The sequence below is a fragment of the Saccopteryx bilineata genome, chromosome X (genome assembly GCF_036850765.1).
Source record: "Saccopteryx bilineata isolate mSacBil1 chromosome X, mSacBil1_pri_phased_curated, whole genome shotgun sequence".
Taxonomy (NCBI): Eukaryota; Metazoa; Chordata; class Mammalia; order Chiroptera; family Emballonuridae; genus Saccopteryx; species Saccopteryx bilineata.
This window is the reverse complement of record NC_089502.1, coordinates 128302296-128370179: the sequence shown is the minus strand read 5'-3', so window position 1 is coordinate 128370179 and position 67884 is coordinate 128302296. Positions and strand designations below refer to the sequence as shown.

Below are 67884 nucleotides of genomic sequence, written 5' to 3'. Positions count from 1 at the left end.
GTAATTATATGAAGCCTATAAATGTATTCCTCCAAAGAAAAGCTTTGTTTTCTTCTGGCAGTTTTCTGTGGGCAATACCAAGGACCACTTTGAACTCTATCTTTGGCATAGGTTTGATTTGGGGCTGCAGAGATTCCAGTTCAGATCTGGCCCACACCCATGTGAACTTGCGTGTGCCTGGTTGTACCCATGGAGTTGACTTCTCCCCACACCATCTGCAGGGTGGGCTTTTCCAGTTGAACATCCTTAATTTTTTTAATTGAATTTTAGAAAAAGAGAAAGGGAGAGACCCAGAGACGAGAAACATCACTTTGTTGCTCCACTTATTCATGCCATCACTGGTTAGTTCTTGTTCCCTGGTCAGGGATCAAACCAGCAACCTTGGCGTGTCGGGATGATGCTCTAATTAGCTGCGCTACCTGACCAGGGCCCAGTTGAACTTCTTAAGGCTGTGGCTCTTCGGCTCTCCATCCAGGTTCTCCATCCGGACCTCACACTGCTCACGCTGTCAGCTTTGGCTCCCGCCCCCACAGCAGTAGCTCCTGAAAACCTGGCTGCCGGTCATCAGGCCTCAGCAGCCACCTCCAGAGTAAATGTAATCTCTCGCGCCTGTGGATTCGTGCTTTCCTGTCATTTCTGTGCGCCCCCTCCCCCCGGCATTCCCTTACTTTCTCACCACTGCGCAATGCATTGAAATATTCAAACATTACATTTTAACATAGAATATGTAATTATAATAAAATATATACAAATATTATATTTTTGGCATTTAATGTGTCCGGAACTAGAAAGAATTTCTCTGAACACCTAGTGCAGCACATTGTTGTCAACACAAGTCCCAATGTTAAAATATTAGTATTTTCTTTTGTCTTTTTACTATGCAAATATACAGGGGTGGGCAAAAGTAGGTTTATCATTGTGAGTGCGCAAGACACAGTTTATTCTCATTTATTTAAGATTTATTGTATTATTTATCATTATTAACCTACTTTTGCTCCCCCGTGTATAATCAGTATAATAAGAGAACACCATGCATACTGCTTTACAGCCTGTCCTTGTATCGTGTAGCAATACATTTTGAACATCTTTTTACATGAATAAATGTGTCGGTGATGCTGTGGTTACCTAGGAAACAGAGTCTGAGACAAGAGACTTAAAGCAGGGTATTTATTAAGACGTGCTCTTAAGATCAACATCACTGGGGAAGGGAATAGAGTAGGATTCGGCATAAGGGGAAGTTGGGCAACGGTGGGGGTGCTGCTCCAGGGGCTTGATAGAGCTCTGGAGGGCCCTCCCCACGAACTGAAGGAAGGCAGAGCCTCTGAGCTAGCCTGGGCCGCCTCCCAGGAAGGGGGCGTGGCACTGGGCAAGGCAGCCTGCTTCAGTGAGTGCCAGCCTGGAGCCCTCCCAGTGCCAGAGTCCTAAGGAGAACCTGGGGGGCATGTCACAGTACCCACCACGGTTAGGGACTCTTTGGGCTCTGAGTAATAGAAAACCCAAACTCTTGCTTAACAAATAGTTAATTTTTCTCACTTGATATAAGGCCTGTAGTAGAAGATTGCTGGCACCGACAGCGTCTTTCCCTTTTTTTTTTTTAATTTTATTTATTCATTTTTAGAGAGGAGAGAGAGAGGGAGAGAGAGAAACAGAGAGAGAGAAGGGGGGAGGAGCTGGAAGCATCAACTCCCATATGTGCCTTGACCAGGCAAGCCCAGGGTTTCGAACCGGCGACCTCTGCATTTCCAGGTCACGCTTTATCCACTGCGCCACCACAGGACAGGCGCATCTTTCCCTTTTACGGTCGTCCCTCACCAGATCGCGTTCACTTTTCGCGGTCTCGTTGTATCACAGATTTTTAAATTGTAGAAATCTAATTTGGTATCACAGTTTTTTCACTATATCGCGGGATTTTGCAGTATATAGATTTTTTATACATTTATTATTTTAATTATTTTTGTGGTAAAATAAGCAAAATAAGTGTGGAGAAGGTTAATAACTGTATGGGAAAGGTTTATAAGAGTGTGGGGAGGGTTTATAAAGCCTTAAAATATATATAAATAATAAAAGTATATAAGGTCACTACTTTGCGGATTTTCACCTATGGCGTGGGGGGGGCGGTTCTGGAACCTAACCCCGCAATAGACGACCGACCACTGTATCAAACAAGCAGAAACACTCTCAAAGCCCCCGGTAGACTTTCCCTTACAGTCCACTGACCGGAACAGGGTCACATGGCCATTCCTAGGTTCAGGGGAAGCTCGGCCAGTGGGAACAGGACCGTCAGGATGTGTGCCCGCAGCGGTGAGCAGTGCTGCCCTGCCCTGCCCAGTGTCTGGCTTCTGTCACTGTAGAGAGAGATGGGAGAAATGATTAGACACGCAACTAACAGAGCCTGCCATGAGCAGACCTCTAGCAAATTATTTCAAATAATTGGCTATGGTATAACTTACTGAAACAGCCCCCGTCCTGCTGGACGTTCTGATTGTTCCCAACGTTTTGCTATTATCCGCTGTGCTGCAATAAGCACTCCCGCTACCCACGTCCTCAATTCCTTTCTCAGCAGGAGATGCCAAATATGTAATTTCTGGGCTGAGAGAATGTACCTTTGAAAGGATTTTGATCCAGATTGCCAACATGTGCCTGAGGAAGATGCTACAAATTTATGTTTCCAGGAGCAGTAAATGAAGAGGCCCGGCTTCCCTAGGTCCTCAGTGACACTGGATGTGATCGTTCTTACTTATTTGCATCAGACATAGTCTTTTAAAAAAAAAAAGCACCTTGTTTTAATTTGCATTTTGATTACTTTGTATTTATTCTATTCATTTTTTGAATTGTGGCTTGTATGGCCTCAGCATTTTGGAAATTATTGAGGTAGACTTTGTGCTTTGCTCTTGTGCTCTGAAGCTTAACCACGGCAGGTCTACAATTACCCTGAGCTCTTTGGTTAAATCGAAGCTCCTGACGTGATTCCTGATCAAAGCATGAAACAGTGGTATATAGGCTCTCTACAGAACCGTGAGTCCAGAGAGTTCCAGAGGAGTTTGACCCAGCTTGTCAGCATTGTTTATTACTAACAGTGAGCTTGGAGAGCTGGACCTGGCCTAGGTGCGATCGTCCCCCGCCCCCACCCCCGGGTTCTGCTGGGGCTGCAGCAGGGATGTGCCTGGGTGACAAGAAAAGTATAAACAACCTCAGCAAAGACTTCATTTTTGTCTCTCTGGTTCCAAAGTGTTCTGGACACACAGCAGAGGTTGCCCATCCACAGACATCTGACCTGGCCCTTAGAGAAAGAGGACAACAGGAGCCCGCACCTGGCTTCTCTAGAACCCTGCTGTGAGTCACGTGCTGTGATGTTTATTCTGATTTTCAGGCTCTTGTCATAGGGTGTTTTTCCCTGTAATAAACTGTACATTTGAGAGCATGTCCTTTTGGGTCCCATGAGTTTTCAGCAGCCGAACCCTGTTGAAATGTCACTGTGAGTGCAGCTATATATTCAGTTTTTGTAAGTGTTCAGTGGGCACTAGGAAAAAGGGTATATTTGTCTAGTCCCCCTATTTCTTTCCAGGAAGCTATTAAATAAGACATTAAATGTATTATTAAGTGTGTCCCCATCCTGCATCCAGCTAGTCACAGTTGGGATCATTTGAGCATCAGCAAAGATAACTACATAGATTAAACACACCAAATGAGGTTGAATCTATGAGTTCTTATTATTAAAAAAAAAAACTACTGTTTACATTTTTTGTGACAGAGAGGGAGACAGAGAGAGGGACAGATAGGGACAGACAGACAGAAAGGAAGAGAGATGAGAAACACCAGTTCTTTGTTGCGACACCTTAGTTGTTCATTGCTTTTCTCATATGTGCTTTGCCCAGGGGTGGAGGGCAGGGCTACAGCAGAGCCAATGACCCCTTGCTCAAGCTGTGAGTGACCCTTGCTCAAGCTGTGAGTGACCCCTTGCTCAAGCTGTGAGTGACCCCTTGCTCAAGGTGTGAGTGACCCTTGCTCAAGCTGTGAGTGACCCCTTGCTCAAGCTGTGAGTGACCCTTGCTCAAGCTGTGAGTGACCCCTTGCTCAAGCCAGCAACCTTTGGGCTCAAGCCAGTGACCATGTGGTCATGTCTATCCACTGTGCCACCACAGGTCAGGAAAGGGTATGGTGTGTGTTTAATATTTGTTACCTATTATGGTGGAGGACAGTTTGACAGACTGTATGGATCTTTGGTTATAATCTTTTTCTCTAAAAAGTCTAGCCGTTGCTCCATTTTCTACGGAAAGCTGATGTTGCAGAGAACTCGGAAACCAACCTGACTCTGTCTCCTGTACCAGAGCGGTTAAGAGCTCTGGTCGGACTAACTTGGTTTGTATCCTGGCTCCTCCGCTCATACTGGATGCGTGTGTGACTTTGGGCAAGTTAGCCGCCCTCTCTCGTCCTTGCTGTCATCACGTGCACAGCGGGACAGCTCGTACACCTCCCCGTCCTGGACCCTTTGCATTTCTTAGCCAGATCTCTTTTATTTGTATTTTCTCACTCCGCCCTTTTAATTCTGGTGGGATTTCTGGTCCTAGTGCCCTCAGCCCCTGGCCAGTTATCTCACTCCATTCCCTTGGCCACTGTGATGGGTCCAAGGGTGAGCACGGGGCATAAAGACAGTTGGAGAGCTCCTCTGGGGAACCCGGGACAGAGGCTGGGCTCTTTCTTCTGGGGTTCCCGGGCTAGGACAGCGTCGGGGGAAGCCTGTGGGCCCCCAGGACGAGGGGAAGAGCTGAGGCAGCTGGAGAACAAGGGGTCCTGACGGCGCGGTTCGGTCTGAGTGCCTGAACCTGGTCAACGTCAAGGCCAGCACCGCCCTTGCTTGGAATGCTGTGAGGTCTAAAGGAGAGAATTCATGTCATGCACCACGTAGTGTGCAGAACAAATGATGATTTGTTTTCTCCTGTCTCGATGATTACAGAGGTTTGCTTTTGTAGCTAAAAATTGTCGCCAAATGTGTCTGTGTGCAGAGAGTTAATTGTCTCTGAAATGGGGTAAGCTCTTTAGTCTCCAGATAGAGATCTTCCTTAGCTTAGGCAGACCTTCTAAAAGCTCTTTCATCATGTATCTCTTGGCCAGGAACATGACAAACCTGTAATTTGTTGTTCATTCTGTTCTAATATACACCATCTCTCTCGTTGATCTCTCCTCCACCACGAACACTGAGCGCCTGGGGGCATGGAGGTGGGTGATACGGTATCAGTGCCAGGAGCTATTGACTCCTTGTTCTTCTCAACCCTCTTGGCCGCATCATGCCCACCGGAGGACACTAAGCCCTGGCTGCCACAAGCCCAGCCCTCCCCTCTGCGGAGGGTTTCAGAGGAAAGGGGTTTCTCCCTTGGGCCGGTCCCCCTCTCTGTCTAGCTGCAGTGCCCGCAGGTATTTGCGACAGCAGTTCTCAGTGAGACTTCATGCAAAGTCACGGCTCTGCAGGATCCCAGAAAGCCCTGCTTCCGGGCCTTGCCCCTGAGCTCCTTGGAAATGCAGACCCTCAGACCCCATCCTGCTTCAGAAGGAGCGTTTTCACAACATCCGCAGGGGCTCTCTGTGCCCTTTCCAGTCTGGGAAGTTCTGCTCCAGAGCGCAGGTTCAGTTTAAGCCTTGTATTCATAATCCGTTCTTTTGACCTACACAAAAATCGTTCCTTAAAGCAAAATCCTTCCCAAACTCCTCATCAGACCACATCATGTAATGCTCTGACACTTTACTACTTCATGTTCATGTGACTTTCCCTCCAACAATGTTATGACCATAAAGTGGGGGTTCCATTGCCGGGGCATCTAGGGGTCATACGCACGATTCACACCTGATAGAAACCTGAAGTCTGCTTGCCCTCGCTGTGTCCTCGGCTCGCGAGAATTCCAAAACTTGATGCTGTTTATGTCCAGCAGCTTCTGTTTTGTTCTCTCCATAAGAGCTCAACGATTTGAATACTTCCTCCTGAGTTTATAAACAACTCAGTTAGTTTCCACTAACCCTGATATGTCTTCCTTCTCCAGTAGTCTAGCAGTATTGCCAACCTTACATAACAAAATGTTAATGACTGCCATTGGTTAGCGCACACTGTTGACGTGGTTAGTCTCATGTTAGTCTCACCAGAACTTCACAAGGTCAGGTAGAATATTTTCATTTTTCAGAAGAGGAAACTCAGACTGGAGTAATTAGGATTTTCCTCTTTTTCTAGGGGACAACCATTTTCATGGCAAAATATCATTTGTGTTATAATGGGTGCATAGAGATTCAGTTTACTATTTTGTCTTTGTGTGTCTTTGAACATTTCCATAAGGAAAGGGTACATAAAACCCAAATAAGTATTTACTTGGTTTTCAGAGCGATAGGGAAGTCGGTGTAAGAGCACAGAGACAGAGGGCTGGCCTGGGGCTCTTCCCACAGCCTCAGTGCAGAGGCCGGGTCTCAGGGAAAACATGGGCCTTTGTCATCCATGACAGAGGCCCACCTGCTTACCTTTGCTCTCCAGTCGTGTCATCCATCCCATCTCTACTTAGTCCTCCTCTTTAAACTGCTCTAGCAAGGACCAAGAGCCTGGGCAGAATCCATGCTAACGGTTTTTCTGAGTCTGACTCTGGATTATGCCAATCTGCGATTCCTCCCTCATTGTTCCTCTTTCTGCTCAGAAGCAAATCAGAATGTGATGTGGACTGGAGGTCACGGTGTCCTCCTCACGCTGTAGTGCAATATACTGTGTGTTCTTCTGTGGCTCCCTGTGGACGTCGCGGCCCAGGTGGGCATGACCATGTTTCGTTGTGTTATTTATTGCCTCAGAGTCTATACAATACCTGGCATGTACCACCTGCAATGCTGCTTGACCCAGCATCTTGCACAAAGCAGATCAAGTATTTGTTGAATCAAATTGACTGAGGCCATGCAGTGAAGTAGGACCCTCTCCCAGAAGACCTCCACCCTGTTCTTACTGCAGGAAGTGACCCCCTGAGCGAACTATCTCCCGGCTGGCATTGTGAGCACGGGTGATGTCTGCATGCAGTCAAGCCCCAAGCTGAGTGGCTGGGGCAGAGGGGCAGTCTTCCTGGAATCCTGACAACCGCTTACTCTGGCTGATTTCCCTTCTTTGCTAAGAGCGGTATTGGGAATTAAAATTTTATTTAAAAAAAAAAACAAACCCAAATAAGTATTACCTGTGAGTATGGATGACTGTCGCATCTGACCTCTCCCCTGAGCTGCATCCAGTGAGTCGAGCACTTCACAAGAGACCTAATGGGCCTGAACCTACGCTCCCGCTGTGCACTCCCCAAACCGTTCTTTTCCCCATCTCTCCCGCCGTAAAGGGTGGCATCATCATAGGCCCCGTGTTTCAGATGGACCCGGGCGCTGTCTGGGGCCATGCTCCGGTGCCATCCAGGGCCTCCTATACCAGCGCATCCCCAAGCTCTGCCCGTTGTGCCCTCCACTTCTCTGTCGCGCCATCCACCATTGCTGTTCACATTGTCACCACCCTTCACACTGCCCCAGGCCTCCGTGAGCTTCCCAGTTTCACCCTACCTACTTCAGGAACCAGCCAACCTTTTAAAACCTACATCACGTCAGCCACCTACTGAGGAGCTTCCAGTAACTTCTCATTTCCCTTGGAATGAAATACTAACTCGTCACCCAGCCTTGGGGGCCCTGCGAGGACTGGCCCTAGTACCGCTGCTCTCCTCTTGCGCCACATTCTCCGCGCCCCTTGCCCCGCCAGAGCCCTGGTCCTTTTAGACTCTGCTCTGCATGCTTTTCGGCTGCAAGGCTGCACACCCTGCCCACTCTCTGGATTTTGTTTTTCTCTCCCTCACCCTTTATCTCTCCAGCTCTCCATTCTTTCTTTCCAGAGGCCTTCCCTAACCACCCAGTTGGAACTGGCTTCTTCTACTTGGGTCGTCTGTCCGTCCGTACAGTGACAGTTTTCACTTGAGGCAACCATCACAATTTGCATTCATATGTTAACTTGTATTTAAGGGTTTAACAAGTGCCTCTTACACTCCGAGGATAGATAATGGGGGAAAGCCTTTAGATCCAGCACCTAGCACAGTGACTGGCAGGTAGCAGGTGTTTGGGAAGCACGTGGTGAGGAATAGCCTGTCCTTTCCCCTGCACTCTGGGTCTTTAACGGCAGCAGGTGGATTCTGCACCGCCTTTCTGTGTACAGACCGCACGTGGATCTGCACTCTGCGGCTGCCTCTGGGATGTTCTCGAGTCTTTCTTTGAGTCAGCTGCTCTGCAGCTACTGCTCTTCGTCTACCTATGTGACCTTTTACCTCCTGTGAAATCTGTTGGAGATGCCTAATAGTTTGACTTTTTTTCCTACCCCTGAAAGCAAATAATTTTCCAGAAGTATGTTTCCTTTCTCCGAGTCTTCCATTTCTTTTATCCCGCAGTCTTTGTTTGGAGGCCCCAATTTGGTTTTTCTCTTAATTCAAACACAAACAAGGGAAGACCCTTCCATACTCGCTCAGTGTGTCAGCAGGACATGTGGGTGGCCTTCAGCCCCAACTTCTATCCACTTGGGTAGTGGTCCCCGCCCCCTTGGTAAGTGCGCAGCTAGGAAGGGGGTGAGTTGATGGACACAGCTTCCAGTCCACATTTCAGCTAATGGGCCCTCTGTCGTTGCACCTCTCTGTGCTCGGGCGGTTATCGGCCCTGACCATCGGCTCCTTCTCTGGTACCGGAAGCCAGTGGCAGTGAAATAGCTCTTCCTCTGTGTGCAGTCACCTGCAGTGAGTGAGTGCTAGAGGAGGATACGCTGTATGCCAAGGCCTGTTCGTCTGTCCTTCCTTCCTGCCTAGTTGATCACTGCGGTTGTTGTTTTTCAGCATAAAAATGTAAAGAGACACTGGGTAGACCGGGGGCAGTGTTGGTGCAGGCTGCTGGGGGGAAGGGGTGAGGGGTGGCGGTGCTAGGGGCTTCGAGGAGCAAAACTGCCTCCCCACAGCAGAGCTCTTAGGGTCAAGAGAGATGCGTGCCCAGGCCTCTGGCTAGTCAGTCAAGGCCCACGTCTCTGAGTCGGGGTACGGTAGGTGGCGCACAAGCAGCGCACCTTTAAAAAAAGTCTTTCTCTCGCTGCTCCTTCACAAAGAAGGCCTGCGTATCCCAGAAGGTGAAGAAGCATGGGTGTGTTTTCCCCAAACTCCATTTGCCTTAAGATTATTTTCAAGGCTGCTCGCAGATTTATATTATGCTCCCCATCAAGTCTCTCAGTATTATAATGGGTTTTTATTTTCTCCTTTTTCTGTCAGGTCATGGGATATTTTAGTGAAAAGTTGTGAAGAGTTACACTGGAAGGCTGTAAGATCCAATTTTTCTCTTATCCTCCTTCAACAAAGAAATCTGCAGATCCACAGAATATTCATGAATGATTTTTTCCTTTTTTTTTTTTTTTTTTTTTTTTTTTTTTGCTTAACATCTGCTCCCATAGCTCCATCAGTGAGGAATTCGTCATTCCCAAAGCATTCCATATGCTTTTCCACTCTGCAGTTACCCATGCAGTTTCCCCTGGCACAAATCCTCTGCAGTTTTTGGCCTCTAGCAACTCAAGAGCAGGATGTTTCCATCCTCTTGTTGTGAGCCTGAGGACACTGTGACTCCGTGTTTGTGAGTGAAAACACCCTAATCAGAGTCCTGCCAGCATCGATGAAATTTGATGGAGAACATATTTTCCTGAGCAAATTCAAATTAATTTAATTCCTTGATATTAATTTTCTTTTTTGAAAAATGATTTTATCCATTGATTTTCGAGAGAGGAGAGAGAGAGAGAGAAGAAGGGGGAGGAGTAGGAAGCATCAACGTGTAGTAGTTGCTCCTTGTGTGTGCCTTGAATGGGCAAGCCCGGAGTTTGGAACCGACGATCTCAGCATTCCAGGTTGATGCTTTATCCACTGTGCCACAAGTCAGGCTGATACTAATTTTGTATGGAATTCAGGTTAAATGTTTCTAGTATTTTTATTTGCTTTTATTTTATTGAAATTATTTTCTTTTGCTTCTCATCTTAAATTTTCAATTAGAGTTGACATCCAATATTATTTTTATTGATTTCAAGTGGACAGCAAAATGGTTAGATGATTATATACTTTACTAAGTGTTCCCCCCAATATTTTCAATACCGACCTTGCACCAGTTATTACAATATTATTGACTCTATTTTCTATGCTGTATTTTACATCCCCATGACTATTCTGTAACTACCAATTTGTGAACAGATCAAGAATTATTGACGCCTGCCTAATCAGGCAGTCGTGCAGTGGATAGAGCATCGGACTGGGATGCGGAGGACCCAGGTTTGAGACCCCGAGGTCACCAGCTTGAGCACTGGCTCATCTGGTTTGAGCAAAAAAGCTCACCAGCTTGAGCCCAAGGTCACTGGCTCGAGCAAGGGGTTACTCGGTCAGCTGTAGGCCCATGGTCAAGGCACATATGAGAAAGCAATCAATGAACAACTAAGGTGTCGCAACAAAAAATTGATAATTGATGCTTCTCGTCTCTCTCCGTTCCTGTCTGTCTGTCCCTATCTATCCCTCTCTCTGACTCTATCTCTGTCCCTGTAAAAGAAAAAAAAAGAATTTCTGATGTCTGAGCAGTGGTGGCACAGTGGATAGAGCTGAGGTCCCAGGTTTGAAACCTCAAGGTCACCAACTTGAGCGTGGGCTCACCTGGCTTGAGTGCAGGGAGCGTGGGATAATATTTTATTTTTTATTTTTTATTTTTTTACAGAGACAGAGAGAGAGTCAGAGAGAGGGATAGATAGGGACAGACAGACAGGAACGGAGAGAGATGAGAAGCATCAATCATTAGTTTTTTGTAGCGACACCTTAGTTGTTCATTGATTGCTTTCTCATATGTGCCTTGACCATGGGCGTTCAGCAGACCGAGTAACTCCTTGCTCGAGCCAGCGACCTTGGGTCCAAGCTGGTGAGCTTTGCTCAAACAAGATGAGCCCGCACTCAAGTTGGGGACCTCGGGATCTCGAACCTGGGTCCTCCGCATCCCAGTCCGATGCTCTATCCACTGCACCACTGCCTGGTCAGGTGAGCGTGGGATAATCGACATGATTCCATGGTTGCTGACTTGAGGAGGGCACTTATGAGAAGCAGTCAATGAACAACTAAGTGAAGCAACTACGAGATGATGCTTCTTATCTCTCTCTTCCTGTTTATCTCTCTCTCTGTCTCTGTCTCTAAAAAAAGAATTACTGAAATTATTTTCATCTGGAAAATGTTTAGTCATAAAATGTCACTATGACGATTTGTTATAAAATTTGTCCAACTGAAATTTTTTATTTTTTTAATGTTTATTTTATTGATTTGAGAGAGAGGAAGGGAGAGATGGAGAGAGATAAGAACATCAATATGTCCCTGTATATTCTCTGATGGGGATTGAACCAGCAACCTCTGTGCTTTGGGATGATGTTCTAACCCACTGAGCTGTTTAGCCAGGGCAAATTATTTTAAATTTTATCCTCTTATAGATAGGTTTACTTTTATAGCAATTATGCCTACCAGTTGCCTGTGGTGCAAATTCTGTGGGCCTAGATTTTGTCAAGATTAATTCTTCCAGTAGTTTTGTGTCAATAACAATGTCACAAACAGCCATGGCGGCCTGCCCATACCCTGTTGGCACTACCCATCAGTACATGAGACGGGTGGTTGGCTTCTGTGCACAGACACCTGCAACTTCCCATCTGAGCATTCTCTCAGCCTGGACACCCTGGGCCAGAAGTGCTTGGGTTAATGTGCTGGTGACACATGGCAGTTGGAGGATGGATACCCCAGCTTCCTTGTCCTCTGGTGGGATTACTCTGAGGCATGTTCTACACCTTTTTCCCCAGTTGCCTAGAGAGGGAGGATTAAGCCCATTCACCGCCCCACCCCCATTGAAATCTGCTTGATGATGTACCCTTACTGGCCATCCCAGTCCCTGTCTTAGTCCCCTGCTCCCTGCTGTTTTCTGGAATGACGACACAAATAAATTACTTAACACTCTTATTCTTATCATGGAGTCAGCTTCCAGGGAGCCCAACCTAAGACTACCGGTGAGCCCCAGCCAGGTTGCTCAGTGGGTTAGAGCATCATCCCAATATGCCAAAGTTGTGGGTTTGGCCCCTGGTTAGACCACATACAGTGGTCAACCAATGGATGCATAAATAAGTGGAACAACAAATTGATGTTTCTCTCCCTTCCCCTCTCTCTCTGAAATCACTAAGTATGAATTTTTAAAAGACTACAAGTTTAATTGTATAAGATCTTCGCCATTGTTAGTTTTACTGTGTTGATTATTGTTTAATGTTTATTTTATTGATTTCAGAGAGAGAGAGAGAGAGAGAGAGAGGAGAACATGGATCTGTCCCTGTATGTGCTCTGACTGGGGATTGAACCAGCAACCTCTGTGCTTCAGAATGATGCTCTTACCAACCGAGCTATCTGGCCAGAGAAACTGTGTTGATTATTTTTATAGAGTCTAAATTTCCATGGTCAGTGTTTTATAATAAAAAAAAAAAATTTCATGAGTTAAAATGGGTCTTTACCCACTTCTTTCATTCATAGCAAATTTTACTAGATGCTACTTTATGTCATTTCCACCAGAATCCATTTGAATAAAAGACCAATAGGCTGGATCTGGGTGCATGCCTGGGTTAGGAGCCTCTGCCTTGTGGGACCTCCCATGCTTCTTTGCATATCCTTTCTTTTTTTCTTTTTTTTTTACAGGAACAGAGAGAGTCAGAGAGAGGGATAGGTAGGGACAGACAGACAGGAACAGAGAGAGATGAGAAGCATCAATCATCAGTTTTTCATTGCGAGACCTTAGTTGTTCATTGATTGCTTTCTCGTATGTGCCTTGACCAGGGGCTTACAGCAGTGTGAGTAACCCCTTGCTTGAGCCAGCGACCTTGGGTCCAAGCTGGTGAGCTTTGCTCAAACCAGATGAGCCCTCGCTCAAGCTGGTGACCTCGGGGTCTCGAACCTGGGTCCTCTGCATCCCAATCTGACACTCTACCCACTGCGCCACCGCCTGGTCAGGCTGCATATCCTTTCTTGAGAATCCTTTTCTATATTCTCTGCTTAGAGAAACCCTGCTTAATCTCAATGACCAAGTAGAAACGCTAGCTCCTCCGTGAACCTCTCCTGATTCTAATCAATAGTGATTGTAACTGAGCTCCCACGACCCCCTGCTTTTTCCTCTCTTTATCTCTTGCCTCATTTTTATCCCTTGCCTTAAGTGATTTTGAGTTACTTATATTCCTCATTAGATTGAGAGCAGAGTGAATCTTGTTCACTCCCACAAGTACACATAGCAGGCATTCACTAACAATAAGTTTGAATGCATGTTTCCATTCAAACCTCTCACCCCCAGATCTAAGGAGAATGCTGTTCACTTTTGAATAGGGTTATTTTGGTCCCTGTACCATGGCTTTCTCAATATTTTTATTAGCTGCTCCTATCTCTTCAATGTATCTGATGTTTTAGAAATTTTCAACACATTAATTTTGTTTCAGGAATACAAAAATGATTCATTGTCAAAAATCTATATAGTAAACAATCATTTGAAAGTCCATATTTGTATAATTAAGAGATGCTAAAAGGCATTGAAGAAGCAAATTTAAATTTAACTAGGAAATTTGAATACAAAATAAAAAGAAATTTAAAATGTTATGGATAACACTGGGGAACAAATTTTTTTTTTCATTTTCTATTGCATGAGGTTTTAGAACTGTTTCTATATATGTCTGCATCGCTGATTCCAAATCTGAAATCCGTTTTTTGGTGCATGCTCCAGTTTTTATGCAATTTTAATTTCTTTTTGTTACAGTTACTGGCATGCATTAGTTTTTAAATTGGAGTTAAAGGGCAACGACTCTTGGATTGAACATAACCACAAGGCAATTAATGTTTTACAAACATCACTTTTACATAATTGTAGTTGTTTTTAAATGTAAAAATTATTATCTGATAAAAACACCCTCTTATTTTGTTTTAAGATTGAATCATGGCTTTTTCGAGTGGGCGTAAATGTAAGAATAGTCCTGACACCTTCTGTTATATATGTGGTTGTTACACACTTCAACGTCAAAGGCGCAATATTTCATCATTTGTGACATGTGCATATATTGCCTATTTTCAAGTTCCCCTTGGCAATCAAGACAAGAATTGGGCTCCTCATATTGTGTGTCATAATTGTGAGGAAATGCTTCGTGACTGGACAAAAGGAAAATGCAAAGGAATGCCTTTTGATATTCCCATGGTTTGGCGTGAACCTAAGAGCCACAGCAGTGACTATTATTTCTGTCTGATCCATACAAAGGGCATCGGCAAGAAAAAACGGCATATCATGGCATATCCTAATATTTCTTCAGCAATACGACCTATCCCACACTCTGAGACACTCCCGGTTCCAGTTTTCAATGGTTTTATTTCTTCTAAGGATGAAGAAAGTGAACATAGTGATCAAGTGTATTTTGATAAGATGCATGAGGAAATGGTTGTAGAATCTGAAGGGTCTTCTTCTGATGCCAAGCAGTCCTTAACCCCTCAGCAGTTTACCAACCCGCATTGAATGACTTAGTAAGAGATTTGGGCCTCTCAAAGAAAACAGCTGAGTTATTAGCCTCTAGGCTTCAAGAAAAGAATGTACTTCACCGGTCAGCTAAAGTATCCCATTTCAGGAAGCGTGAACAAGTTTTTGTGGACTTTTTTTCCGAAGACAAACACTTTGTTTACTGTCATGATATCAGCTAGGTGTTACCACTTACAATCCAACAGAATGGCGGCTATTTCTTGACAGCTCTAAACGGAGTCTGAAATATGTTCTCCTACACAACGGTAATGTTTTGTTTTTAATTTATTCATTTTTAGAGAGGAGAGTGAGAGGTAGGGGGAGGAGCAGGAAGCATCAACTCCTATATGTGCCTTGACCAGGCAAGCCCAGGGTTTCGAACCAGTGACCTCAGTGTTCCAGGTCAACGCTTAATCCACTGCACCACCATAGGTCAGGCCATAACGGTAATGTTTATGCAGTGGTTCCAATTGGTTATTCAGCTCATCTGCGAGAAGATTATAATGACATAAAAATTGTCCTCGACTTTCTGAAGTATGAGGAGCATAACTGGATCATTTGTGTGGATCTTAAAATGGTAAATTTCTGGCTAGGACAACAGAGAGGTTTCATGAAGTATCCTTGCTTTCTGTGTTTGTGGGACAGCCGAGCTCGGGAGAAACACTGGACACAGAAGGAGTGGCTGAAACATGAAGTTCTGGAACTAGGGATGCAAAATATTGTGAATAAACCTGTAGTTAATCGAGGATCATTTTTCTCCCACTTCACATCAGACTTGGCTTAATGAAGCAGTTTGTTCAGGCTTTGAATAGAGAAAGTGAATGCTTTCAACATATTATTTCTGCTTTTCCTGCCTTGTCTTTCAAGAAGATAAAAGCAGGTGTATTCGATGGACCTCAAATTCAAACCCTCATATGTGACGAAGAATTTGCCAGGAAGATGAATAAGGAGAGAAAGTAGCATGGCAGTCTTTTGTGACAGCTACAAAGAACTTCCTTGGCAACAAAAAAGCAGAAAACTATGAACTTCTGGTTCAAAGGATGCTGTTGGCTTTCTGCGACATTGGATGTAACATGAGCATTAAAATTCACTTCCTGAACAGTCACCTTGATAAGTTTCCCGAAAATCTTGGAGCTGTTAGTGATGAGCAGACTACTGCTGGAGCATCAAACAAGATTGTCCTCAACAAGTACACAAACACAAGAGCTACAAACGCAAATTTTTGCCTGAATAGAATTTAAGTTTTGCACAAATTTTATGATTAAAATAAGTGTTTTAATATGTTCTATTTTGAAGTTGTTGACAAATTCTGATTCAATCATATCTTTTAGTGTATTAGTGTATTTACTGCATTATATAAATTATTATATTTTCGCAAAGATGATGCCCAAGAAGACATTCTACTTCATTATGTTAAACTAAATGTTGAAAATTTTACAATAAGATGAAAACCTAAAATCTTGAACTGCAAAAAAACCTGTAGCTTACAGAGAAAAACTAATGTCAGATTTGAGATCAGCACACTCAAATTAGGTAAGAACAAGTGTTTTTGTGGATGCAACAAAAATTTTGTTCCCCAGTATAATTAATCCCATTTTCTAAAAAGGGCCAATAACATACCACATAAAATGTATATGAAGTTGGACTGTATTCTTTCAGGTTGGACATTTATTTGGGACATATGGAATTGAGATTTTTAAAAAACACTATTTTTGGCCCTGGCCGGTTGGCTCAGTGGTGGAGCATCGGCCTGGCGTGCAGGGGTCCTGGGTTCAATTCCCGGCCAGGGCACACAGGAGAAGCGTCCATCTGCTTTTCCATCCCTCCCCCTCTCCTTCCTCTCTGTCTCTCTCTTCCCCTCCCGCAGCGAGGCTCCATTGGAGCAAGGATGGCCCCGGTGCTGGGGATGGCTCCTTGGCCTCTGCCCCAGGTGCTGGAGTGGCTCTGATCGCGACAGAGCGACGCTCCGGAGGGGCAGAGCATCGCCCCCTGGTGGGCAGAGCGTCGCCCCCTGGTGAGCGCGCCGGGTGGATCCTGGTCGGGCGCATGCGGGAGTCTGTCTGGCTGTCTCTCCCCGTTTCCAGCTTCAAAGAAGTGCAAAAAAAAAAATTAGAAAAAAAAAACAAAACAAAAACCCCCCACTATTTTGGCCCTGGCTGGTTGACTTGTGGATAGAGTGTTGGCCCGGCATGAGAACATCCTGTTCAATCCCCAGTCAGGGTACATAGAAGAAGTGACCATCTGATTCTCTTTTCCTTCTCTCTCTCTTTCTCGCAGCCAGTGGCTCAATTGGGACCGGTTTGAGAATAATCCCTGGGCGCTGAGGATAGCTCAGTTGATTCGAGTATTGGCCCCAGACAGTGGTTACCAGGTGGATCCTGGTCAGAGTGCATGCAGGAGTCTGTCTCTCTCTCCTCCTATCACTGCGCCAGGTGGTGGTACAGTGGATAGATCATCAGACTGGGATGCAAATGACCTAGGTTTGAAACCCCAAGGTCGCTGGCTTGAGTGCAGGCTCACCAGCTTGAGTGTGGGGTTGCTGGCTTGAGTCTGGGATCATAGGCATGACCCCATGGTTGCTGGCTTGAGCCCAAAGGTCAATGGCTTGAGCAAGGGGTCACTCGCTCTGCTGTAACCCCTTGGTCAAGGCACATATGAGAAAGCAATCAATGAACAACTAAGGTGCTGCAACAAAGAATTGATGCTTCTCATCTCTCTCCCTTCCTGTCAATCCCTCTCTCTGAGTCTCTCTCTGTCAAAAGAAGCACAAAACTATTTTATTTTATTTTATTTTAATTAATTTATTTTTTTTACAGAGACAGAGAGTGAGTCAGTGAGAGGGATAGACAGACAGGAACGGAGGCAGATGAGAAGCATCAATCATTAGTTTTTCATTGCAAGTTGCAATACCTTAGTTTTTCATTGATTGCTTTCTCATATGTGCCTTGACCACGGACCTTCAGCAGACTGAGTAACCCCTTGCTCAAGCCAGCGATCTTGGGTTCAAGCTGATGAGCTTTTTGCTCAAACCAGATAAGCCCGCGCTGAAGCTGGCGACCTCAGGGTCTCGAACCTGGGTCCTCTGCATCCCAGTCCGACGCTCTATCCACTGCGCCGCCGCCTGGTCAGGTGCACAAAACTATTTTAAACCCTTGATTCTTAATCATTTTGTTCCATCACTATAATTCCCATCCCTTTTGTTTTCTTTAAATTGTTTTATTCACTTTCCACATTCAATGGAATTTTATTATACGATATTTTTAAATCATCCCAATAATTAAAGATACTAGTCATCATTTGGGATAGTACACTTGTGTGGAAAGCATAGTTGCTGAGGAATCCTCCCAAATCCATAATAAAACACCAAAATACCACTAAAAATGCATAAATGATATGAACAGGAATTCATAGGACATATTAGCAAATAGATGTGAAAAATTACTCAACACTCACTGTAATCAAAGAAATAAAAATGAAAATACAACTTTCACCTATTAGATTACTAATGATTTTTTAAATTTCTTTTTCAAGTATAGGATGTGGTAATAAAAAAATTTATATTCGCTACTGATGTGGGTCAAATATTATACAACTTCCCTGATGCTTCATCTAGCAATATTTGTCAGGGACTTTAAATAGTTCCTTTTTTATCCCATCTTTAGAAAACTACATTCAAAAATAATTGGAAGTATAGATAATATATAATATATAAATCAAATGAAAGAACTACTTTAAAATGCAGTTATATCTCACAGTAGGAGCATGATTAGATAAATTATCACATAGCCATATTATAGAACACTAACAGTCACTAAAAATATTTTCAAAGAAATTGTAGTGACTTTTTGAAATTGTTTCTAAAACAATTTTGTGAAATACAGGACACAAAACTATAATTATACTGCTCCCCCTAACACTGAACCCTCTGAGAGTTTTCTATTGACTTTCTGGGTATGGGTTACCCTTTCCAGTTTCTTTGCATGTCTCCTAATTCTTTTTTTGGAAACTTCACATTTTAGGTAATATTGTAGTAACTCTAGATTCCGTGTGGTGGTTTTTGCTTTTTCTTGGTGTGGTATGTTTAGTGATTAGCCTGGAGGAATTCTGTGGAATTTATTCTCCACTCACTTACCCCCCCCCCGTCCCCACCCTCGTGTATGGCCACTGATATCTCTGTTTAGTTTGTTTTTAAGAATTCTTATGTTTAAGCTTAGATTCCAAAGGATCACCCGAGTCAGCATAGCTTAGTGGTCAGCCAGTGATTGGTCAGAAGTTGCACTTACACACTTTGAGCCAGTAGGGCTTCTTCACCCTTTGCTGATAAATCTGTGTGATCTGGGGAATGCGTTCAAAGTTCGAACAATTTCCAAGTGTATTCCAAATATTTTCTGTGTCCGCAAGGCCTCACACCCAGCCAGGGGCAAGTACCTTGCTTTGGCCCTCTTAGGCCTCCCCTTAGGTACACACAGAGCAAGGCCTTCTGGGCCACCAGGGATAAAGTAGGCTGTCTCACTCCCTAGATCTCCTGTTAAATTCCTGGCTGCTCTGGCCGCCAGTTTATTACTAAACTCTATCACTGTTGAGACCTCATTCTAGCTGCAGTGTTGGCCACAGTGACACATGGCATTCTCCATACTCCACTCCAAATAAAGCCAGATCCCTCTGCTGGCCCTGGTAGAACTTCTGTGCCACAAAGCCAGGGGAAGGGGCGTTGGGATGGAAACAGCCCCAGGCAAAATGATCCGAATCCCACAGCTCTTGGTGAGCTTTAGTGCATTTTCTTGAATAAGTACTTCTCAGTGTGTATGCCTTTGGTCTACATTTTTTGACAAGCTTGTTCATTTTCAACATTGCTTTTTAGGGAGACCTGCTGAGCTCTTCACCTGGCCATTCTGGAAGTCCTGCTCCTTAAACCATACAAGGTTGTACAAATAATTACACAAATGCATTCGACCCCCAGAAAGAGAAGGTGGGACCCTCCTTGAGATGTGAAATCCCCAGGGTAACATCACTGTGGCTAAATGTCAACTTCAGCTTGGAAACTAACTGGACCTGCAGGAAGAAGTCCTATCTTATAGACCAGGGTAACTGAATTAATGGTCCTTTCTACTTGTTCTCTTTTGCTTATTCCTTAGTGTAGCTTTCGCAAGAACATTCATGGATCATATATATTCCATGAGAAGGAGCTCAGTGGTCAAATGTTTGGTTTACACTGAAAAAAAACAAAATCAAAATGAGTTAACACCAGGACTTCTCAGAGCCTTTAATAAGTTGTTCGTCGAGACTGTCTAAGAAAAAAGACATCTTATGTAGTGTTTCTCAAGATTGTGCCCACCAGTCACCTGTTTCCGCCACAGAGCATTTCATGGAATTAATGGTGTGCTTTTGGCCTATTTCACTCGATATTTTCCACCTGGCCCAGAACTACCATGTTAAGGGAAGGGAAGATGTGTCTGCTGACAACTGTGATGGCTGTGTGCGTCCACCTTTCAGACACGGGAGCAGAGGTAGTGGGAATGACCGGAGGGAACTCCTCGGCTGTGTGCGTCCCCCTTTCAGACACGGGAGCAGAGGTAGTGGGAATGACCGGAGGGAACTCCTCGGCTGTGTGCGTCCACCTTTCAGACACAGGAGCAGCGGCAGTGGGAATGACCGGAGGGAACTCCTCAGCTGTGTGCGTCCCCCTTTCAGACACGGGAGCAGCGGCAGTGGGAATGACCGGAGGGAACTCCTCGGCTGTGTGCGTCCACCTTTCAGACACGGGAGCAGCGGCAGTGGGAATGACCGGAGGGAACTCCTCGGCTGTGTGCGTCCACCTTTCAGACACGGGAGCAGCGGCAGTGGGAATGACCAGAGGGAACTCCTCGGGGAGGTCGTTTTGGCAGACAAGCAAGCTACTACAGCTGCCCCTCCTCAGCAGGAGCATTTTATTGGTGACCTTCCAAGTTTCTGGGTTCTATTTTTATTAGGGAGGACTTACCATGTGCCAGGCGTTAAGTCAGACTCTTGGAAAATAAAGACACAGTGTCTGCCCTCAAAAAAGTACAATTAGAAGTGGGATAGAGAAGACAGTTCTAGTCAAGTGTCAGAGGTGGGCGGTCTAGGCACCCACAAGGTGCTATGGTAAAGCCAAGGGCACAGTTCATATGGCCCAAAGGGTTAAAGAAGACTTGACAGAGGCCATGATGCCCAGGCCGGTTCTCGAAGACCAAAGGCTTAGCCAGGAAAGGAACGGGAAAAGCACGTACGAAGGCAGGGAGGCTGGAGAAAAGGTGGCCTATTCGGGAAGCCCAAGTAGCTTGCATCGCCAGAATACGGGATGTGTAGGGGACTGAACAGGAACAAAGCGAGGAAAAAATGGAGGACCTTGTGTGGCAGGCTAGGGAGTTTGGATCTTTTTCTCAAGATGGAGTATTAAGGGCTGTTGAATCTCAGGATATTTAGGTTTTGAAAGCTCCCGCTGGCAGCAGTGTAGAAAATGGACCGTGAAGGTAGAAGATCAGAAAGAAAGCTCCCGATGGCCAGCAAGAATGACAAGGGCCTGAATGAGGAAAGTATCAATGGAGAAACGAGGGCAAGGAAGAGGTAACTGACAGGACTGGATGAACCAAGATGTTGGGGGGAAGGGGAAGAGAGGCGTTGCTAAACATATCCCAGGTTTTGAACCTGAACACTCCCAGGCAATGGTAGAGCCACATCCTAATTCAGGGAGTGCAGGACAAGGGGGCAGGGTTTGGGGAAGGGAATTATGTATTCAGGTTTGTACTTGTTCAGTTTGAAATTCCGATAAAACATGTGAGAAATGTTCAGACGATTGCAACTCTGGGTTGAGAAATAGAGATTTGACAGATATCAGCATAAATAGAGGTAAGCCACAGGTGTGGATGAGACTGGGCAAGGAGTGAGTAGACAGAAAGAAGCAGAGACAAAACCCCTGGGGAACTAGTATCTCTCTTCCAAATGCCGACAGCATCTGTCTGTAACTCACAGGCAATTTGTCACATGCTGCAATAAACATTTAGAGCTCAGTGCCCATTATATACAAAAAGTATCGTGCTAGGTGTAAGGGTACAAAGAGGAATAAAAGAAGGTCCTTTCATTCAAATAGACTATGATCTAGTTGTGGAGAATGAATTATACCCAACTATTATGCAAAATGAAATAGACTATAAATGTGTTGAGTGTAGAAGCAGCAATTAATTCCATGGGAGAGAACAGGCTGCAGGAGGTGGGGCGAGCATTTGAGTTGGGCTTTGAAAGAGAAGTGGATTTTGCAAGCAGGGAAAGGGAAAGAAAGCAAGTATAATTTGAGGCTGGAAATTCACACAAAATGGGAACAGAATGAGACTTTGCGTGGGGTGATGGGCACATGACACAGTGTGCTGATGAAGTTTTATTGAATTGTACACCGAAAACATCTAACTCCCCCAAATTCCATTTTTTAAAAAGATCACAACAGAATAGAATGTAGGAAGTGACAGAGGGAGAGGCTGGAAATGGCTAGAGGCCAGCATGAGGGACTACTGCTGAGGCTTCTCAGAGTCCGTCCTGAAGGAGGTAGGCGTGGGCCTGCGTATATCCAGGCACTTGTGAGGTTGTCCATTCATTCCTGCCTAGTTCCTAGTTTCAGAAATGACGTTAAGAACAGTGAATCAGCCTGACCTGTGGTGGTGCAGTGGATAAAGCGTCGACCTGGAATGCTGAGGTCGCCGGTTCAAAACCCTGGGCTTGCCTGGTCAAGGCACATATGGGAGTTGATGCTTCCTGCTCCTCCCTCCTCCTTCTCTCTCTCTCTCTCTCTCTCATTCTCTCTCCTCTCTGAAAATAAAAGTAAAAAAAATTTTTTTTAAAAGAATACAAAAAGCTAATCATTAGAAAAGAACAATGAATCAAAAATGCTAAAGGAAACCTAAAAATTACCGAACTAAGGCCTTAGGCTTCTAAATGCTTTCCCTCAAGTCTGTATTTCCATTCTGAAAATCTGTTAGTGGAAATTGAGTGACTCGGTTCATTATAAAATTTCGATTGCATGTAAGTGCAGATAAATTCACTCTGACATGCTCACGTGAACCGGTGGCTGGAAGCAGCAGTGATCACATTTTTGTGGCACTTCCTTGGCACATTGAAGGGAAACAAAACAGATACTGCTTGCTGATCAATTCATGAGTGACTTTGAAAATGATGGGTTATATAAAGATAGTAAATAACAAGACGTAAAGAAGTATGTTTTAAAGATGAAAAATACTTTATTTAAACTTTTCTTCATAAACACTTTTAACATTTTTTTTCGATTTAAAAACAGAACAGATAGCATAAACATGTTTGAATAGATTATATTCACGGCTTGGGAAATATTACCTGACAAAAATGTAAAGGCTTTCAAAACAGGTATAAAAGGCAAACCTTAAATTATTGTTAATATTTTTAAATCGGCCCTAGGATTAATTTGACTACTGACCCAAAATGTACATAAAGGTCAAAATAGTTTTCTAATAGACAAAGTATGCCAAGAGGTGTAGGCATATACAAGTTAGATAGAAAATAACCTCTCTGGTCACCTCTCTAGGTCATTCCTCCAGAAAGCAAACTCCTAATCCTTACTGATAGACTGGTTAATAAGGTTTTTCGTGTAGTTGTTCCCAAAGATGTGAAAAGGAAATCCAAGAATTTGAAGGGGGAACAGACAGAGCTGACGGCCTTCTCTCCATGTTCCGCGTGTAATAGTGAAGTTACACCGGCACACCAAAAGGGTGTGCCTTCCATGAGTTTACCTATTCCGGGCTGTGTCTATTGAATATTTGACTTTAGAATAAACTAATTTCTTGGGACTTTTGCTTTTAAAATAAATCTCTTTTTAGAAGATATTTATTCCCAAACCAGCTCTAATCCAATTGAACAAATGTATGATCCCTAAAAATGTTCAGAGTACAAAAAAAAATCAAAGGTGTATAATAGGCAAACAAAATGGCACAAGCAGTTTTACTGCTATTTAGCCCTCAATTATATCTAATTTCACTATTATCTATGTTGTGTTTCACTTCAATCTAAAACTTTAAATTATGTATTCTCAAGAAAGCTAGTCTTTTTTGAGAGATAGCTTATAAACTGAAATAACAATTTATATTATAAACTGAAATGTTATGACCTACAACCACATATACATATATAAAAATAGTCCCACTGAACGTTTGACATGTTTAGATTATGCAGCTCAAATAATTTGCTATAAAATATTTAAAGCTTAGTTTCTTGTAATTAAGACAAAACTCTCCATTTTTACCACTGCTCCCCGTAGAAATGTGTGTCCTCTACTATGACTCGAGCAGGCTTCCCAGAACGAGGTGTCCAAAGGTGCTACTTTAGAAAGGGTAAGTGAAGGGCTCAGTCAGTATTTCACAAAGGATAGCAACACTCACACAGAGCAGAGGAATGAGGACACAGAGAAAGCTGTCTCAAGAAAAGCTAATAATTCTATTCATTAAGCTTTGCTTTTCAAAAAAAAAACAGTAGTATTTCTTCCGATACAAAACCTTCAATGAGACAATCTTGAGTTTTATGAAAAGGTTGTAGTGCAAGAATTTTCTTTAAGCAGATTAAACTCAAAACTTAGGTCAAAGACATGGAAGAAAACAAACATTTCCAATTCAGATGACACTAATGAAAATCAGCTATTTTGGTAGTCTGGCATTTAAAATGTAAAGTGAAAATTAATAAAGATGACAACAGTTGCACTGAATAGTTTCAAATCTAACTGAAGTTTTAAAGAACTACTACTTGAACACATACAATGTATATAAACAAAAATGGTTCCAAATGAAGCACAAAAAAAAATGTGAAAAAAATCTATGAAAAAATTTTCCATAGTTTAGTATAACAAAAATAAATCTCTTTCAGCAATTAACCTATAACTTGAAAAGGGAATGTGAGTTACCATGATTTAAAAGAACCTATATTAGTGCTACATATAACCAGAAGAATTTTCTCATACATTCATTAAGAACCCACGCAATAGCAACTATTCTTAAAGCTCAAAACTGATTACAGCTAACATCAGGTCAGACATGACTTAAGTGTGAAGCTGAACCCAGAGTTAGTTCAAGTTAAGATTTCACAAATTTTCCAAAACATGACTTTGACCTTGGCCTTCTGTCTTTGGAATAGAAGGCCAAGAATGTCCATCATTTGCCCAGATCTTCCTCTAACTAGGGCTATGAAGTCATATCTCAACAGTTCAAGAGAACCACCACTGGAGTGTAAAAGCCTGATGAGGGGTACCCTGTCTCGGTCTTTTCCAGCAAAAGACAACAATGAGGAAATTAATGAAGACATTATTGTGATTTTCTTTAAAGCACGACAGCAGATGTACAAAACACTAAACCAACTGATATATTAGAAAAATATTTAAATGACTAAGCTAATCCTAGTTTGCAAAAGTAAAATGATTAGAAATGATATTTTAAGTGTAGAAAAGGACTTTTACCCATATTAACATGGGAAAGGATATCAGTTTTATTTTTAAAAACAAAGCAAATGATAGAATCATTTAATAGAAATTTAAGTCTCATATACAAAAGAATACTAACTTGATTTCTAAAACCAATACCGCTTTTCTTCTTCAAAAGCTAATAATGTACCTGATTCTTTCTTAAATCCAAATTTCTTTAAGCCTCCAGTTTTGGAGGCTTAAAACCAGGGTTTTGTTTTTATAGTTGTCTCACTTAACTGCAAAAAAACAAAACAAAGTCTTCACATTTCCATGACTTCACTCTTCTAATGATCAGTGGTGGCAGCAGCAAAAAAAAGGGGGGGGGGGGGGATTAGAAAATTTATACAACAGCCATAGAGAAGGCATTGCAATATTGCACCAATATCTTAGGGCCTGGCAAGTTTTGCCAGTGTAGATCTAGTCTGTATCAGCTATAGACTCTACTCAGGAAAAAACGGCGTCAGTTTGAATGAGCCATTCCCTGGTTATTCTTGCTTAGCTCTGTCAACTATGTTTTTCCTTCTCGTTGAAAGGTGCGGCTAATCCTAAAGCACTTACTGCAAAATGCTTTTCAACAGTTAGTCTCGAGCCATTCTCAACTTTGAGGTTACTGTCCTTCATGCTAGTAGCTTTCAGTAAATAAAACAAAAGCTGAGAGCTTGCATGCCTGGTGCTGCTAAGGTTTTTGTACTAAAGAAACCAGTAGATATGACCGGTAAGATCAGAATTCTATTTCTTACCTCTAAGTCAAAACTGAGCTCAAATTTTCCATAAGTTGCTACATTCCATTCAATAACAGGTACAGCAGCCTTATTGAATGTAAAGAATGGAAGTTGCACTTACTTTTAAGGGGCCTTTATTTAGGAGTCTGGCATTACCTAAATTTTCTTTAAAAGTGCTTGCACGCTGCAGGGCCAGGGCTTGTCATCTACCACTCCAATTCTCACTAAAACCAGGGCAATGTTAAACAGACTGCAAAGAAAAACATGTTCAATAAGAAGACATACATCAATGAGGAGCACTAACGTGTACTTTGAAAATAAAATATGAAGTGTTAGTTTTCATAACCCCATACGTGTTTCAGGAATATAAAGAGTTCAAACATTACTGAATCAATATGGACTGAAGATAGGCTACTTTGACACCAAATGAGGACTCCAGTTATTTTTAATTCTCTATAGATGGTAATACATGAAAAGACATTACACCTAAAATTCAACAGGTATGGCAAACCGTGTGTGCAAGTGCACTAGCTTAAAAATATAGAATCCTAGCCAGGCGTAAAAGAGGATGTGCCTTATATATTCATAGGATGTATGCACATATGGATACACTTTCACTAACACAATGCAGTAAGAGAAGGCAGCTTAGAAATAGTGTTTTGAATATAAAAAGTTAACTTTGTAGAAAATTTATATTTTTGCATTTTCAGCAAAAAGCCATGCAAAAAGGGCAAGAGTTTTAAACTTAATAAAACCAAAAGGTCTAACAGACAGAAATACAGTGAACCAAAAGTTCAAAACGATTTCAGATCAAGAAAGGAACTGAAATTACATCGAGTGACACTTATCAGGTCTTCTCTTAGAAGATGCATGACTTCTACACTGACATCTGAGAGAAATGTTTAAAGCATAAAATCAGCTTCCCAGATAAGTAGATCATTCTATTAAACTGCTTCAGGAAGTAGTTTCAAGAGCTAGTGCTTAGAACTAACTTATTGCATGAGTTTGAGGCCACTGAAAAAAAAAGGATGCTAGCACAGAATGGAAAAGTTTTACCGTATTAGACCAATGGCTTTGATAGTAAAACTGGTGAGGCTTTCCTTTATGTTTTCAATTAACTACTCTGTCACAAACAAGCGTTTTGTTTGGCTTCGACGTGAGAAGATGTCATTAGTTGCAGCGCCTGACCTCGTCCAGTATGTATTCTGGAAAGTGCAGGTTGCACACTTGTAAACCATCCAGCTTGCAGGGCATCCGCGGGTACTCGTCTTCCTTCCACTTGTTTTCTTCTGGATCAAAGGTGAGAATGGAATCGCTGTAATGACCGTTGTAGCAAAGGCCTCCAAGAACCATTATTTGTTTGTCTAGCACAGTCACACCATGGCCACTTCTACCAATTGGCATGGACGCCAAAATGGTCCACTGGTCAGTCTCTGGGTTGTACACTTCTGTGGAAGGGCAGCCCTGAGATTCGAAAGAGGCCCGCAAGATCACACAGACACCACCGAAGACGTAAAGCTTGCCATTGTAAGAGATCATCTTGTGAAAGCATCTTGCGTAATTCATCTTGCTCTTGTTCTCCCAGCAGTTGGTAACAACTTGAGTTCTTCTGGTCCGCTGCTCTACAGTGCCTTCTTTGCTGGGGTCGAAGACGCACACTTGCTTGGAAGTGGACGATGAGGTGATGCCACCAGTGATATACAGCTTGTTATTCAGCACTGTCCCCTCATGTCCGTATTTGTTCACTGGGTAAGGATCCACGAATTCCCATTTATCATTGGTGATATCGTATCTCTCTGTTGAATAGAAAGTCTCATCTCTGGTTCTGCCTGCTACAGCGTAAATAAACTTTCCAATAACACCAACTGCAAATTCTGAGCGTGGCACAGACATGTCTGCCATCCGCAGCCACGAGTTTTGTCTTGGGTCATACCTGAACACTTTGGATGAAGCATGGAATTCGCCATCTGGGCCGAGTTCCTCCCCGCCCAACAAGAACACGAAGTTATTGACAATGGCAAGGCAGTCTGGGCGCAGAGGTACTTGGGGGCCCTCGAGTTCCCACCAGACTCTTGGTTTCTTCAGGAGCAGTATTTTACTGTTAACCATGCTGTGTCCAATCATTCCTCGGAATACTGTAGTCTGGGGTTTGGCAGAGCGAATGCGGCTTGATTTCATGTCCAGCAAAGGCTGCTGGTGAACATTCTGAAAGTAATTCAGTGCTTGGTCAACTTCGTAGCGCAGCTGTCGAGAGTACCTGTAAAATTCTGATGTCTTAACCTAAGAAAAAAGTAAAACAATTTAACCAAAAGAAAGAACATCAATGGCAAATAAAACATCAAAGCTCACTAAGATCGTGTAAGGTTTTAGGCTCACTTTACTAAAATTGCTTTACTTGTTAACATCACTAATTTTTTTAAAGCTTTTATCATTTTTTTTTGCGATTTATATTTGTCATAACCTATACACATTCCCAAGCTTTTTAAAGTAAACAAGTTACTTTCCAGGCACAAGCTGAATTCCTCTAACAAAATGTATCAATCACCTATTACGTGTCAGGCCCTGGTCTACAAGTGGTTCATAGGAAGACAAATAGAGGTTTCACAGTGGAGAAAAACATGACCATGGCTTTCTTAATCACAAGAACAGGGTAAGAACAAGAATGACTGAGTCATTTGGGGAATTAAGTTAGTTAGTAAAAATGTTATACACAAAATCCTCAGTAGGTTTTTCACATAAAGACTTGGACTAGGGTGTAAAAAGAGACAAATATAAGGTGATAGAAAACGATTTGACTTTGGATGATGGGCACACAACCTAATCAACAGTTTAAATGCTATAGAAATGTTTATGTGAAACTTACATACTTTTACTTATCAATGTCACCCTGCTAAATTTAATTTTCGAAATAAAATTAAGAAAAAAAAGACTTGGTCTGATATCAACTACTATAGTAATAATTCAGTTGACAAAAAAAGGTCCTTTTTTCCATTTTATTTTTGGAGCTAGAGCTACCTAATTAAGATGATTAATAAGATCTGACGACACACACTTTTAAGTACTGTGCTAATGCTATAGGGAGATTTTTTTAAATGAGGAGAAGATGTGGTCTGTTTCCGCAGGGAACTTAGAAAATATTTGGGGAAATGAAAACAAATGAACAGCCATCTGTGAATGCACAAGCTTAGACAGAGAACCTAACAGACTGACCCGAAACACCCAGGGGTGATTTATGAAAGGGGGAAGAAGTTGAATACCAAGCAAAAAAAAAAAAAAAAAAAAAAAAAGCCTGTATCATATTTATAAAAAGAGAGTCTTGCCATTTTAAAAATAGATCTCCTAAAATCATCAAATGTAGATTTGATTAGTAAAAATGAACATTTTTCATTTTCTATTCATTTCTTCTATGAACTGCCTAATAGTGTGCCTCACGTATTCTTTTCATCTCTTATTGAGTTATAAGAGCTAAAAGACAATTAATACCCTGGAAATCAACAAGAAACAAACCTCAAATTAAATATTTAAGTGCCTACTGTGCACAGCCAGTGATCTGAGTGCTACACAGGTTTTGAAGTAATAGAATCTTGTCCAGCATAGTAATTAAGCCCCATGTCAAACAGCCCAGTCTGGTGATTAAGAATCGGATTTAGGAAATATCCGACTTTGGCACTCAGGAGCCATGCAATCTTGGGCAAGTAATTCAACATCAGTAGGCCTGCTTCCTCATTTGTATTGTGTAACAATAGTACCTGTGCCTCATAACCCTACGGTAGGAGACAAGCAAGATAACCTACACAAGGACGCCTCAGTACGGTGCCTTTCATGTAGCACTGTACAAAAAAATAATAGCAGAGACTAGCTGTTATTACTGACCAAGGGACACATGTGAAAGTGTCACTCAGCTTCTGATGATATGCTTTCAGTCTGTGTAAAAATTCAGTCTTTCAGAAAGTAGAGGAAAAATAAGGGAAACTGTAATTCTGGATCTAACCCTCCCCAGTAAAACATGATTGGTTTACATAGAAGTAAAAGGAAGCTTTAGAGAAAGTAACCGTGTTGTTTGGAGATCAAGAAAGAAAGAGGAATGGTGCACGTAGTAGACAAGGAGATTTCAACTTTTTCATAGAAAAACTACAATCAATTCCAAGATCAGAAACTGTGTAGAGGCTCTCAAAAGCTTAGAGGCTCTCGAAAGCATTATGTTGACTGCGTTACTGCCAAACATACTGCTGAGGGGAAGAAACGGGAAAGGAGCTCGAAGACCTGTGTGCTGCACGGAGAGCTTTTGGAGAGCTTTTGGAACTCATGTTAAAGAACCACTTACAACAGATGGGGCAAAAAACCAAAACAGGCTGTAAGAATACTGTGAACAAGGCTAAAGCCTCTGAATGAACTGTGACTTTATATAAAGAGCCAGACAGTGAATAAATGGCATTTTAGAGGTTAAAGTAAAAAGAAGAAGAGGAAAAACAGAAGTCTTTCCTGGATGAGGTGGTTAATGTAATATTCACAAAGACAAACAGCCTTACTCCTATTTTATTTCCATTCTCAGCTAAGAATGTTTTATTCTTTCCAATCTGAAGATCAAATACAATGACTAAGAAGAAACTTAAATCCAAGATGGCTGAGAAAAAAAATAAAAAGAAAAACCAACTAGATATCCTCACTGAGTTCAAGTCATTTGATCTCACAAATCACATCAGAGGATCCTGAGAGGCTTCACAGATAAGGCGGCTTAATTGCTTTCTGCAATCTGTTTGGAATCACAAAGAATGGGAGAGGACTAGAAGCCAGACAGATTTCTCAACTACAGACTGGTTAGCTTGAGGCTGATCCTAGATTTAAAAAAAAAAAAAATAGCACTTGCAAATAAGAAAGTGCTACACACTAAGAGACAGCATGACCTCACCAAGTAATACCAAGACTGACTGTTTCCGGTTTAATTTTTTAATGTGACAGCACTGGCAGAGAATGAGAGAGCCTATAACTTCGGCAAAGTAATCAACAAAATCTAATCATAAAGAAACGAGAAACACTGAAGACCCATGAACCACCTGACACTGCAGCAGTAATTGTGTTAATGCATTTGAGGGCCAGGGCAAAGTGGTGAGAAGTCCACAGCTTTTATCAGATACACTGTGAATCCCCGAACTCGACATGTCAAGCTTTAACTGACTATTCTCAATCTGAACTAACAATGTGTGGTATGACAGTCTGGAGAGTCACGGATGGAATTACAAGAATAGACAATCCCACACTCCCATTGGGGTGAAACCACAACTAAGACAGTGTTCAGTTTCATCACTACACTTTAGACATCGGCAAAGCAGACCGTGCCTGAAGATGGCAACTGTTCTTAGGATCAGTAAGTGGAAGTTATCCTGACTAGGCAGTGGTGCAGTGGATAGAACGTCAGACTAGGACGCAGAGGACCCAGGTTCGAAACCCCGAGGATGCCAGCTTGAGTGCGGGCTCATCTGCTTTGAGCAAAGCTCACCAGCTTGAGCAAGGGGTCACTCGGTCCGCTGTAGCCCCCAGTCAAGGCACATATGGGAAAGCAATCAATGAACAACTAGGTGCTGCAACAAAGAATTGATGTTTCTCATTTCTCTCCCTTCCTGTCTGTCTGTCCCTATCTGTCCCTCTCTCTGTCTCTGTCACACACACAAAAAAAATAGTGGAAGTTAAAAGAAGATTTTAGGCCAGTACAAAAAAAAAAAAGCTTTGTAATTAGAACTGTCAGGATAATGGACATTCACTGCATTATTATATTTTATTTAAGACCACAGAAACTGGGAACAACTCAAATACCTATCAATAAGACATCGGTTGAATAAACCCTGGTATACAATAAGCCCCCGAGTTATAAACATCTGACTGACTTACAACTTTTACCTATGAACGGAGTGCCATTAAGGCTATTGGTAATCAATTGCAGTGGGACATCAGTGAAAATGATATCATAGAGTTACTCGACTCTATGGCAAACTAACCAACGAAGTCCTTATGGAACTAGAGCAGCAGATGACAGCATTTGGGGAAGAAAACAGGGACTGGAAACTCTAGGACCGAGAAAGTTTTCTACAAAAGACTTAGCTGGTTCTTTCGTCTCATGGAAGCAGGAATGGCAAAGTTAGAGGAGCAAAATCCTGATACAGAGAGGCTCACCGAAGTTTACCGTACAAATTACTGAAGGTCTGAGATGCTACAGGCCATTGATGAACAGAAAAAGAACAGCTCTGGCCTTAGCTGGGAGGTTCACTGGTTAGAGCACCATCCCAAAGTGCAGATGTTGCTGGTTCGATTTCCGCCCCAGGCATATACAGGACCAGCTCGGTGTTCCTGTCTCAGTCCCCCTTCCTCTCTCTAAAATCAAGAAAAATTAAAAACAACAACAAAAACTGCACAAACCTCCCTGGATGCCCATTTCAAGACACTGACTCCAGCAGCAGAATCAGCCCAACTCCTAACACCAGTCCCATCCTCTCCAACAAGTCTGTCATCTTCTGCATCATCCAAGACTGTGTGAGGGTGTGTTAGAAAGTGTTTGTTTATATGTGCAGAAAGGTAAAAGTAAATACTATGTTAAGACAAACATCTGGCTGAGTTGTATTTAATAGGTAAATGTCCCTGTTTCAACTTCTATACAGATTCCTCTTAAGAACAAACCTGCAGAACTTCTCATGTGTAGCCCGGGGACTGCCTGTGCACTATGTGCAGCAGCCATTCAATAGAGCAGGTCCATCCACACGCACTAACGCAGACATTCAAAACGTCAAATGACAAAAACTACAGAGAAGCATATAGCATCTTCTCAAAAAATAAAAAGGAACTGTTTTACACAGTCAGCAGTATGTGCAGGGGAAAACATGTCTAAGTGGACATTTATCAGTGAGCTTCTGGGGACTTGCCCTTTTTAGTTTCCATATAGGTCTGTATTTAGCTCTTCTACAGGAACTACAGTTTAAAAAAAAAACAAAAAACAAACGGGTATGTAAGTCAGAGACAGGACTGCCTACCTCTGGAGTCAGTGAGCATGTTACCGTATTTCCCCATGTATAAGACACCAGTTTTCTAAAACTTTGGTGTCTAAAAACTGGGTACGTCTTACACAGTGGTTATAGGTTTTTTTACTTGCATCTCCCGCTTTTTCATACAGATGAGGAGTTGTATGAATTTTATTAATAAAACGAGTTCAATAACTTTATGCAATACATTTTTTTTCAAATTTCAGGCCCCAAACTTCAGGTGCGCCTTATACACGGGAGCGTCTTACACATGGGAAATGCGGTATGTCTCTTCTCTGTGCAGCCCAAGTGAGAACACCTATCAGGAGCACTGGAGAGGGGGACCAGCGTTACATGACAGTCTAGGAGAATGGCCGATAACAGCCATCCAAGTTCCAACCCAGGCTCTTACAGATCCCAAACTGGGTCAGTTTAACTGCTTCTTGCACTTTTTCCTTTCATTTTATATTAAACCCAATCTTCGGGTCCCTTTGTCCTATTCTCCATTCATTCGATTGTGCTCCTTTGAAACCTGGGTTCCAAAGAGTTTCCAAGATGCACTTCAACTCTGTTAGCTACATCTCTGTATCCGATCTGTTCTATGTCTAAACCCGATAATGAAAGTTGTCCATCTGAGATAGCTGGCTATACCATAAAAGATCTTCTAACCAAAGAAATTTAGCTCCTACTTCTCCCTGCCAAAGCCAGGAGTTCTAGATATACCTTGCTTTTCCCAGAGCTATGCATCACTGCAGTTTCCCTCTAAACCACGTACTATCTATAAGCATTCACTAGTTTCTTCTTCCATTATAGAAACTGAATTAATGCTTCTCTGATAATCCTGCACAAAGCAATTACAGATATACTCTGCTTCAAAACAAAAGGCAGAGGGGCTGAACTCCTTCTGTGTGAATGGAATCATTTAAAATGCATTCATGAAGGGAGCTACCCAAAAAGAAACGTGTCTCATCTTTTCATAGAGAAAGCATTTCTGCCATCGTTCACTCCTCATGTAACAGTTAATCTATCTGTAATATCAGGTGCTCTCAAAAGAAAGATATGGAAAGAATGACATTTCTTTCATGTTCTGAACTACTTTTCTTATCCTTTCATAGGATTAAAAAAGCTGTCTTGTTTTAAAACTTGGAAAGAATATATTCATTTTTTATCACTTTTCTTGCTTTGATACTTTAAAATTGTATTATGAAAAGCATTTTGTCTTATTCTAAATACAAAATGAAAGCAAATATTACCTCTTAAAAAGTGATTTTAAAATTGGCCATTTCCCCCTTTAATCTTCTTTTGCTTTAATATAAATGTGTGCATGTATATATGCATGTAAAAGAGAAAATGTGAGAAATTATTGTAAAAGTGATTCCTGTAAATACATATTAAGTCAAAGAAATAATAGCTAGCCATTACCACTGAGCAAAAATTCCACGTTTCTCCCTTCACTGTCAAAATGTTACATAATCCATTTATTAAATGTTTAACCTTTAAAGGTTACTTCTATATACACTCTTAATTTTGAGAGAATTAAAATGGAACTGGCAACATAATTAAAACAGGCATTTCCACAGAGCTTACTACTTTTATTTGATTAAAAATCTGCAACTTAAAAAATCTAAAACTGGCCACAGTCGAAAATTATTTTAGGCTTTCAGTCAGCCAGTGTAAGATACTAGCAGCTGCTTTACCTTTCAAAATGAATATACCAATATACTTATACTAAACCAATGAAACAAATGCCTTTTATCAGCTCCTCTCTCAGTGGGGTTCACCAGAGCGCGAGGAATCTCTGAACAAGATCCCAGGTGTTGGGCAGTGAACAAGTCTCCAGTCTGACCCTCTTTGCATCCCCAAATGCTACCCGTATTTTTGAAATGTGTAAGGTGTCATGTGGAAAGCTAAGTCCTGGCTGTCGGTTTTATCAACCCTTCTCCATGGTCCAATCTCCTCAAAAGAAATGTCCAGAAACAAAGCAGTTACTACCATGCGGCTTTAGCGCTAAAAGAAATGCTATCTTTGGGAACCGCCGGTACATTTGATAATTCTGGTACTCAGTAAAATGTGGGGCAGTCTTTGTATGTTGTACTGGGAAAGCATCCACCTGGTATGAGAAGTCTATTTGTGAAACCATGCTCAGAACTGAAGCTTATATTGATTTATGTGAAACAAAACAGTTAGGTGCAAGATGCCTTTAATTAATCCCTTAGTCTTGAAAAACTGAATTAATGACCAGAAAGAAGGCTATAAAAATATCAGTTCCTGCTAGGCATAAATCCCCTTGGTAATACTCTAATTGCAGCCAAATATCAAATAGTTGAGACAAATTTAATAAGGGCTTACCCATCCTTTCTTCTAGCAGGCCAGTCTAAAAACTTCAGAAGGCCTGACCTGTGGTGACACAGTGGATAAAGCGTTGACCTGGAACGCTGAAGTCACCAGTTCAAAACCCTGGGCTTGCCTGGTCAAGGCACATATGGGAGTTGGTGCTTCCTGCTCCTCCCCCCTTCTCTCTCTTTCTCTCTCTCTCTTCTCTAAAATGAATAAATAAAAATAATTTAAAAAAATAAAAAAAGAAAAAGAAAAAAAATAAAAACTTCAGAAGTCAAATGACCAGAGTAAATGGGGACAAGGGAAAAGACCCCAAAAGACAATGTCCTAGTAAGAGTTTCCACACAGCCCTGGCCAGTTAGCTCTGTCGGTTAGCATCATCCAGAAACACCAAGGCTGCAGGTTTGATCCTCAGCCAGGGCACATAGGGAAGTGACCAACGAACGCACAACTAAGTGGAACAACAAATGAATGTGTGTCTGTCTGTCTGTCTGTCTCTCTCCCTCTCCCTTCCTGTCTCTCTAAAATCGATTTTATAAAAAATAAAATTTTAAAGTTTCAGCACAATTTAGGTTAGTCTCTTTTCCTTTCAACCTTTCTATTAAATGAAAAGTATTTCATTTAAAATTAAGTGTGCTTTAAAAGTCTGTAATTTCCTTCTGATTTTGGTGCAAGAATAATAAAGCACCACTGGACATTCAAGCACACAACCTTAAAAAGTAGAAAATAATGTAATTTTAAAAATACATAAGACCTTCTGTGATTATATTAATATCTAGTACATCTAAGTTTTAGAATTTACAACCTAGGAGAAAGTTTTAAGTTTATTGATTTTTAGAGAGGGAGAGGGAGAGAGACAGACAGACACAGGAACATTGATCTGTGGCTGTATGTGCCCTGACCGGGAATCGAACCAGCAACCTCTGTGCACGGTGATGAAACTCCAACCAACCAAGCTATCTGGCCAGGGCCAGCAGAAATTTTCTATTAATGGAAATACTCTCCATCATGTAAATGTTTTCATTTTATCTATAAATATGGTGGTAGGGCAGAAAGAAAGCCAAATCAAAGGTTTAATCCGAAAACTAACCTGAATGACCAAAATTTACTTATGACATTTGTAACATTTTCTGGTAAATTTTAAATTTGAGAATTAAAACTTTAAAGCCTAAAACCTTAGTATTTTACCTTCTGCTTATTATATTATTATTTTGCTCCTAATGTTTTCTCCATTTTTCTGAATTCTCTGAACCTTTTTGATTTCTGCTTCCTTAATAAGTGGCCAATGAAAAATCAACTGTAAAATCCTAAATACAAGCTAAATAAATGTGTTTTACTTTTTCAAGATTTAGAATAGGTTATCTTTCCTTTTGAAAAACTGAAAGATTTGATGATTATGATTACTACAATTTCGAAGGGGATCACTGATACAGTAATTCTTACCTTATGCACATTTATACTGACGATGCCCTGGGTTCAAACTATTCCAATGTCATCATATTGCAAACTGCAGTACTAGAGTCACAGATATACACTAGTTTTGTATATGAATGAATAATCTTTTAATTTTGACACTTAAGCTAGTTTTAATCCCAATAAATTAAATGGAGTGGCTCTTAAATATTTTTTAAAAGGAGGGAAATTTCATAAATCTAAAAGGAACAAAACAAAATAGTGTAAATAAAATTCTTGATGATTTTAGTTTAAGGATTGGGCTAGTTAAGCTCCTAATACAAAAATGAATGATAAAATCTAAGTTTGATCAGAACGGCTCAATGGTTTTCCAAGACTTACTCTAACATTGCACAATATTTTCCTGTAATTGTTCCTGAAAAAACATGACGCTAAATGATGTGTTAACAAGAAATATAAGGAATAGAGGAACTAAGTTAATACCAACACAAGGAAATAATCTGATAAAACCAGAATGTGGAATACACTTAGATTTAATGATCTATCCCCAACAAACAAACAAACAAACAAACAAAAGGCGAGGGAGTCTTAGATTAAGAATATGCATTGCAACCAAAAGCAATGCATACACCATGATGAGATTCCAGGGCAATTTGCGACAGCTGGGAACATCCGAATATGGACTAGCTATTAGATGATATTAGGGTCTTATTGTGAATTTTCCTAATGGAATGGTATTGAACTTGAGTGGAAAAAGTCTTTATCCAAAGGAGTAGCATGTTAGGTACTTAGGGATAAGATGTCCTCAGGGAGAAGATAACCAGTTCGATCCCCAGTCAGGGCACCTACGGGAACAGGTTGGTGTTCCTGCCCACCCTCCCCCACTAAAATCAATAAAAAGCAACATTAAAACATCTATAGAAAGCACATATAGGAAAATGTTAACAGTTCTTGAATCTAGGTGAAAGCTATACAAATGTTCGTTATAAAACTTTGAATTTTTGTATGTTTGAACATTCTCATCATGAATAAGAAAAAGAACAATTCTAGATTAAAAGAGATATAATAACCAAATGCACTGCACAAACCTTCATTAAATCATAAAATGGCTTAAAAAAAGACATTTAGGGACAAGTAAGAAAACCAGAAAGTGGAATGGCTATTACATGACATTAAGGAACCGTTATTTCTAACAATAGTATTACGGTAAGTAGAGAACACCCTCACTCTTGGGAGACGAGATGCTTGCTGAAGTGGTTAGACATGAACTATGTCTGCAACTTTCTTCGAAATGGTTTAGTAAAAGCCAAAGATCTTACAAAGGCATATAACCCTCTACCTGTGGAGCTAGCTAAAGCCAGTGTGGCAGAACGGGAACAACTAGAGACCCACAGGCTGTTTCCGAGTGTCATTTCACTGTTCCTTCCGCTTTTCTGTATGTTTAAAAAGTCTCATAAAGCTTTAAAAATTTTAAAGCCAAACGTAAAAAGGGCATATTAATATTCAATTTTTCTAAATTTCAGAAAGCAGGATAAAACCACAAATTAAGCCCTGACCAGGTAGCTCAGGTGGTTGGAGCATTGTCCCGATACGCCAAGGCTGCAGGTTCAATGCCCAGCCAGCACATATACAAGAATCAACCAACTAATGCAGAGATAAGTACAACAAATCAATCTCTCTCTCCTTTTCTCTCTCTCTAAAATCAATCAATAAAAAATCTTCAAAAACATACAAACCAAAACTGCCTATACTTTTCACCACGTAGGTTCTCATTCTAAACAAGAACCAGCACAGACGTAACGTCATTGCTGAGCCCTTTCTGGCCCTGGGCAAATATAAGGGACATTAAAACGGCCTTGTTTGAGAACTGCAGTGTGCTGAGCACAGGGAAAATAGATGGACCCTATTCTCAAATACAGGGCTGGCAAAAGTAGCTTTACAGTTGTTTGTATAATACAATAATAGTAATACAAGAATAAACTGCTTCGTGTCCTCACAATTGTAAACCTACTTTTGCCCCACCCTGTATTATGGTGTAAAATAGTCCAAATTCTTACTTCCTAAAGAAGTTTTGCATTTTAATTTGGTTTTTGAAGTTTTATTACTAGAGATGAAGTCTCAAATCTAGTTTCTCAACATTCAGAAAGCCATAGATTCCCGATAACATTAGCTCTCACACACTAAAACAAGAATCATTTACTACCTTCCATTTATCTTACCAGTATTATTGCTAAGATAAAACTGAAAGATTTCTCTGTGGCCAGAGCCTTATTAAGTTTTCCTAAGAAATGAACTCAGGAAGGAAGCCTTAACTTTCTCATTCTGATGCGATTTCCATTACCTGGCCCATAGGTAATAATCGCCTCCTACGCCGTATGTGCGTACAACCCACCAGAAGGTACAATGCGTGTTTTATACAATTTACAAAACTACCTGCTGGTATTAACTTGCAGCCACTATCACTGTTGGCCACCAGGAACTGATAATTGGACTATAAAAAGGTTCTGCAGCTCAGCACTTAAAAATCATTTACTGCTATCAATTATCTATCATATTTTCCCACAGGAGGGGAAATTTTATTTTTAATTTCACAAGTACTTCCATCTAGTTGGAGGGTTTTTGTTTCTTTTAGTAGTGGAAAAGCATTTGTATTTAATGTATAAAGACAAAACAGGATTCTCCAGGGAAAGACAGCAATAAAAAGAGAAGGGAAAAAAATATTAGACAAATGATTTATATAGTTCGTGAAGGGCTAGTTATCACTGAAAATAATTAAGAAATGTATTCTTTTTCAATTATTTCTGCCTTATCAGTATATCCTGAGACTAAAGATAAAATCCCATAAAACTGAGTTCTCTATTAACAATTAATGATATTTCAGAGGGAAAAGAACATGCCAGGCTGCTGAGCGTGATTTGAAGGTGCAAATTTGTTTATTTCAAATGCTGTAAACAACCCTCTTTTACAAATATTTTTATCACCAGGCTTGGAAACTAAAGCTTAAAAATTATTTAAAAAAAAAAAGAATTATTTAACGTTAAGGGTGTGCACCAAAGCTTTCCGTGCGCTTTCTAGAAAGACGAAAAGATGCAAGAGATAAACAGAGCCCCAGAGGTAACCATGTGATTAGAAACCAATTAAGTTAAGCAATTACTGAAACTGCTGTCTCTCCTTTGGGCAAGAAAGGATCACAAGTGAGACTCTGGTATAAAAATGAAAAATGCTTACATGCAAAAAGGCCAAGGCTGTTTTGGAGAACCACTCTTTTTAAGACAGCAGAACTTTTCCATGGTAAAGTGTGCAGTTTGACCAATATAGATAGAGGATGTATAATCTATTTGTTTAGAAATGCCTAAACAATGGTTTTAGATATAAGCATCATTTTCAGGGTTAAATTCAGTTAGTATGCACAGTGAAATGGGGGAAACAGAGCTAGGTAAGAGCAGAAGAGAAAAATGACCACTAGGACCTCTTGGTTTTCAAGAGCTATTTTATGTTTTCTTACATTTTTTTAGAGGAATATGAAACTGTATTAATGCATATCATTCAGAACTATAAAATTTCTCAACTCTAATTTCAGTATGTATTACTTCAATTAATTTTTTAAAAGAGAGAACTAGCCTCACACAGTTCAGATTTAATTACTCTGTGAAGAAAAAAAAGCTAAAGCAAACTTGTAATAAATAGTTTGGGCTACATAATTAATTATGCTTCGACTTTAAAAGTACTTTTAAAATGAAATCACTCCACTACCTACCTAGTTCTTCTGTCACACTAAAACAAATGAGATTTCTTAGACATAAACTATTCTTATCAACTATTCACTTTCTTGTCTCCTGACTAAAACTGGGAAACTTATCTATAAAGACATATACTGCCTTAACTGAATGAGTACTAGCTATTGCTTTCAAAGGCACTAACCTTCTCAAAAACACTGGATGGGGTCATCAAACAAAACCTGATGTTCTGAATAATGGTATCGGTATGTCTCCAGCGTCTTCTATCATGCCGCAGCCAAGACTGCACAGCCTCGTACAGTTCTATCTCGGGGAACCTGCTCAGATGATCATTATCCAAATAAGACATGAGCTTCTCAAAACTCAGATAAGACAGGAAGTCAGGCCTGGACATGAGTGGCACAAAGTTGTCTAGCAGAAAGGACTCCAGCTTCTCCCTGACTCCCTCGATGTTTACACCGAAATCATCTAAGAGTCTCATGATTTCTGCACAGTTCTCTAAGCAGATTTTCGCTAACAGGAAAGAGCAGCAGAACTTCACCACTTCTATAAGCTGAACATACATGGCAGCCTGAAGAATCTCATGAACAGTATTCATACTCAGTTCTATAGTCCCATAGTACATAAACTGGAGGACATGGCTGAAACCAGTAGCAGTTAGACCTTTTAAGTGAATTTTGTCCTGATCACGCTCTCTCATGTCTGCAGTAAACATTATTCTGAAGTAATCACTCTGGGTGGCCAAGAGTGCTTTATGGGCCTGGAACTGATGATCTTCAATAACCAGAGTGACATCAAGAAGCAGTCCCTCCTCATACAGTGCTCTGAATCCAGCAGAGACACTGGTGTCATGGATGGAAGAACAGAATCCTTCCATGTCCCCTGCCATCAATCACCTGGAAAAAAAGTAATCAAAGAAAACTGTGTTAATCATTTCCATGCATTTTGAAGACGTTATTAACTTAACAGTTTAAACAATTTTTTAACAATTATCTCAATTCCACTGCCTAAGTCCTAAATATACAAGCCCTTTGGGAGAAGATAACCTAAAGATTTGTAAGCGAATGTTTTTGGCTTCCCTACCTGGGGAAAAAAAATCATTAAATATCTACCAAAAATGGGAAATTGTTGTCTTACAAACAATAATATGCCTAATCCCATTGATTTTATATGGTAAACCAAATATATTTAAACATGTCCCAAAAGTAAATATTACAAAGAGGATTTCTCAAATACTAACTTATGAGAAAAGAGACAGAAAAGAAATTGAACCAAAAAGGACACTGTTGACCTTGAAATCTCCTAGAATCATACCCAAGGAAAGAAGCCGAGAAACATGCCAAGCTGCACATACAAGGTTTTCTTTCTAGCCTTATTTATAATAAAGAAATGGAAAGTATTCAAAAGCCCAATAGATTATTAAATAAATATACGGAACAGTCTTATAATGGATTACTTTAACAACTAAAAATGATGGCAGCAATCTACCTATTCTGACAAAGGATATCTATTAGGTATTGTTATGTGGAAAAAAAGCAGGCAACTACAATATACTCAGGATATTTTCAAAAATTAAATACATGGGCCCTGGCCGGTTGGCTCAGGGGTAGAGGGTTGGCCTGGCGTGCAGAAGTCCCGAGTTTGATTCCCGGCCAGGGCACACAGAAGAAGCACCCATCTGCTTCTCCACCCCTCCCCCTCTCCTTCCTCTCTGTCTCTCTCTTCCCCTCCTGCAGCTGCAGCCGAGGCTCCATTGGAGCAAAGATGGCCCGGGCGCTGGGGATGGCTCCTTGGCCTCTGCCCCAGGCGCTAGAGTGGCTCTGGTCGGCAACAGAGCGACGCCCCGGAGGGGCAGAGCATCGCCCCCTGGTGGGCAGAGCTTCGCCCCCTGGTGGGCGTGTCAGGTGGATCACGGTCCGGCGCATGCGGGAGTCTGTCTGACTGTCTCTCCCCGTTTCCAGCTTCATAAAAATACAAAAAGAAAAAAAAAGAAAAAGAAAAAAAAATTAAATACATGTATATGTTTAGATGAGAAAAAGCCCAGAGAAACATATATACCAAAATGATGTCCCTAGATAGTGGGAATTCAAAAAATATTGAAGTTTATCTTTTCCTTTTTACTTACCTCATTAACCTTATTTTTTAAAATGATCACTGCTTATATATTTAAAATACAAATCTGTAATTTTAAAGGAAATTAAACCACATTTTCTTTCCCATTATCAGAAAAATTAAGCCAAGATAGTGAAATTATAATAACTCTCTTAAGTAAAGGGGGTAAACTAACTCATTCTGTTAGACTGTTGATGAAGTAATTTTCTCCTTTTCACACCCCCCACCTCAGGCCATCTATTCTCTCAACCCTCAGCCTCACTCAGCTCTGAGCTTCCTCCCCAATGACCCACCCTCCCATCCTCTAATTTCCTCCCAACCGTTTCCACTGTGCCCAGTGGAACTTTGTTTCAATGTAAACAAACATTCCTATAGGCTCAGGCCGTCACAGTCTGACTCAAATAAGAAAAATACTTGTCAATATTCTTCATAGAACAAAATGCTTTCCTATAGCTTACAAACCCACCTTCTAAACCTCCTCTTATCTTCCTACTGTCCTCTTTCTAAATCACGGCCTTTCACACACCTAAAAATCCATCATCTCCTTGTCACTGAGATCTGTCATATACACACATCCTGATCAATCTCTCTCCCCATTTCCTGAAGAGCCTCTTCAATGCTCACATAAGACCACTCAACCAAAAACCAAGAATCAAAGTTCCCTGGTCACTTCAACTCCTATAACCTCCCCCCTTCATTTTAAAACCTTATTCCCAGCCTGACCTGTGGTGGCACAGTGGATAAGGCATCAACCAGGAATGGTTCAAAGCCCCAGGCCTGTCTGGTCAAGACACACAGAGAAGCAATTAGGAGAGCTGATACTTCCTGCTCCCCAACCCCACCTTTCTCTCTCTCCACTTTCTAAAAATCAATAAATAAAATCTGAAAACAAACAAACACCTCCCAAACCTGCTGAATCTCACAATCCAGAAGCGGTCCACATCTGAAATCTTAACTGTTAACATCCTACTGTCTGCCTTAACCTTTCCCCATCACCCGTGGTCAGTCATCTCCAAAGTTGACCTCAGTCCTTCTCCAGCTTAGACCTTCCGGAACAATACCCAATTTTCCAAGCTCTTTCCCTTCCCGGGTGGCTCTCTGGACCAGGGTCCCTCCGCTGAAGCAACTGGCACCACAGGCCTGCTCTGGTCCCCACCGCTGCCACCCCTTTATTCCCACCGCCTCCCCCCACCTTATTTACTAAAGAAAGCATCTCTGTCTGCCGAGGCGGGGGGGGGGGGGGTGCAGGCCGTTCAGGAGTCAGCTCTGCACCCGACTTGGCAGGGCCTCCAGCTGCCCGGACTGAAAAGGCAGCTCCCACAGACATGGAGAGCCCACTTCCCCACTCCTGGGCATGCGCCACTGCTGGATCTCACTGCTTTGTTCCGCAGTACGTTGTCTAGGACACCCTGTATTTAACTTCCTGACATACTAACCCACGTCTTCAGGAGTTATCCCAGTCTGATGTCACTTTAAAAAATGACTGTTAGTAAATAAAAGTCTGAAAGAACCGTATACCAAAATGTTAACATGGTTATCCTGAGATGGCTAAGTATCAGGCAGTTTCACTCTTTTTTTTTCCCGTTTCACTTTGTTTTTTTAACCTATCTTCAATGAAAGTGCTTTGTTTTATAAAATTACATTTGTTAAAAATCTAGCCTGACCTGTAGTGGCGCAATGGATAATGCCTTGACCTGGAACACTGAGGTCACCAGTTCAAAACCCTAGCTTGCCTGGTCAAGGCACATATGGGAGTTGATGCTTCCTGCTCCTCCCCTACTTCCCTCTCTCTCCCCCCTTCCGTCTGAAATGAATAAATAAAAAAGTATTTTTTTTAAAAATCTAAAGGCCCTGGCCAGGTGGCTCAGTAAATAGTGTCGTCCTGGCACGAGGAGGTTGGGAGCTCCGAGCCCTGCTTAGGGCACATACAGGAAACACTATTAAGTGCATGCAAGAGAACACACCGATGATTCTCTCTCTAAAATCAGTTTTTTTAAAAATCTCCTTCTTTAACCTTACCCTTAAACACTGGCGCTCCCCAGGATTCTGTTCTTGCACCTTTTTCTTATCTAAGCACTGTGTCTCCCTAAATGATCTCATCTAAACCCATGGTTTTCACTAATACCTAACTTGACCATTACCTTGCCAATCTCCAACCTCACACCAGTCCTCTCAATAGTGAACTGCTGCCTGACCTCTGGTGGTGCAGTGGATAAAGCGTCGACCTGGGAACACTGAGGTTGCCGGTTCAAAACCCTGCACTTGTCTGGTCAAGGCATATATGGGAGTTGATGCTTCCTGCTCCTCCCCCCTTTCTCTCTCTCTCTCTCTACCTCCCTCCCTTCCTCCTCTCTAAAATGAATAAAAATTTAGTAAAAAAAAATAGTGAACTGCCTGCTAACACTCTGGGTGCCCCGGAGGCATCGCCAAATCCCCATGTCTAAACCAAACCCTAACTCCACCTCCCCCAGTCAGTTCTTTCTTCCGTGTTTTCCATCTTATTAAGCGGCATTCCAGGCGCCCCTTTCTCCCCTTGAGCCCTACCTTACCTTCAGGTCTTACTGACTGGACCACGCTGTATGCTCACCTACCTAAGTCAGAAAAGTATTTAGAAGATGAAGTTAATAGCAATTTTTTTATTAGTACGCCATTAATCAAACAGCTATATACTTTCATTCCGGAAAAGCAGAGCACAAGAGAGCTGTCTATAATTTGGAAAATAGATATGAAGTATTTTAGACACTGGAATCAATGCTTGACAGAATTACTTTAGTAACACATTCAAGATTAAAGCAAGCTATCAGGTTTAAATTGTCTTTAAAGGTCAAATTAATGAGCTTAGAATTTTCCAAATGATATGAGGCATACGTACACACATGCGTACTGGGCACAAAAGCAACACCACACAGGGTGGTGTCTGAATCATCACACATTCTGGTTAGTGGAAGGCTATCAACATTACACTAATTATTAATTTTCAAAAGAACCAGAATAAAGAAACAAATTAGACTGGATGAAAATTCTGATATTTCATTATCTTTCTCAGGTTCATTATGGATATTAATTATCACTCTGACTCTTCAGGATATACTGGTCATATTTAACGGAGATTTAATCATAGAAGGCTGCACATCAGCATTCATATACTTGAAAGTACACTGCTTTGTGTTTCATTAGTCTGTTATTTTGACACTGCCTAAAATACTATATATTTCACTGTCTCTCACAGTAACCCACTCTATTAAACAGTTTTTCAGTCTGATAAGGTCTCAGATAGCTAATAGTCACTTTTCTGAAAAAAGTTCCACCTAAAGGAAATTTTAAAAAGATACTCCATGGCCCTAGCTGGTCAGCATGTCATCCAGAAAGATCAAGGCTGCAGGTTCGAACCCTGGTCAGGGCACATCCAGGAAGTGACCAGTGAACACACAACACTGTATCCTTCTCTGTCTCTTCTCCTTCCTCTGTCTCTCTACAATGGATTTTAGAGATACTATGCTTTCTTTAAAAGGGGGGGCAATCTAGGCTCCTAATACTTATTATGGTGGAAACATCCTAGGACAAAGCAGCAAGAAGAAAAAAGAGAGAGAGAAGATTGGTAATCTGGGAGCCAAAAGGTGCTGAATCCATAAACACAGTACCCGCTTTCCTCTGGGCACCCACAGCCCACTACGGGGCACTCCCAGCAGCAGGCTTCCATCCTGTCCCAGTCACATCTGGTCAGACCCAGGTGGGAAATATGAATCAAGATCAATGCTTTTTCTAGAAATTTAGAGAAGAGAGAAAATAAGGGCAAAAGAGAGAGAGGCATGCACTGACTGTATGGCTAGAACTGGGACATGTCAAAGGGCAGCTGTGTACCCCAACTTCTACCTTCCACATGGGCTGAGAAGCGGAGAAAGTCACCCCTGCTGGTCCAAATCCTGACCCAGGGTCTTCCCCCTCAGGGTTCCCAGGCACCTTTCAGGCCCAACTTACCCCGGGGGATAAAGAATTCAAGGACGTTTGTTAAGGACAGGTGTCTGGGGTGGCCATGAGCTCTGCACAAGATGGCTGAGGCACCAGATGGGAGACGCACAAGATGGCTGAGGCACCAGATGGGAGACGCACAAGATGGGAGACGCACAAGATGGCTGAGGCACAAGATGGGAGACGCACAAGGTGCCTAAGGCACAAGATGGGAGACGCACAAGATGGCTGAGGCACAAGATGGCTGAGGCACAAGATGGGAGACGCACAAGGTGCCTGAGGCACAAGATGGGAGGTGCACAAGATGCCTGAGGCACAAGATGGCTAAGGCACAAGATGGGAGACGCACAAGGTGGCTGAGGCACAAGATGGGAGACGCACAAGATGGGAGACACACAAGGTGCCTGAGGCACAAGATGGGAGACACACAAGATGGGAGACGCACAAGGTGCCTGAGGCACAAGATGGGAGACACACAAGATGGCTGAGGCACAAGATGGCTGAGGCACAAGATGGGAGACGCACAAGGTGCCTGAGGCACAAGATGGGAGGTGCACAAGATGCCTGAGGCACAAGATGGCTAAGGCACAAGATGGGAGATGCACAAGGTGGCTGAGGCACAAGATGGGAGACACACAAGATGGGAGACGCACAAGATGGGAGAAGCAAAGATGCCTGAGGCACAAGATGGGGGACACACAAGATGGGAGACACACAAGATGGGAGACAGACAAGATGGCTTAGGCACAAGATGGGAGACACACAAGATGGGACACACACAAGATGGCTGAGGCACAAGATGGGACACACACAAGATGGGAGACACACAAGATGGCTGAGGCACAAGATGGGAGACACACAAGATGGCTGAGGCACAAGATGGGAGACACACAAAATGGCTGAGGCACAAGATGGGACACACACAAGATGGCTGAGGCACAAGATGGGAGACACACAAGATGGGACACACACAAGATGGCTGAGGCACAAGATGGGACACACACAAGATGGGAGACACACAAGATGGCTGAGGCACAAGGTGGGAGACACACAAAATGGCTGAGGCACAAGATGGGAAACACACAAGATGGGAGACACACAAGATGGCTGAGGCACAAGATGGGAGACACACAAGATGGCTGAGGCACAAGATGGGAGACACACAAGATGGCTGAGGCACAAGATGGGAGACGCACAAAATGGCTGAGGCACAAGATGGGACACACACAAGATGGGAGACACACAAAATGGCTGAGGCACAAGATGGGACACACACAAGATGGGACACACACAAGATGGCTGAGGCACACGATGGGACACACACAAGATGGGACACACACAAGATGGCTGAGGCACAAGATGGGACACACACAAGATGGGAGACACACAAGATGGCTGAGGCACAAGATGGGACACACACAAGATGGCTGAGGCACAAGATGGGAGACACACAAGATGGGAGACACACAAGATGGCTGAGGCACAAGATGGGACACACACAAGATGGGAGACACACAAGATGGCTGAGGCACAAGGTGGGAGACACACAAAATGGCTGAGGCACAAGATGGGAAACACACAAGATGGGAGACACACAAGATGGCTGAGGCACAAGATGGGAGACACACAAGATGGCTGAGGCACAAGATGGCTGAGGCACAAGATGGGAGACACACAAGATGGCTGAGGCACAAGATGGGAGACGCACAAAATGGCTGAGGCACAAGATGGGACACACACAAGATGGGAGACACAAAATGGCTGAGGCACAAGATGGGACACACACAAGATGGGACACACACAAGATGGCTGAGGCACAAGATGGGACACACACAAGATGGGAGACACACAAGATGGCTGAGGCACAAGATGGGAGACACACAAAATGGCTGAGGCACAAGATGGGAAACACAAGATGGGAGACACACAAGATGGCTGAGGCACAAGATGGGAGACACACAAGATGGCTGAGGCACAAGATGGGAGACACACAAGATGGCTGAGGCACAAGATGGGAAACACACAAGATGGGACACACACAAGATGGGACACGCACACAAGATGGGAGACACACAAGATGGCTGAGGCACAAGATGGGAGACACACAAGATGGCTGAGGCACACGATGGGAGACACACAAGATGGGACACACACAAGATGGCTGAGGCACAAGATGGGAGACACACAAGATGGCTGAGGCACAAGATGGGACACACACAAGATGGGAGACACACAAGATGGCTGAGGCACAAGATGGGAGACACACAAAATGGCTGAGGCACAAGATGGGAAACACACAAGATGGCTGAGGCACAAGATGGGAGACACACAAGATGGCTGAGGCACAAGATGGGACACACACAAGATGGCTGAGGCACAAGATGGGAGACACACAAGATGGCTGAGGCACAAGATGGGAGACACACAAGATGGCTGAGGCACAAGATGGGAAACACACAAGATGGGAGACACACAAGATGGCTGAGGCACAAGATGGGAGACACACAAGATGGCTGAGGCACAAGATGGACACACACAAGATGGGAGACACACAAGATGGCTGAGGCACAAGATGGGACACACACAAGATGGGAGACACACAAAATGGCTGAGGCACAAGATGGGACACACACAAGATGGGACACACACAAGATGGCTGAGGCACAAGATGGGACACACACAAGATGGCTGAGGCACAAGATGGGAGACACACAAGATGGCAGATGCACAACATGGGAGACAATGCACAAGATGGCTGAGGCACAAGATGGGAGACACACAAGATGGCTGAGGCACAATATGGGAGACACACAAGATAGCAGACATCAAAGAAAAGGAAGGCAGTCCTAGAATCAGCCATTTCTTTAAAGAGCCCTAGTTCCTTTTATTGGAGAATGGTATTAGAAACCAAGAACTTGGTGATACCACATTTGCTCATCATAAAAGTTGAGGGAGAGGAGAGGAGAGGAGGGGAAGGGGAGGGGAGGGAGAGAGTGGTTGTGTTGAGAATGCCCATTTAAAAACTTGGGTTCATGCCCTGGCAGCACAGCTTGGTTGGTTAAAGCACCCTCCAGAAGCACAGAGGTTGCCGGTTAGATCCAGGTCAGGGCACATACAGGAACAGATCCATGCTCCTATCTCTCCCCACTCCTTGCCCCCAGCTAAAATCAATCAATAAATAAATAAATTTTAAAAGCTTGGGTTTTTAGTTTTCTTGTGAAATTAGTAATTTTATAAGTATTTTTGTAAAAAAAAAATTCAACTAATAAAGAATAAAACGTCAACTAAGAAAGAATAAAGCCAAGTTGAGAGGACAGGGAATGCACTCTACCGTCTCCATTTTTCTAGTTCCTAGGCCTAGCTCTGTTTCTGCCCTTGTTTCCGAGAGAAATCCTTACATTCATAGAGTAAATTCTCCCTTTTTACTACATGAGGTAGGTTTTCCCTATGTATAACCAAGGTCCACACTAATAGTTCTAGAACTATAAGTTACTGAAACTTTCTTGGTCTTATCTCTGCATCTGTAAAATAAGAGCATTCAACATGATGATCTCTAAAACTTTTTAATCAGAAAACTCTCACCTACTTTATGATTTTACAGATATATAATGCACTTATACAGATATGTAGAGTAAATAAACTATAGCGGTTTTTGAGTTTTGGCAATGCATTTGTTAAGTTTATCTGATCTAAATTGACTTCTAAAACAATTTTGTAATAGCTGGGACATACGCAGTAACTTTTCTACACAGAAAAGCTTGGTGCATCTGTCAATAAGACTAACAGCTTTAGAGCAGCAGCAGTATTTTAAACTTTTATGGGAAGCATGTGTTCAAACAGAAAGTGATAAAATACTCAGTGATTAACTGACTAACATGATGTTAAGTCTCTAAATGGAAGTAGTGAGTTTAGAGGACAGGTCTGGAGTCAGATACCGGCACTTGAATTCTGGCTCCACCTCATATTAGCTGTGACCTTAGGGTAAGCTACTTAGCCTCTCTGTGTTCTAATGCCCTCATCTGTGAAAAGGGAACGCTAATATTAATACAACCTACCTCACAGAAGACTGTGAGGATTAAATGAGCTAATACATGGCCCTGGCCAATTGTGCGGACATCTTGAGTTCGATCCCTGGTCAGGGCACACATGAGAAGACCATCTGCTTCTCTTCCCCTCTCCACCTTCTCTCTCTTCCCCTCTCGCAGTCAGTGACTCAACTGGTCCGAGCATCAGCCTTAGGCACTGAGGACAGGTTGGGTGATTTGAGCATCAGCCCCAGAGGGGAGGTTGCTGGGTGGATCCCGGTGGGGGCACATGCGGGAATCTGCCTATCTCCTCTCCTGTCACTTAAAATTAGTTAATATATGTAAAGATTTAGAACAGTACACTGGCCCTTATGTACACCATAACATTAGGGCTTATTTTCAGAACCCTTCACGGTGCTACTGGAACCAGCGGAGTAAACCTGACCCTTGAACAGCTTAGTGAACTCTGGAGAAGCCCTTCTCCCAGCAATAGCACTTCAAACCCCAGCCTACCTTCTCAGTAGTCTCTCAGGACCCAGGTCAACTCTAACTAAACTAGTGAAGCTACTAAGGTCCACAGGTGAAATTTTCCTTCAAGATCATACAACTCATTAGAAATAAGAGTTAAAACTAGAATCTGATTTGCAAACCAAACCAAACCAAACAAATACAAAACCCACAAAATACTATGGTTAGAGAAAAACTGCCTGAATGGGGTGGCCCAGTGGATAGAACACTGACCGGAACGCTGAGGCTGCCAGTTCGAAACCCTGGACTTGCCCGGTCAAAGCACACTCGACAAGCAAGCAACACCCAACGTGAAGCAACTGTGAATTGATACTTGAATTCATACTTCTCACTTTTGCCACCTCTCCTCTCACTGCAAAAATCAATAAATACAATCCTTTTTAAAAAGAAAAAGAAAAAGAGAGAAAAAGAAGGAGGGAAAAAAGAAAGAGTAAAACCTTTGAAATCAGCTTACCACCTCTGTGACCTGGAGAAATTTGGTTAACTTCCTGACTTCAGTTTCCATCTATATTTTAGGAATAATAACCGTCATCTTGGGAGATGATATTTACAAACAACAGCGCCAATAAGGTTAATATCCAAAATATATAAAGAACTCACAAAGCTCAGCAACAATCCAATTAAAAAATGGGGAGAGGACACTTCTCCCAAGAAGACATGAAGATGGCCAACAAATATATATAAAGATGCTCATCTTCACTAGCTGTTAGAGAAATGCAAATCAAAACTACAATGAGGCTGTGGCCGGTTGGTTCAGTGGATAGAGCGTCAACCCAGCGTATGGGCGTCCAGGGGTTGATCCTGGTCAAAACACACATGAGAAGCAACTGTCTGCTTCTCTCCCCGTCCCTCTCCCCCTTCTCTCCCTCTCCCCTCTCTCCCTTCCCCTCTTGCAGCCAGTGGCTCAACTGGTTCGAGCATCAGCCTGGACACTGAGGATACCTCCGTTGATTTGACTGTCCCCAGATGGGGGTTCCTGGGTGGATACTGATCAGGGTGCATGTGGGGGTCTTTCTATTTCCCCTCCTCTCGCTAAAAACAAAATTTAAAAAAAAACAGAGCATCGGGCATCCCTGAGGCTGGCCTTGGAGTGTGGAACGAGGCATCTGCTCTTCCAGAGGGTCTTCACTTTGGCCCTTATGAGGGCCAGATCACAGAAGATGAAGCAGCAGGCAACAATGGATACTCCTGGCAGGTGAGAAGCATTTACCTCTTTCCCTGTCTTGTGACTTCCCACATCCCTCCCACACTCCAAGGCCAGCCTCAGGGATGACTGATGCTCTGTTTTTTTAAATTTTGTTTTTAGCGAGAGGAGGGGAAATAGAAAGACCCCCACATGCACCCTGTTTATATACATATTCTATACCTTTAGAGTTTGAAATGGCAGCTTTTTAAAAAAAAGAACCAAATACTAAAACTAAATGACAAGGCATACTTATACTACTAGGAAAGAAATACTGAAGAGTTCGTTTTATTTCGTAACATGGAACTGACTAAAGAGAAAGAAAAGGCCCTGGCCGGACAGCTTGGGTGGGCAGAGAGCATCAGCCTGATACGCAAAGGTCCGGCTCCATCCCCAGTCAGGGCACACACAGGACAGACTGACGTTTCTGTCTGCCTGCCTGCCTCTCTCTCCCTTCCTCTAGCTCTAAAATCAATCAATAAATTTTAAAGGAAAAAAAAGTTATTTTAAAAAAAGAAAAAGTATAACAAGGTGCTGAATTCAGAATGTTTGAGGAGCACTGAAGGCTCCAATGATAAGGGGTAAGTGCCAGCACACGCACTCACACCGACTCCCTCTGCCCCGGAAGACGATGGCTGCTGTGCACATCACAGGCATTTCTTCCAGTTCCAACTCTCTCCTGACCAGTAAAGAGGGAAGTCTGGTGAGGAGAACACTGGACAGGAAATTAAAGGCAAAGAAATTAAATGCTTCCTTTTCAGACAGAAGGCAGATATTCTGATTTGAAGGCAAAACTCTAGACAACTAAAAAGATGTTTCAAAATTAACTAACCTCCATGTCTAGGCCATAGCAATAATTTAAGGGTTTCACAATCCCGGCCACAGCTGCTTGAAAATTCATACAAAATCTAAGTTATCCCATACAAAAGCTAGATTCTCAGAAGTTAATACACTTATCTTCAATGAAAATTTTAAATTATTTCATACTACCTTCATCCCCAAACTGTTAGCCTACCCAATTGATGCCTAAGCAGAAAATGCTATACTTACAATACTAAAATGAAAATGCAAGGCTTTCTACGAATAAAAATAGAACGTCCCTGGCCGGGCGGTTCAGTGTATACAGCATCGCCCAGGTGCACTGAGGTCACCGGCGCTACCCCCACATAGAAGCAGCATTCAATGCCGGAACAACTACGTGGAACAAGTTGATGCTTCCCTCTCTCCCTATCCCCCCTTCTTAATAAAAAATTAAAAAAACTTTAAAAATAATATTTCTGAATCATAAAATTTCTCAGAATTTCTACAGCATAAGTACAAATTTTAATTTTTTAATTAAAGATATGTATTTTGGCCCCGGCCAGTTGGCTCAGTGGTAGAGTGTCAGCCTGCAGACTTCCCAGGTTCGATCCCCAGGCAGAGCACACATGAGAAGCAGCGCCCATCCTCTGCTTCTCTTTCCCTCCCTCTCCCCCTCTGGAAGCCAATGGTTCCATTGGTTCAAGCTTCTGCCTCAGGTGCTGAGGTTAGCTGTTGATTTGAGCATGGAGCATCAGCCCCAGAAGGGGGTTGCTGGGTAGATCCCCGTTGGGTGTATGCAGGAGTCTATTTCCCCTCCTCTCGCTTAGAGGAAAAAAACAAGAACAAAAAGATTTTTAAAAATTGTTTTTCCCATTGATTTGAGAGATAAAGGGTCAGAGAGGGAGGAGGAGGAAGGGGAGGGGGAGAAAGGGAGGAGGAGAGTGCAGGGGAGGAGGAGGAGGAGGGGGAGGAGGAGGAGAGGGGGAGGAGAAAGGAGGGGGAGGGGAGGAGGGGGAGGGGGGAGCACCAACTGGTTGTTCCACTCTGGTTCCATTCAGTTGTGCAATCCTTGACTGCCTGACCCAGGACTGGACTCGAACCTCAGCCTCCTGGAGACAGTGGGGACAAAGCTCTATCCACTGAACCACCACGCCAGGGCTCAAGTCAAAATTCTAAATTCAACAAATCTCAAGAGGCCAACTTCTCAATCCAAAAGGAAAAAAAAAATGAAATAGACTAACTTTATTAGTCTATTAGCAGTCATTTTCCCCTCAGATATACTACTCAAATTGAAAAACCAACGTTTAATGTGGGAGGAGAGGCCGTGGAAGTTAATTTTAAGTTAATACTGGAAATTCCTCCTTGTCCATCGAAATATTTTTATAGCACAAGACCAAATTGCAAATGACTGTTTAAGCTTTTAGGAAGGCTCTGGGTCCTCAGCCTCCTGGCTGGCACCTATTACCCAAATTACTTCACTTTTCAGGTATGTTTAGCATTCGGTTGTCCTATAATACACGAAACCTTGTAAGAAAAAGAACACTCCTGCCTCAACGCTCTTTTCTCATCAGAAGATTTTAATTTAATGCTCCTCTGCTCATTCCTCACTACAAGTAGAAGTAATCCAAGGGTGATGTCATGGAAAACAGCTTCCCTAGCCTCAAGAGATGGGATCCAGTGAGAATTCTAGGAAAAACCTCTATTGGGGAATAAAACCCCAAATCTTCTAAGTTACATCCTAACTTGAAATCATCAATACCATAATATTAACATTTTCATTCTCCACAAGAATTAAATCCTTTGGAAAGTCTCAATGTTATGATGTGGATTTCCCATAAATCTTTAAAATATGCAAGATCATTAACTAAAACTCAATGATCTTATCAGAGACAATGAATAAACTTTTTCTGTCTGTCCTTATTTGCTTCAATAATTTAGCTAGATTCGCTTTAAAGATCTTATATTAAAAAGAGAAAAGCTGAAGAGATAATCTTGCCTTTTCTAGTTTCTGTGTTTCCAAGTTAGAATCTCTAATTCTGGTTTTAGTATAGGTGCTGGCGAAGCGAGCACTAGAATTTCAAATTCTGAAAAAGCCTCCCACTTTTGGACCAGCATCAGCACATTTCCCCACAGCAAAGATGAACTATGAGAGCCCCTCCAAGGATCCCTAAAACATCAAGAATAATTATCTCCTATTCCTCTCCCCCTTGTTCATCTGCTCCAGATACACTGGCCTCTTTGCTGTCTCTTGAAAACCAGCCTCACGCCCACCTTTCCCTGACCATTCCCTCTGCCTGGGTCACTCCATCGCCAGACACCTATGCCTCCCTGCAAGTCTTTCCTCCAGTGTCCTCAGTGAAGTCTTCCCCTAACCCCCTCTTTAAAATACTTCTTACATGCCCCATCAAGCAGAAAATCCCCACTCTTTCTGCTTAATGTTTCCTTAGTATATTAAATGCAGATATAGGCTCATTTTCCTTATTCAGTTGGCCTTTTCTGTGCTTTGATTTTCCCTTTTTAAAATAATTTTTTTTGTTGTTTCATTGACTGAACATCACTTGGCATACAGTAAGTGCTCAGTAAGTATTTGTTGGATGAATAAACTTAATCCTCACAACCCTTATGTTCTGTAACTATCCTTAATTTTAAAATGAGAAAAATCAAAGCTCGGGGGTTAAGTAAGTTGCCCAGGGCTATAATTCTTAGTAAGTGGTAGAGTTAGGGTCTGCCTGATTTCAGAGACCTTGCGCTTAACCAACTAACCTATCCCACAATGCTTTACCAATGACTTCATTTCTCTTCAATGAAAATTGAATAAAAGGTCTCCAATTCAGAGGAGATATATGCTAATAAATTAATCCAACTCCTCATAAACTAAACATTCATTCTCCTCACACTTAACATTATTCACTCTCAAAACATTTACAACGGGAAAGGGCCACCTTGACAACGGGCCAGCTACATAATTTTCAGGGTTCAAGGCAAGATAAAAATGTGGGGCCCCTTGGTCAAAGCAGGAAGAAAGTGTCATTAAAGATACTAAGACATAAAGCTTGCTCCTTTCTTCTAAGGTCTCTCTCTACTTGTCATGTTTCTTTTTTATTTGCTGTTTAGTTTGTTCTAAGAAAAATGAAAATTCCTAGCATGAATTGCACTCTTTACCTTTATACTGTACAATGCCAGTTTTACAGATTATTAAAGCAAATTCCAGGCCCATCTGAACATTCATGAAGCCAAGCTGGCCCTGGTTCCAAGATTTTAGCCCCAGATAACCCAAATCAAGGCTAGGAAGTCAAACCTTTCAATTCCCAATAAAGCAGTGATTTCCCACAATTTTACCTTCAGTACAAGCAGCAAGTCCAATGTATAAAACCTAGCATTTTAAAGTAGGCTCTTCCTTTGGCAAATTGAATCCTGCCCGCCTTTTACTATTCTGCCTTTTTATGAAACACAAAAGCACACTCTGAAAGACAACTGGTATTGGATTATAAATTGAATAAAACAGCCGCAGAAAAAAAAACTCAGAAAACCATTTGTTAGCTAAAAATAATATACTAAAAAAATGCTTCTTTCACTTTTTGGGGACCATTTTTAAAGCCAAACCAGACTACATTTTTGATACGTCAAGGAAGAACAATCCTGTACTAATCTGTTACATACATACATATATATATCATAAATTCTGACAAGTCCAATTTTCAAGCCACAGATATTTACTATCCTATTATTTTCCCCAGTTAATCAGTAAGAGTGCAAACTAACATCCTTTACCACTGAAAAACTGTCTCTAAGCATCTAAATGTTATGATTAAAAAAGAATCAGATTACATAAATATTATTACATCGTCAAAAAGTTGAACATTTCTATACATCTCTGGATATATTAAGAATTACAGAAACCCAAATGCATTTAGAAGCTCTTCAAAAACAATTTTCACATTAGTAGAGATATTCAGGCATCCTGTTCCCTAGATATGAACAACAGGCATTAAATTCAAGGTATTTATGTTAAAAGCATTTTCTGAATTACAATTTAATCAGATTAACAAAAGAGAATGTCAATCCCTAAAATATACAAGACTAAACAAATGTAAGGTGTTAAATAAATATTGCAAGTAAGAAAAAGGAAATAAACGGCCTAGAAAAATGAAAAGCAAAGCACTACAATAACGTTAAGTTTGAATTAATGAATACCGTTATTTAAATAAGCAGTTAGCATTTCGTAGGAAGGCCAAGCAACGTGACGATTATATTATATCTAGTCAATTCACAGCCCTGCTTCGTTATTGCGTACTTACTGCTTAGACTCGTAATATAGGAATAAAGAGGCAGCAACAGTTAGCCACTACAACATCAACCACTCTGGCAAAGGTTACTCAAAAAACTGCCTTGCCTTTTTATTTCTGCACTTTACAGCTAGAGCTTATTTTCATATATATGGCCTCATATAGCCCTCGCTATCCTGCGTGTGACTCGATTTCATAGATAAGAAACCGAGGCTCGTAAGCGATTTTCTCCAAGTCACCCAGTCGAACCCAGACCTTCTGATTCCACGTTTTATGACTCGCATTTCGTATAGTTCTATTTCAAGCATAAATACGATTTTTAAAGGAAAAGAACAGGTTACGAAGAAAATAATCATGGTACCTGCAGCTGTGTGCTGCAAAAAATGGCTGAATTATGCTTCTTCCTTTTTTTTCTCTCTGAAAAAAATAAAATTCAAACAATTTAAGTAAACTCAAAGACAAATTAGGTCCCGGCGTCTAGCAAATGTTGGACTCGGGACCGTGCATTAAGGCTCCCGAGTCGGTGGCGAGCGCGGAGCCCGAGCCGGAGCCCGGGCTCCCGCAGGCCCGAGGGCCAGGGGCGGCTACGTACCTCGGGGGTCCGTGCACTGCCTAGTGGACGGCAGCCTGCATCGGGAGGAGCCGGGCGGCGGCGGGCGGTGGGCGCGCGGGCGCGGGCGCCGGGACGGCACTCGGCACTCGGCACTGGGCAGGCTCCGCGGACGGCTAGCGGGGACCGCTCCTGGCCCGGGCCGGGGCGCTCCGGCGGGGCACGGGTCCGCGCGCCTGCTGCCCCCTCGGAACCGGTCCTGGGAAAGAAGACAGCGCGGAGTCGCAAGTCGAGACAGTCGAGGGCGGCGTGGGGCGGCGCGGCGTCGGGGACGGGCCCGGCCTTGCCAACGCCTGGGGCGGACAGCACCCGGCAGGGCTCGGCGGGAGGACCGCTCGGGACGGCGGGCGGGGAAGGGGCTGAGGGGCCGCGGGTAGTGGACAGAAGCTCTGGCGGAGGCGGCGTCGACGACGGCGTCTCCGGGCTTCTGCCCCGAAGCGCGCCGAGCCTCGGGATCACCCACGCCGGGGGTGGAGGAAGGCGGGCAAGGGGCGGGCAAGGGGCGGGGCGTGCGGGGCCACGAGCCAGGGGCCGCTGCTGGCGGCGCGCCCCCTGCGGGCGGCGAGAGCCGCCGGGGGCCCGCCCAGGGGGGCGGGGCCGCCCCTGCGCCGGAGTCGCAACGCGGAAGCCTGCCACGCGGATAGGGAGGGCGAGGGCTGGGGAGGCGGGAGATGGACGGGAGGCCCTGCAGGGGCCCTTCGTCCCCGCTGGTGCCTCAAGGGGGCCCGCGTGCGGGCGGCGGCCCGGAGGGTGTTTACCTTCCCCCTGGTCGAGCGCCAATGCCGCCATCTTTCAGCGAGCGCGCGTCACTTCCGGCGCCGCGGGAGCGGGAGCGGGTGTGGGAGCCCAGTGGGGGCAGGGCTGTCCCACGCCCGCGGGGCCCCACGTACCCGCTGGGGCCGCGCCAGCGGGCCTGGCTGAGGGGGTCGGGCGGCCCTGCGCTGTGGCCGCGGGCCCTGCCCCACACGGCTTTCCTCGCCGTCGGGGCTGGGAACACTTGGCCGTGGAAGTCGCTGCGCAGCGGTCCCTCTTCGTCTGCCCGAGCGGTGGGCTCGAGCCGCTGCGGTGCGCCCACTCTCGACAAGTTGAGGGTTAGGAAGCTCAGGAAATGTCTTTACATCTCGCATTCGGGGAAGGTGGGGGGAATCAAGAATGACCTGGAGGGAGCTTTACCATATCTACCTGCGTTTTAAAAGTAATTGCATCTGCATCAAATGACATCATTTTTTTTGTCAGGCAACTTGCAGGGGATAATTGCGTCATAGTTCCACTTGGCTTATTCCACAACAATTACACGTTTCAGAAGTACATTTCCCAGAGGTGGGAAAATTCATAGAAAACGGCATGCCTGCACCACACAGAAATGCCGGCACAAAAACGCTGTTCTGTTTCTATTTGTGTCAAAATACGATGGCAAGCAAACAGAGCAGTCAGTGATTTGGGGGGATTGTTCTTTTTAACTAGTCGGCTATAGAATTCTAGCTTAATGCTTTTTAAGTAGCGCCTTTTGATTTAGAATATAAAACTACATCATAGGACTTGTAAATTGATTGTTGTGAAATCTCCTTTTGGGAGAAGTGTAGTTGACAAATGCACAGTTGGAGGCCAGTGGTTCTACAACTAACCTTAAATTAAGTCATCCATTGCCCATTTCTGATCTTAAACTAAAGAATTTCTCCTCACCCCCACCCCCACCCCCCCGCCGCCATTTTCTCTCTAGACCAATAGCCCGATGTACTTTCAGTGAAATACATATGTTTCTAAAAGCGATCATTATCTCTTTGCAGCAAACTTAAACACGTCCTGTTCCCAAGAGGCCAAAATAGCACTCGTATAGTTTTGCTGAAGTAAACAGGCTACTTTGGGGGGAGGGGGTTAAAAAGAGAGAGAAGCACCTTAATCTTCTGGAAATAGGAAATAAGCTTCCCTTTTCCCATTTAAATGAAAACACCAGCTCTAAAGAACTTTAAGCCATAAAATAAACTTTAAAATGTCATACATTCAACTCTGAATGCTTACATTTTCATACATCTAAAAGCTCTGAACTGTTGTTTTTGTACATCAGCTAACATACATTTTGAGTTATACATAACAGGTACATTTTGAGTTATACATTTTCATAGTGTGGCACTAAGCTATCTAGAAAGAGACTTCTGTTCTTGAGTCAGGAACTGAAGTGTGTTCCGTGCAGCAGGAGGATATACCTGCTGTGATGTGATGAGCCTTACTACATGACATTACCTGTCCTCTGTGGGGTTCCATTACATCCACATGTACTTTTTAAAGATACTTTCTGAAACTGGGCTGCATCTTTCTACCAATCTATATATTTACTACATAGAGCCCACCGCTGAAAAAAAAAAAAAAGTGATCTTTAATCAATAATACCTCTCCCTCATTTTAAAAAGAAGTGTTTTAAGAAGTATTCTGCTTCTCTAACACCAACCAAAGTAAAACCAAGTCATTCAAATAAATGAACTCCTCCAGTTAATTCCTGTCTTCAATTACTTTTCCCACCAATTACAGGAATAATGGGAGCTCCTAAATACCTTAAGGACATTTCTTTCACACCGTCCCCCATGGGACGGATAGAAGCTGTCTTTTCCTAGCCCTCTAGCTTAAGTATATAGTCCTCAAATCCGATATCCGGCAGTCCCAGATGTCCGGAGGCAGGCTAGAAGCTTGGGACCCGGGGTGGTAGTGAAGTTGAAAGGAAGTTCCTACCCTGGAGTTCTGAAGACTTAGGATACTGTATACCCTCTCCCCTCCCCCCCCCCTTTAAAAAAAGAAGTTGAGGCTTTTCAGAAATCCAGTCTGTAGTAATTATCTTGGTAATCACTTTTCATATAACTAGCCCCCACCCCAATCTCTGGGAATCTAATAAGAGTTATTATATCTTCAGCAAACTCTAATAAAGCTATATATGCATTCTCTTTCCTCTTGAAAACTGTTTGCCAAGCGCTCTATAGCTTGAGGCTTTTGAAGGCGTCTTGTGGGGTCTAGTTCTATCTCAGGCCCTCAGGGTCCACTGGTATCTTCCAAATCAGTACTGATTCCTGTGGGAACAAACCAAGACCTGTACACTGACGCATTTCAACAGGATGGTGGCTGTTGTCATAATCATATTTCCTGGTCCCTATCCCAGATCAAGCCTTGAAAATGCAGTCTGAGGGTCCCCAAATTGTCCAGGCTTTCAAATCTATTGTTTTAATAGCCAAATAGAATAATTGGAGCTTTTATGTTGCACGACTAATAGGAAACTGGTGTCTTCATGAATGTTGGAGGATTCCTGGCTAATGCTCACAACATCTTCGTCATTGCTGGTCATCTGTCACTTGTAGTGGCTCCTCTTAGCTTCTCTCCTATTCCCTCTGGCCTTCTGATCTGTCATTACCTGTCCACATTTCTACAACTAACCCTCTCTGCACTTCTTGGCTAACAAACTTGACTCTCCCTCCACTCCCCTAGCAAAGCAAAAGCCTAAAGTTATTACAAGAAAACTTCATTCTTTTTAAACAGGTCATGGCAAGAAAAAGAAAAAGAAAAAGAAAAACAGGTCATGGCTTCTAGAGATCCTTACACAGGAATGTCCTCTCTCGTCATCTCTAAGTCAGATCTGTAGTCATTTGGTGGGAACCCTTTCCTAAGCATACCATTTATTTCTTCCCCAGTGTCATGAACCCCCAAACTCAACGCTGGGCTCAGCTAGGAGAATACCAAATCCCTAAAAAGTGATGTCAGTGTAAAAATAAACAAAAACCCTTCAAAGACAGAGGCAGATTTAACGGCAGGCGCACCGGCTGTGTGCCCGGGGCCCCAACTTCTGAAGGACCCCACAAAACCCCAATTTTACACTTTATTCTAGTGTAAGGGGCCCAATATTTTCCTCTGTGTCAAAGGTCTCAACCGACCTTAATCCGCCTCTGTTCAAAGGGCACTCCCCCATGAAATAGTGTGTCTGAAGTATTGATATTTGTGTCATTTCACTAATGTGCAGCACTACCTGAAGGAAAATAAATTGGTAACACTACTTATGTCTACATGGCCAAGAGCACTTAACAATGCGATTCTTCTGGGACCAAACGAATCTTCCTATTTCACTAACATCCTTAAAGCCCTAGCAATCAATTCTCTGCTAGGCATTGTTAGAATAACTGCTTTGCACCTGGGGCCAGTCGACAAGGGTTCCGAAACATTCAGGTTCCGTCTCAGAGTCCCCAAGACATTGTGATAGGCTCAGGTAACATGGGGTGCTGCGTGAGCAAGTACAAAGGGGGGATGTGGTCGGAGCTTGGGAGGGTCAAGCACCGCTTCCCAGAGGCAGTACTCGAAGTTCAGTCCAAAGGGAAGACGGCAAGGAAGAGAGTATAGGATACCCACAGGGCAGTGCATTCCAGGCTTGGAAGAGGCAGCATGGCACCTTTATGTAGAGAACACTGATAGTTCAGTAGGATTGCAGTGTAGGACACAGAAAGGGAGAGGGAAAAGAAGCAAAACCCAGGAAGGCTGCAAAACACTGTATATTAGACCATGGCAGTCAGGACGGCTCTCTCCTGGGTTGCCTCTCACCCCATGCTCTCGCCACTGTAAAATGTTATATTGATTAACACAGCAAATGGTCTTCACACTGTTGCATTTTTACTACTACTTAACTCCCTAAATTGTTGATTTGTAATCTACTATACTAATATACTCACTCATGTTATAAATATCTATGAGTACCTACTATGTGCCAAGTTCTGTTCTAAGCACTGGGAATCTTTCAGCGAACAAACATAAAAATCCATGCCTTGGCCCTGACCGAGTTGGCTCAGTGGTAGGGTGTCGGCCCATCGTGTGGATGTCCCAGGTTCAATTCCCAGCCAGGGCACACAGGAGAAGTGCCCATCTGCTTCTCCACCCATCCCCCTCTCCTTTTTCTCTGTCTCTCTCTCCCCCTCTCACAGCCAAGGCTCTATTGGAGCAAAGTGGGCCCGGGCGCTGAGTAGGGCTCCATGGCCTCCACCTCAGGCACTAGAAAGCCTCCGGATGCAACAGAGCAACCCCCCAGATCGGCAGAGCATCGCCCCCTAGTGGGCATGCTGGGTGGATCCCAGTCAGGTGCATACGACAGTCTGTCTCTCTTCCTCCTTGCTTCTCAGTTCAGAAAAATAAATAAAAATTTAAAAAAATAAAAATAAAATCCAGCCTGACCTGTGGTGGCGCAGTAGATAAAGCCTTGACCTGGAATTCTGGGGTCGCCAGTTTGAAACCCTGGGCTTGCCTGCTTCCTGCTCCTCCCCACCTTCTCTCTCTCTCTCTCTCTCTCTCTCTCTCTCTCTCTTTCTCTCTTCTCTGAAATGAAATAATAAAATAAAAATAATTTAAAAAAAATAATAAAATAAAATCCATGCCTTCTTACAGGTTATATAAATCAGGCAATAATTGAAACGAAAAAACAAATGATATAGCCTGTTAGAATATGACAAATGCCGTGAGAAATAATAGAGCAAGACGATAAAGAGATTAGGAGTGTCAAGGGGGAGGGGTGTTCCGGTTCTAACTGGGAAGATCTGGATAGGAGGTAAGATTTGAGCCTTAACTTGAAGGCATGAGAAACCAGACTGTAAAATCTTGCAGGCTATTGTAAAGTCTTGGCCTTTGAGAAATTGGGAACCATTTGAAGGTTTTGAGAAGAGGAGCAATATGATTAACACTCAGTCTGCTGTGTAAATAAAAAAATTCAGGCATAATGTAATGTACAATATAACTATAGTTAACACTGCTGTATAGTATATTTGAAAGTTGCTAAGAGTAGATCCTACAAGTTCTCATCACAAGGAAGAAAACATTTTTTCTTGTATCTGTATGAGATGACAGATGTTAGTTAGACTTACTGTGGTAATCATTTCACAGTATATGTAAGTCAAAATATGCTGTACACCTTAAACTTATACAGTGCTGTATGGCAATTATATCTCAGTAAAACTGAGAGAAAAGAAAAGAAAAACACTGGAAAGATTACACAAAACTTCAGGCTGTTAGCCTGACCTGTGGTGGCGCATTGGGTCAAGAATGGCCCTGGAATGCTGAGGTCACCGGTTTGAAACCCTGGGCTTGCCTGGTCAAGCAACTACAGAAACTATGAAGCTCTTCCCCCCTTTCTCTCTCCCTCTCTCTCCTCTCTCTAAAATCAATAAATAAAATCTTTTTTTTTTTTTAATTCAAGGCCCTGTCCAGTTAGCTCAGTCAGTTAAGAGCATCATCCCAAAACTGTTGTAACAAAGTTGCTATTCAATCTCTGGTCAGGACACAAACAGGAAGCAACCCCTCCCCAAATGCACAACTGAATGGAACAGCAAATTCTTCCCTTCCCCCTCCCCTCTCTCTCCCTTCCTCTCTCTGTCCCTCTAAAAATCAATACAAGTTAAGCCCTGGCCGGAGAGCTCTGGAGCCTCGTACCAGAGCACGGAGCTTGGCAGTTCAATCCCCGGTCAGGGCACATACGGGAGCAGCTCGATGTTCCTGTCTCTCCCTCCCTTTCTCTCTCAAAAAATCAGGCTGTTAAAAAAGGAATTTAGGCAGACATGGGGAATCAGAATGCTGGATAAGGAGAGTATTCCACCAATAGTGCGGAATGGAGGCTACAGTGGAGACAGTGAGAAGTGGCCAAACTAGGGGGAAATATATATATGTATGCGAGAGAGACAGAGAGAGGGACAGACAGACAGGAAGGGAGAGAGATGAGAAGCATCAATTTTTCTTTGCAGCTTCTTAGTTGTTCAGTGATTGCTTTCTTATATGTACCTTGACCAGGGGGCTCCAGCAGAGTGAGTGACCCTTTGCTCAAGCCAGCGACCTTGGGCTTCAAGCCAGTGACCATGAAGTCATGTCTAGGATCCCACACTCAAGCCCGTGTCCCTGTGCTCAAGCCGGCGTGCCCACCGCCCTCACGCAGGCAACCTCAGAGTTTCAAACCTGGGTCCTCTGTGTCCCAGGCCAATATTCTATCCACTGCGCCACCTCCTGGTCAGGCCAAACTGCAAATATTTTGAAGGAAGAGCCAACAGGATTTCCTGAATGTATGGAGAAAGGCAAGAGAGGTGTCAAGGATGTCGCCCCCGTGGCTGGAAGGATGAAATTGGCACTTCCCCGAGATCTGAAAGACTTCAAGAAGAGCAGCTTTGAAGGGACAGGAGAAAGAAGAACATATAAGGCAGGGGTCCCCAAACTTTTTACACAGGGGGCCAGTTCACTGTTCCTCATAGCATTGGAGGGCCTGACTATAAAAAAAAAACTATGAACAAATCCCTATGCACACTGCACATATCTTATTTTAAAGTAAAAAAACAAAACGGGAACAAATACAATATTTAAAATAAAGAACAAGTAAATTTAAATCAACAAACTGACCAGTATTTCAATGGGAACTATGGGCCTGCTTTTGGCTAATGAGATGGTCAATGTGCTCCTCTCACTGACCACCAATGAGAGAGGTGCCCCTTCTGAAGTGTGGTGGGGGGCCAGATAAATGGCCTCAGGGGGCTGCATGCGGCCCGTGGGCCATAGTTTGGGGACCCCTGATATAAGGACTGGGCCTGGGGTATGCCAAGGGTAGGGAGCCGTCCAAGAGAATATAGGGGAATGGTCTAAGAGACCAGAGTACCATATACTGTACCCTGGAGCAGCAGGTACTAAACATCCACCATCAATAAAATAAGCAGTGGATGTTGCCATTTTAACTAAATATGTTTACCTTGAGGCCCTGGCCAGGTGCCTCAGTGGATAGAGCATCGTCCTGGTGGGCCATGATCGCAGGTTCAATCCCCAGCCAGGGCATGTATGAGAAGCAGTCAATGAGTGCATGACTAACTGGAATAACTCAGTGGAACAGTGAGTTTGCTTCTCTCTCTCAAATCAATGGAGAAAAAATATATATCTTGAAATACAGTGTAGACAAAGCCCTCTTGACAATGAAAACAATAAAAACAAAATTTTTAATTTTTTACTGAATTTATTGGAGTGACACTGGTTAATAAAAGTATAGGCTTCAAGTGTGCAATTCTATAACACGTCGTCGGTATTGGTGTTCACCACCCAAGGTCCAGTCTCCCCTATCCCCGTGTGTTCCCTCCACCCTCTTCTCCCTCCCCCACCCCTCTCCTCTGGGAACCACCATGCTGGTGTCTGTGTCTGTGAGTTGGTTTTGGTTTTGTCCTGTTTTGTTTTGGGTTTTTTTGCTCAATCCCTTCACCTATTTCTTTATTGATTGATTTTAGAGAAGAGGGGCGAGAGAGAGAAAAACATCAATTTGTTATTCCACTTATTCATGCATTAATTGGTTAATTCTTGTATGTGCCCTGATTGGGGATCTAACCCACAACCTTGGCATATGGGGACACTGCTCTAACCAACTGAGCTACCTGGCCAGGTTACCTCTTCACCTGTTTAACCCCAACCTCCCTTCTCTCTGACAGCTGGCAGTCTGTTCTCTGTATCTGTGAACAAGTCGTTTCAAAAGTTAATCATTTTGGGGCTCCTTATGAACCAATAAAAAATAATACCATGCTTCAAAAGCCTCCACATGCAAGCCACATATTCCTATGGGTTTGAGATCTCCAAGGGGCTGAGTGCAAGCAGACGAAGGACTGGGCCCTGGGCACACCAGATAGAGAGTCAGACGGAGGAGGTCAGAAAGGTCTGGGAGACCGAGAAGGAGTAGTCAGCGAGATAGGAGTAAAACAAAGAGCACGGTATGCTAAGCCAGATAGAAAAGTACAGTACGTTGTTAAACATCCATATCAGTCAAAGATGAAATTAATATAACTCTTTGAATGGAATATATTTACTTTGAAACACAATGCCTCCTTGTAAATGAAAATACTAAAAAGAACACTTTCCCCCAGAGTTAATCATTTTTATGTTCTTTCTGTACCAGTAAAAAGCAACACTATACTTTAGAAGCCTCAAGATACAAGCCACATATTCATAAGTACTGCGTTGCAGTGTATGTGCAGCAAACACACACACGTCCCAAGTGCAAGCGCCAGAGTTGAGGTGAGTGTCTGCACCATGAAGGAAGTGCAGGGGGAGCCTCCAGGAATTAGCATTGCCAGAAGCACAGCTTTAGGGCTTGGGGGCTGTGCTTAAAGATAGAGACGGGGTTGAATCTAGGCTCTGAAATGATGTGTTAGTTCTAAAAACTAAGTTCTTAAAAAAAGAAAAGAAAAGAAAAGAAAACCAGTGATCGCGTAGCTCTCAGGACAAAATGTCTTTGTCCTGATACAGGGCAGAGAGGGACGTTAGGTAAGTCGGTTCTGGCAACCTCAGCTTGGGGCGGGGTAGCTGAAGTGGAGGCAGGAGAAGTGCCTGTAAGCAGCGGGGCCCCGGCCTGGCTGCAAGGACAGCTGCCTTCACACTGCCCAGAGACCCGGGAAGGGCCGCGCTGGCGTGGGGAGAGGCGCTGGTGTGGGGAGAGGCGCTGGCCTGCCAAGCACAGGTGAGGCAGAAAGGCCTTCTCAGGCTGGAAGTCTCCATGTTGTCAAGATGATGATTGTCTTCAAACTGATCTACAGATTCAAAGCAATCCCTAGCACCAGCAGGGTTTTATGCAGAAATTCACAAGCTGATCCCAAAATTTACATGGAAATGCAAAGGCTGTAGAAAGCCAATACAATTTAAAAAAAGAACATAGTTAAAGGACGTACACTTTCCAATTTCAAAATGTACTGTATAAAACTACAGAAATCAAGACAGTGTGGTACTGGCATCAGGATAAATATATAGATCAATGGAACAGAGAGTCCAGAAATAAACTCTTTTATGGTCAATTTATGGTCAAGTTATTTTCAAGAAAGTGCCAAGGCAATTCAATAGGAAAGGATTGTCTTTTCAACAAATAGTGCTGGGACAATTGGATATCCAAATGCAGAAAGATGAAGCTAAAACCTTTTCTTTTCTTTCTTTTCTTTTCTTTTTTTTTTTTTTTTTTTTTTTTTTTTTTTGAGAGAGAGAGAGACAGGAACATCAAGCTGCTCCTCTATGTGCACTGACCGGGGAATCAAACCAGCAACCTCTGCACCCTGGGACGACGCTTCAACAAC

The 67884-nt window shown here is 42.9% G+C and overlaps 1 protein-coding gene across 4 annotated transcripts; it reads right to left on the bottom strand.

The window, feature by feature from the left end:
* Nucleotides 1-22835: 22835 nt before the first annotated feature.
* Nucleotides 22836-58615, bottom strand: KLHL15 (kelch like family member 15). Of its 4 annotated transcripts, XM_066248893.1 has the most exons (5): nt 58561-58615; nt 57785-58001; nt 57554-57609; nt 40473-41184; nt 22836-28074 (listed from the first exon to the last, which is right to left on the bottom strand). In XM_066248893.1, exons 4-5 carry the CDS (start codon nt 41175-41177, stop codon nt 26965-26967), a joined length of 1815 nt encoding a protein of 604 aa, XP_066104990.1. In that variant the 5' UTR covers nt 41178-41184; nt 57554-57609; nt 57785-58001; nt 58561-58615; the 3' UTR covers nt 22836-26964. The 4 variants fall into 4 exon arrangements, with proteins under 4 accessions (XP_066104990.1, XP_066104989.1, XP_066104992.1 ...); XM_066248892.1 differs by lacking the exon at nt 58561-58615 and having other exon boundaries at nt 57785-58252; XM_066248895.1 differs by lacking the exons at nt 40473-41184; nt 58561-58615 and having other exon boundaries at nt 57785-58252.
* Between the last annotated feature and the right edge of the window lie 9269 nt (nt 58616-67884).

Bases quoted from the DNA above. Each gene is read 5' to 3' on its own strand.
- KLHL15 (XM_066248893.1), bottom strand. From the start codon at position 41,177: ATGGCAGGGGACATGGAAGGATTCTGTTCTTCCATCCATGACACCAGT. The intron at 28,075-40,472 runs GTTAGTGCCTTT...CTTTTTTCTTAG, and splicing joins CATCCAGTGTTTTTGAGAAG to GTTAAGACATCAGAATTTTA.